General features: G+C 38.5%; 1 long non-coding RNA gene across 1 annotated transcript; it reads right to left on the bottom strand.

Annotated features, from left to right (window-relative positions):
* Positions 1 to 49,517: 49,517 nt before the first annotated feature.
* LOC105881258 (uncharacterized) lies at positions 49,518 to 70,778 on the bottom strand. The gene is made up of 4 exons (XR_001158617.2): positions 68,768 to 70,778; positions 53,500 to 53,726; positions 50,442 to 50,531; positions 49,518 to 49,882 (listed from the first exon to the last, which is right to left on the bottom strand). It is a non-coding gene; the product is annotated as an uncharacterized LOC105881258 (long non-coding RNA).
* Between the last annotated feature and the right edge of the window lie 1,311 nt (positions 70,779 to 72,089).

Raw genomic sequence — 72,089 nt, 5'->3', positions numbered from 1 at the left:
ATCTAGCCTGCTCCTTGAATATAGTAAGGGTTAGGATTTCTTTAGGTTTGAAAATGTAGTCTGGTAATTTCCTATGGGAGTCAAAACATCTCAGTTACTGCTATTTACTAGCTATATGCCCATGGGCATGTTCTTAACTTCTTTATTACTCAGGTTCCTACACTATATAATAAAGATAATAAGTATGAGTTTATATCTATTCCAAAGGAAATGTCCATATTGCATTATGCAATGTGTGAAAGCACTTAGCACACTGCACTCCATGAATGTTAACCATAAGCACTCCATGAATGTTAACTATTTTTATTGTCATTATGATTGAGCTCCTTGAATTGTCTTGAGTGTCTAATCATGATTTGAGACTTGACCTCAGGGTCTATATCTTCTAGATAAAAACATATACACTCCGAATATATATAGATAAAAAAATAATAAAAAAATAAAAACATATACACTCCACTCAGTTAACCAGGGAATCATCCCACAGACGCTGCTCTTACTGTTCCTACATTTTTAGGAAATGGGGCGGGGGGAGGAAGAGACTATTTTCTGTGGCAGGTAATACTCTTGCTTAAAAAGAAAAAGAATTGTTAATGGGCATTTATTGAAACCTTAAAATCTGTACCCCCATAATATGCCAAAATAAAAAAAAAATTAAAAACATTTGTTCTTCAAAGGATACCTTCTAGACAATGCAAACATAACTCAAAGAACTTGAGAAAATATTTGCACATTAAAAGTCTGAAAAGAAATTTAAATTCTAAACTCTGGCACCTCAATAGTAAATATGTAAATAAAGCAATTAAAAATAAAAAATAAAAAAAAATAAAAAGAATTGTTGAGGTGAGACAAGTCCAATGTTATCTGTAAACTGACTAAACTGACCCAGTTTAGTAGATTGACAACAAAGGCGATTGACCTGAGGCTTAAACAAAATTTAAGAACTACCTGTGGCTTTACATTTCCAGCCCCATCCCTGCTACCTCAGTAACTCAGAAAGGCTTGTCCCAAAGCTGCCGCCAATCTCGGAGAATTTGGAAAATAGCTGTTACTGACATGTGCATCCTCCACTCTCCACCTTCTAGCACATGTATCTGATGTTGCCCATGCACCTATCGCTTTGTTCCTACCAGTCCTACCACTTTGCATTTTGCCTGTGACCTTCATGCACTGAACAGCTGAGCTAAGGCTGGATTTGGTATTCTTGTGACTTGCAGACTTCAGGTTAGTGGATCCAAACTCCCCACACAGCGAAGATAGGGATCCTTACAGACTCTGAAGGTTTTAGAGCAGCCAGGAGGAGTCTGCGAGCTGTGGTATATACTCTACCTCTCCTCACTTTCCCTCTTAGTGGATCCAAAGTCACAGAAACCAAAGCAAGAATAATTCTCCCTGTTCAATACTGATCACCACCTTTATTAGAGCCCATAAAGAATATACCTGCCAACTGTCAGAGTCAGAAATTATTTAGTGAAATTTTAGTATCCCAAATCAAACGCTATTCACTCATTCTCTTTCAAAACTTACATTTTGCCATCATCAAAAATAAAAAAGCTTACTTTCATAAACTCCTGTGTATTATTCATAAAGATATCCCCCAAAAGATGATTTTATTACCTTGGAAAATCCACATAATAAGACCTTCTCTCAATTAAGTCTGTCCTTTTTTCCTTCCTTCCTTTCATCACTTCCTTCTTTCCTTCTTTCTTTCCTCTAGGTTTAACCTAAAACTTTTTTGCTGTTATTTCAGCCCATAGGATTAACTCATGCTAAGAGTTTTGTGACATCTTTGCCCAATCTATGTACATCAGTCCCACAACTTGATGCTCACTATTCTCTATTTTAATTGTTCACTAGTGACTGCTTTTACAGGCACCCTGGGTATGTTCCACCCTAAACAACATAAAGCCTAGTGAGGATGTCTTCTTAAGTTGGAAGACGATTCACAACTTATCAGATGGCTCACCATCAAAATTGTTGTTACTTTGTGCCTCATTACAAATGAGATAAAATGTATCTTGTTGAACATCTATTGAACAGTAATAATTATATCTGTTTGAAAATATCTCAACTAGGGATTGACAAAAAAAGATATTTAACAGTGGAACCATACTCTACAGCTATAATAATTATACACTAAGTCCTGGGGTATGGACACTCTTGAAGCTCTGACTCCCAGGGGGTTGGGGGGAAGGGAGGGAAAGGCAACACACATAACCTAAACATTTGTACCCCTATAATATGCTGAAATAAACATAAAATAAAATAAATCTATCCTAGCCCTGTCTTATTTCATTATTTGGCAGTATATACATAAGAGTTATAATTTTCATGATTTTCCAAAATCTATCAATGATAAGAAAATTATCAGACTATTCCTACATTTTCAATTATAGTTCTTTTCCTAATGGCTTGCATTCTCACTGGGCTCCTTAGCTCACCAAAACTTTTTTCTCGTCATAGCCAAATACCCAACTATGCTTGAAGTATTCTTATACTTTAAATCCTAGTGCTAATTGTTAATATCCATTTTTCATTATCCTTTTAATATAACAGGTCTTATTAAGGGCTGAAGAATCAGTTAAATTTTAAAAATTTGAATTATGAGTGATCAGGACAGCTGAGACCCTATAAGCCATTTTTGTATGTATTTGAAAAGGAACTATTCCTCTGAGTGGACTCTAACAATTTTTTTTCTAATAATTATAGGTGGCTCCTACTGAGTGTTTATCAAGTGCCAGACACTGTTCTAAGTACTTAACATACATACCATATTTAAACCTTACAAAAGTCCAGTAAGTATTACCATTAGCACCATTTTGCAGATGAAGAGACTGAAATCCAATGATGTTCTCATCGTAGGAAGTCTAATAGCAGACCTGAGGCTCTTATTCTCACTATAGTATATGATCTCCTATGAATGTGCTAAATAATTAAGATATCATCTGTTTATCTGTCATATTTGTTATAGTAAACGTATTTCCTGACTGTTTTACACTTTGCATTCTTCTGTTTTTATGTGCAGAACATTAATATTCTTATATTCAATTGTTTTTCTTTTTGTAATTACTTCTACCATTTCTATGCATATAAAGGTGTCTCTGCTCCAGAAATTTGAGAAATTTTTAAATATGTTTCCTTTCCATGTGTATGCATATGTATATGATGTATGAATATATGTGCGAATATATGTATGACTTTGTACATGTGTATATATACACATAAACATATCCATGTATACATACTCTTTAACTCACACAGACATTATCTTGGTATATAATATGAGGCATTTGAGGCTGCTTTTCCAACTCTGAAACTGTTGCTGGGCTGATAATTTCTCTGCCAATATCTAGATGAGATACTGAGCTGCCAGGCTTTAAATCTTTAACTTACCTTTGCTTCAAGTGATATGATTAAGTCAAGATTACTTAACCCAAGCCCCAATGAGTCATTCCTAAGCCTTGAATCATTCTGATGGACCTGCCAAAGCTTCTGCTGAATTACTGCCTTGGAGAATTCTTTGCATGACTGGTTGAACGTTGGATGTCTGCAAGCCTATGACTTACAGCCCTTTATCACCTAGGCACATGTCTGACCTAATAGGCACACCCATTATTTCCACAGAGAAGAAATATCCTTGGTATTAAATTGGTAGGTCACAATTAGTTCTAAAGTTTAGGTCAGTAGAGCAGTGCATATAGTATGCTACCATTTTTATGGGAGAAAATATACATCTTCCATATGTATTAATAGAAGAAAGGACATAGATTAAGAAACAGATATATAGATGTGCTATAGATATAGACATGTGAGCAGGTGATGAGTGACTGAGACTTTTCACTACATATCCTTTTATAACTTTTGAATTTTATTTCATGTGCCTGTATTACCTATTCACAAATAATTTTTATATTAAAAATAAGGAAAATTAAATTTAAGAATTTCAGTGGTGCTATGGTATGATTTTCTAATCACTTTATACAGGACTGATCACATAAGAGGCTATTAATTCCAGGGAAGTTGGGTAACATTCTGTACTATGCAAAACTGAAATTTTTTGTGATATGCAGTTCGTTTCCAGTTTGCTCTCATAGGAATCCAGTACTTGCATAGCTGCAGGGAACTACAATTCCCAGGTTTCTTTGACCTCTGATTTCCAGTTTGGTGCTGCCAATGGAAGTCACAGGCACTGGAATGAGGGGCAGAAGGAAGAAAGAAGCCAGGGTATTTTTTCTGTCTGTGTGCCCTGTGGTAATTCCAGCACCAGTAGCATCCTCTCTGTGGTCTCCGCTCCACTGGGAAGTCCGCTATGTTTCTAGTCCCACTGGACAGCCCTGATGTCTGAGGTCTGATTTTGCCACCTTCTCCTATTGTCCTTCCAGTCTTAAAATGGGAGCAGCTTCCTATTGTGGCTAATCTCTGGAATTCTCTCTGCATTCCACGTTTGGCTTCTCTGCCCTTCCATTTCATTGGTAACCGATTCTCTATACGAAATGTCCTCTGTCAGGAAAACCTGGAATGGCTTCTGTTTTTCTGGCCAGAGAGCCTGACTAACACATCACGTTTTCTGTTTCTTGCTTTAAACCACCCTTGTCCATGAACAAGAAAGACACCTCAGAACTCTCCTATAATGTATGATCTTAGATTCAGATTTGTATGGTCTTAGATTCAGATTGCAGGACTCTTAACACACTAGCATTCGGTTAGTTTCTTGAACTCCTACCCTATATTTCATAACCACTATTCTTTATCCTTGCCTCATGTTGTAGATGGCTTTTATAAGAACACCATTTCTAGATACATGCTTAGGCATAATAGCCTTTGCATTCTGTTCAGAACCAGAACACACAGATCACTAACTATGGGAATCCCTCTAATCAAACCCCTCAGGAAGCCACCTGGGGCCATGAAAGGGACCCACAGCTGAGCTATTGGAGAAGGCTCACATTCTGAGTCTCTCCCTGACAGAGGTTTGGGGGAAAATGACTATGTAGTGCTCCAGTACAGGTTCTCCAGTTCTCAACTGGCTTTGTTTCAAGCTATGCTGGTGTAAGAAGTCAAAATTCCATTTCACTTTTTCCTCAAGAAAGACAATTATTCTCAACCAAGCCAATGGCCTTTATTTAAAGGTCGTGGGCCATTCTCTTGTCACCACAGGGTGCTCACTAAAGTTTATCCTAAGCCTAACCACTGCAGGTTCATGTGGGTTCACCAACACATTGTTCTAATTCATCTGAAATGATTAGGTTTTCTCAATTCATAGGTATCCAAATCACGCTCTGGTCTGGTTTATCATTCTTCCTAATTACAGGCTGTGTCTCACTCGTGGCTTCTGACTTATGTATGGCTCTTACGTCACTGCTCTTCTGCCCTTCTTACCAACCTGCACCTGTGGCTTCTTTCCTCCATCTGCTGCAGGTGAGAAGGCACCTCCCTTCTTCCCTCACAATCCCATTTCCTAATGCTGACATGGTCTTCCTACCCGGTATTCGCAGCAATATGGAGCTAACTGTGCCCCATCCCACTTCAGCTGTAGAATGTCCCCATCCCCTTTTGTCCTTTGGGCCAGTCCCACTCATCCTTTCACTGACCCTATTAATGTCCCATATATGGATCCATTCTGCCACCCCAACGGCTGTGTCCCTATAACATCATGCCCTTAACCCCAACTCTTAAAGGTCAGGGTGACACCACCCCTGGCACAGGAACAAACAACCTTACCTATTAAATGTCCCATCCCCCTATGTTGATTATGTCAGGGTCCTAGTATCCACCTCTTAGTTCTTTAACTGCTTCCCACTGATCCTCACTTCCTCTGACACGTCTCTCATTCGTCAGTTTTTACCCCTGGCCTGAACTGGCCATAGCTGTAGAGGCAGATTTACTGGGACACTAATGAAGCTTAAACTTCAGGGGTCCTAGCTTGTACAGGTCCTGTCCAAGGTCCCACATCTGATTTTATATTCATAACTGTGAATTCTCCTTCTTAAAGAGGGCCTCCTCACAAGTCACTAATCTTCAGGCTACCATAATATGTGGACCTTCCCCTGCTTCGGTGATAATTCCCTTGATTATCCTGGAATTAGGCAAATGTTCCCACTCCTATTTCCATACCACTTCTAGGAAAAATGTGCTCCTGAAGGGAAGGTGAAATTGAACTTCAAATGCCCTCAACCTTAAAAACACTGGTTAGACCTAGCAGTTAGTTTTAATTATAAGACCGGTGCTTTGTTTTAGCAACTTTATAGGTTAAATAGATTTCTGCTGATTGGCTTTGGAAACTAACCATTGAACAAGTGACTTGTAAACAAACTTCTGGAATGTAAGCCATTTCTAAATTGTAGGCTTCAGGGACTTAACATTAATAAAACCTCATAAACTGCAACATATACCCACTATTTATACCCTGTGTGGAAACCTATGTACAAATACTAACATTTTTGTCACATGAAAAAAATTATCCATTAAATTCATCAAGAAATGTAGTGATGTCCAACTAGTCATGATTTATAATTACAGTAACCAGCAATCTAGATATTATGAGGCAGTTCAGTTTTAAATATTCTGCTCTATGATCACCATGTGTTACTCTTTCTCTTGTTCATTGCCATATACTCAGAAACAAATAGAGTACCTGGCATACAGTAGGCACTCAAGCAATGCATGTGAAATGACTGATTATATAAGACTGTTTAGCAAACTGTGTGCTCTGCTTTTGGTTTTAAAACTATGGTCATATGGTCAATGCTATATTTATAATGGACACAAGCAATTTAACTCTTATGATTTTTAATCACTTTTAATCACTTTTATGATTTTTAAGTATACATTGGCAATTATGTCAATTTGTATAATTTTCCAACTCTCTTTGCAAAATAAAATGGCTGGGATTTCAATAAAAGATTATATACATATCATATATACATATATATGTAAATGACTTTATCCTCATTGAAAAAATTCTTTACCAAACAATTATACAACTTCTTCCAACATATTGCATATTTATTTTCTTATGCATGCAGAAGAATGCTTTTATATTAACTTTGGCATGTAAATAATTTTATTTTTAAATAATCAGAATAGTTACAGCATTCTAACCTTCCACATAGTTCTGCCAAATGTTACAAACATTACACACACTCCAATTTTCAGTCTAAGAATTTATTAACTTTTAGTGAGACTATGGTTTTCCTCCACGAAGTAGATTAACAAGGTGAGTTTGATAAAGAAACATTATCATGTAAATTATTTTAATCTTTCCAAAAATCCAAAAGAATTAATTATAATAAAGTGATAACCATGAAAGTCTTTGACATCTGAGTTCCTTGACCACATCAGCATTGCAAACTGGTTGTAGATTCTCCACTGCTCTTCTTGCTGCCTTCTGTCCCCTCACCACCTCAGGAGAAATTAATAGTCAACTAACTATTGGTGTTTGAGGAACAGAACACTTCTGGGGAAAAAAAGAATAAGAAGATTTTTAAAATTTAGGTTGAACATGAATTAATTCTTGATTCTAGGAAAATTTATAGCACTGGCAGTAGTTTGGGGATTCATTTCTCCATCAGAGCACCGGTCATTAGCACAAAGACATGTTCTCATGATAACATTTGTCCTTTTTTCTCCACTTCACTTCCCACCTGCCCAAGAATACTCCAGAAGAAATACTTTCTCCTGTCCTCTTTTTTTCATCACAAGCATATTTCATCCTAGGCTATACAAGAGCACATCATAAAATCTCTAGGTTCTGAATTGCAGAGTATGCACATGTCCATTTCCTTCTCCGACTTATAAGAAAATCCCTTCTGCCTTTACTCCTCATCCTTGACCAACAAACAGGAGATGCAGCCAACTCCCTTCTCCACAGAGCATGACTCACACTTTTCACGGCTGGGGATTTACCAGAAACAGACACAGAGTGTGATGGATATTACAGATTATCGTTTTTATAAGTACATTAGTGGTCTCCACGAAATCCAGGAAAGTTGCTGAAAGTCTGGGGAAGTTTTCAGAATACCTGAAAGCCAAATTCCACTTAGTAGTTTTTTAAAGAAGAAAATTCCAGGCATTTCAAGGAAGCAGATCATTCAGATAACTGGTGCTCCTTTTGCAGACCAGCTTTTATCCTCCCCACCACTCCTTCTAAACTTCATCAGAGGGGTCATAAGAATGCTGTTCAAAATGGTGGCTTTTCAGAAAATACCAGGTTCTTCCACTTCAAAGAACAACCAACAGGCCGGGCGGGCGTGGTGGCTCACGCCTGTAATCCTAGCACTCTGGGAGGCCGAGGTGGGCGGATTGCTCAAGATCAGGAGTTCGAAACCAGCCTGAGCGAGACCCCGTCTCTACTAAAAATAGAAAGAAATTAATTGACCGACTAAAAATATATAGAGAAAACATTAGCCGGGCACGGTGGTGCATGCCTGTAGTCCTAGCTACTCGGGAGGCTGAGGCAGGAGGATTGTTTGAGCCCAGGCTGACGCCATGGCATTCTCTCTAGCCTGGGCAACAAAGTGAGACTCTGTCTCAAAACAAACAAACAAACAACAGAGTCAGGAGTTATTGCTTCGTCCTGGAGAGTTCCTCTCCACTAGAAATCTAAAGTGGTGTTCCTACTTTTCCCATCTCACCTACTCTTCAACTGGAGGAGGAGGATTTTTTTCCTTTCTACTTCCCTGAACTAACCTAAGAAGATTTCTTGTAAACAACACTTCAGGCAAGATTTCAGTATATCTCAGATCTAGTATCTTGTTTTATAGTTGTGGGGGAGAAAAAGTGGGAATTGTAGGAGAAGGCAGAGGTGAATTTAGTGCTTTAAAAACCCAGAGCATACAGACTGAAATAATTCATTTCCTCTCCCTCCCTGGGGCATGGGGCAGCCTCTTCATGACCTTGGTGTCTAGGTACAAGAAGAGGAGGAAGCAGTTCCTTCTAGTTCATGGAGATGGTCATGGAAACTCTTTGCTCATTTACTTTCAGCAATCTGGGGTCTTTAATTAGCAGTCTGAGCTCACAGAAAAGAACTTAGCAAGTGGCTGGGAGCCAGAGCTTTAAAGGCTAAATCCTTTTCTGCCTAAGGCTTGCTAGGGCACTTGATGAATTCTTGACTTTGTTCATAAACCTTGTTTCCAGCAAAGTTAAATGGAGCAGCTTAACACTATTGAATATTTGACTATATTAACCACCTTGCCTTTTAGAACAATTTTCCACTTACAGCTGGAGCTTCCATCCTTCAGATCTTGGAGAGATAACAAAAATCTCTGTCATGCAAGGTGGGAAACCAGAAACAAATTGTCAGCAGCCTCAGAGCACCTCTTCCCAATTCTTCTTAGTCCCTCTCTAAATAACAGCACAAGCTTTGTCTGTTCTCAGAGGCCATTCTGGGATAGGGTAGGGACCTTCCCTCTGCCCTCCCCCAAAAGCTGCATGATCTATATGCTTTTCCTATAGAAGGAGCCACTCAGCTTGCTCTTAAGAAAAGGTGGGAGTACTCAACATCATCATCCATCAGGGAAATGCACATCAAAACCACAGTGAGGTACCACTTCACACCTACTAGGGTGGCTATAATAAAAAGACAGTAACAAGTGTTGGTGAGGGATGTGGAGAAATTGGAACTCTCCTACATAGCGGTGGAAATGTAAAATGCAATCACTGTGGAAAACATTCTGGCAGTTCCTCAAAAGGTTAAACATAGTTACTATATAACCCAGCAGTTCTGGTTCTAGGTATATACCCAAGAGGAATGAAAACATGTCCACACAAAAACTTGTGCACAAAAATTCATAGCAGTGTTATTCATAATAACTAAAAGATGGAAAGAGCCCAACTGTTTGTCAACTGACAAATTGATAAATAAAATGTGATATATCCATACAAGGAGAAATTATTTGACCATAAAATAATGAAGTACTGACACATGCTACAACATAGATAAGTCTTGAAAACATGCTGATACATGCTGAGTGAAAGAAGCCAGTCACAAAAGACCACATATTATATGATTCCATTCATATGAAATGTCCAGAATAGACAAATCTATAGAGACATAAAATGGATTAATGATTGCCACAGGCTGAGGTTGGGATAATGGGGAATGACTGCTAACAGGTACAGGTTTTCTTTTTGGAGCAATGAAATTGTTCTGGAACTAGGTCATGGTGATAGTTGCACAACACCATGAGTATACTAAAAACCATGAAACTGTACAATTCAGTGGGTGAATTTGATTGTACATAATTGATATCTCAATAAAACTATTACAGAAGAAATAAAGAACAAATGAACAAAAGAATGGAAGGAAGGGAGGATGGAAGAAAGAGAAAGAAAGGAAAGAAGAGAGGGAGGAAAGGGAGGGAGAAAGAAGGACAATGAAAGAGTAGAAAGCAGACTAGTTTGGCTAAACACTGAACTAGGTAGTCTTGCCCCCTCAATGTCTCTTTCCCCAAGAAATCTCTCCCAGGAGTTATGGGGAGGAATGGTGCTCTTCCTTTAGCCAAATTTGCCCCCAGGGACCAAAGCCTTTACAGCCAGTCAAGACCTCCAACCTGCTTGTAATTCATGAGGCCGACCTCACCCACATCTGCTTGGGACATCCTCCTGCCCCACCACAGCTGCTCAGCCACGCTGCCGAAAAAGACATCCTTCAGAACCCTCTATTGCCCTAAAAACAGACGGGGGTGGGGGGGGCACTGACAGGGTCCTGTCAGAGTCTTCTGATCACCTCCAGGCCATCAGAGCTCACCACTCCTGTACAATTGAGAAGAGTCTGGTCTCTTGCCCAGGCAGGTAACCAGAGCTGTGTTCAAACTCTTCCAGCTAGCTGTCTCTGTCTTGGGCAGAGCAGAAGAGGGAACTGGCCCCCAGGCTTACGTGTCCTTTACTGACCTGACCTGTGTTTGGCTTTCCCATCATGCCTCCCTATTGGTGTTTTTGCTGTACTCAATATGGGGACACAGCCCCTTCCTTCTGTGAGTGTGCTGGGAGAGGCTAGCTTAGCAACACACACCCAACATCTGTTCTCTCCTACTCACCCCGAGTGTGTGATGGGTGGCTACTGCTTAAACTTTGGAAGAATTGCTTCTATGAGCCAGGTGCTTAATTTTAATATATATAACTCCACTTAATCTTCACAACAGCCCTGTAAAGAAGGCATTATTATCCCTGTCTTTCAAGATGAGGAAACAGATTCAAAGAGGGTAAGCAACTTAATCAAAGTCACATGGATTTGGAGCCAGGATTCAAACACAGAACTGTCAAAGTTCCACTGTCTCAAAAAATAATGTGGTCCCTTCATTGAGCATCTGTGGTATGTCAGGCAGTGTTCTAGATACATTAGCATTATTATTTCCTTGATTCTCACAGCAATTCCATGAGATAAGTGTTAGCATTCCACGTAACGGATGGGAAAACTAGGGCTCAGAATGATTAAAGATGGATATGCTAATTACTCTTATTTCATTGTTACACATTGCATACATATATTGAAATATCACTCTATGTCCCCAAAATATGTACCATTTTATGTGTTCTTGGGAAAATTGATTGTACACAAAATTTTTTAAATAAATAAATAGATCTTTTGAGATAGTATGTATTTATCACTCACAGAATGCCTGGGATTTGGGGAAGATGTTTGTATTTCCTGATAAATGTGAAAGATATAAATGGTCCATCTTTCCCCTTCCTCATTTCTTGAACATGGATGTGATGGCTGAAGCTTGAACAACTGCATTGGAATCATGAGAGGAGAGCTAAAAGAAAGTTCACTGAAATATTTTCCCAAACATCAACCTACCTTCAGATGTCTCATTATATTAAAAAACTGAACTCCTATTTGTTTAATCCACTGTAAGTAGGTTTTCTGTTACATGTAGCCAAACACATTCCTAACACATATAGGAAAGTATTATTACCACCTGCTTACAAATGAAGAAACTGGGGTACAGAGAGATAAATATTTTTCTGAAGCCACACAAATAGTAAGTGGCTAGGGCTTACTGATAGTTTTTCCCCCATTCTTGTTTAGTAAATGAATTTCCCAAGTTATAGCTCAGTACATGGCTGACAGCAAAAGGTCACATTTTTCAGACCTCCTTGGAGTTTTGTGGGACATATGACTATATTTTGGTTAATGGAATGTAAGTAGCAGGAAGGGTTGTGATTAACTTCCAGGTCATGCCCTCTATTTCCTCTTTCCTTCTTCCTACTGGTGGTGATGGTGAGCCATCTTCAATCACATGGACCAGAACAACACTTCAGGGGACGTTAGACCAACAGGAGAGAAGGTGCTTGGGTGTCTGAATGACCTTATGGATTACAGAAGCCCTACATTCTAGGATCACTATCAACTTGGACTTTTAAGTGAGGGAGAAATAAACTTTTATCTAATTTAAGCCACTGTGTTTTGGTTTCTCTTAAAGTATCATTATCATAAATAATACTGTGTACAATCAATTTTCAAACAGGTCTACCTAACTCCAAATTTGAATAATTTCCACTACAACTCTCAATACCTAAATTGGGGATTGCAAACTCAAATGCCTGCAGAAGCTACGTGGATAAATTAGTGAAGAAGTCTGGGTGGAAACCATGGTGAACTGGAGAACACATATGTGATTGCTATGTGCTTACCAAACTGTATTTCCTCTTCTTTCTGCTAGACTATATTTTCCAGCTTTCCTTATAATTAGTTAGCACCATGTGCCTGAGTTCTGGCCAGTAGAATGTATGTAGTAGGAGTGAATGAGACATCCAGGCCTGACCCATGAAAAATTTCCCATCCAATTATTCACTCTTTCTTTTCCCCCAACTGAAGTTGGAGAAGACACCCAGGGAGATCTTGAGAGCCAGGCAATGAACACAGCAAAGCCACAGAACAGGTCTAGGTTCCTGGGTCATCACCTGGAGAAGAACTGGCTAAATTACATTGACATGTGGATTTTGACAGGAGTAAGAAACAAAGTTTGCCCGGATTGATTTATTATGTGCTTGGGTCTATTGTTACAACAGCATAGCCCCTGTAGAAATCCCAACCAAGTATTGCCAAATCTTTTGATTTTTTTTTTTTAAGAGAAGAAAGGCAGAAATTCTGAATATTATGAGAAAGCTGCTGATTCAGTGTTAGCCAATACTGTGAAGGTCAAACAAAACATGACTGTGATCCAGACCTACCCCGATGACTACAAGTTACCACCTCTGCTTCAATACAACCCTGATCTTGAGACTAATTAGCCTCCCTTACTGGTTCCAGTTTCAACCGGTACAGATTCAACTGCCCCTGAGAATCCAATTAAGGTTCCCAAGACTTTCTCCCATTAGGTCATTCAGGCTTATTAAACTTTAAGCCAATGGCCTTTGGTATAACTGTGTAAAACAGAAAATAGCAAGTATCTACAGCTCTTCTCTCATTTGATAGAAGTAGTCTTACCAAGCACTTGCCTGGAGCTCTGGTGTTCCTTTTTGATTCATATAGTCTTCAAATTAGAGCTGCTACACATCCAACTACATTCACCAAAATTGAAAGTATTTCCAAATCTGTCTCTATTTAGCCACCTATCAAATTTTTTCCACTTAGCAAGGCCCAACTTAAAGTTTATCTCTTATATGGGATCTTTTCCATAGGGCTGTAAGCCTCTTCCCAAGCCAAAGTGATTCATCTGTCCTCTATGCACCCAATGGGACTCTGTCAACCTAATGAAGTAGCGTGTTGTCCTTCTAAGGTGGGGATGCTCGAACAGAGACCCGAACATTTTTATCTTCATACTATGAGTTCCTGGTATCATAGAATCAGTTCCTTCATAGTATCACTTATTGGCTCATAATAAGTGCTCAATACTAGAAATCAATATATGCATTAGGTGTTTTGTTGTTGTTGTGTTATTTTATTGTTGTGTTGTTTTGTTTCGTTTCGTGTGTACCTTACTCAATGGTTCATCATAATAGTGCCCTGCAGTGGGTTGAAAGAGCCTGGCAGAAAAAGCTGGAACCAAGGGCATTGTCCGTAATAATTGAATTCAGAGGGGTCAACTATCTTAGTCATTTAGGAGAGCAGACTCTGGAGAGACTGTGTGGGTTCTTATCCCATTTACTAGCCATGAAAGTTTGGGCAAGTTACTTGACTTCTCTGCTCTCCGTTTCTTCAATTGTTAAATGTGAGCAATAATAATACTACTATTATATTAGTTTGCAAGAGCGACTGTAACAAAGTACCACAAACTCAGTTACTTAACAGAATTGTTAACTCACAGTTCTGGAGGCTAGAAATCTGAATCAAGGTGTAGGCAAGTTTGATTCCTTCTGGGGGCTGTGAGGCAAGAATTTGTTCTATGCCTACCTCCTTGGCTTATAGAGATGGCTTCTTCTTCCTGTGTCTCTTCACATCATCTTTCCTCCATATATTTCTCTTCCTATGTCCAAATTTTCTCTTTTTATAAGGACATCAGGCATATTGGATTAGAATCTACCCTAATTACCTCATTTAACTTGAATACTTCTGTAAAGGCTCTATCTCCAAAGAAGGTCATATCTGAGGTGTTGAGGGGTTAGCATTCCACCGTATTTTCTTTTGGAGGACACAATTCAACACATAACAACCATATTACCTGATCCAGTTGCTGTGAGGATTAAATGAGTTAATACATGTAAAGCATTTAAAACAGTGCCTAGCACACTGCAAGCACTCAAAAACATTAGGTACTATCATTATGCGTCTAAGAATCTTGTTATACTAAAATGTTAAGATATCACTCTTAAAAAAAAAATCAGCAAAAAGTATGCTGTTTGGGTGCATTTGTTGTTTGAGGAGAATGGTTGGAGAGAGTAGAAGGTTTGTAATCCTTGCTCCCAGAATATAGCAAAATAAAAGAAGTGGAAGTTCCTGACACCAAGGATACAAAAAAGGTATAACAAGAAATAGCAAATATCACACTCATCATAAGCTTGAAAATGACTCTATTTGAGGGGTATGTCATATTGAGAGGCACATCACAGTTAGCATTTGTCCTTTGATTTACTATTAGGTATTGTTAATTTTTAGTAATAATCATTAAATCAATTGTACAAGAAAAGATTGTAGTTTGAATTTTGCAGTTCTGAAATTTGACCTCTCTTAAAATTAAAGGCTGGTTTCAAAGTCTTCTAGATGCTCTAGACTTAGAATTTTCAAATAAGTCCCTGAGCAGTTGGTCATGGTGTGACTCAAACAGGTTAAGATACAGCTCAACAAGCCACTCAAGGCACATGATTTACAAACCTAGCATTTCCCAATAATGCTGATGGACACAAGTTCCTGAACTGTAGGGATCTCCACAAAAAGAGAGGACTATAATGGACAACATTTATCTTTCTTTTAACAAAGGCAGAATACAAAAGCCAGTTTTGTATTCCAATGTTTTGCTCTCATTCTCTTAAGAGTGCATCAACATTTTACTTTTAGTCCATCTCCCAGATCATTCATGGATGCAATTCTGTGGTGATGTGGTTTATACATTCCTTTCGATCCTGACAGTATTTTAAATTCTGGCCTCTGAGTAAAAATTTCAGTATAGGCCCCACTGCCTTCACTGATTTTACAAATGAATAGATCTTCAGTTAGGAGAAGCCAGCCTTCTCTCAAAAGCCCTCTTCAAAACAGAGGCTGCTTGGGTGGTGTGGGTGATCTGAATGTTGCCTGTTTAAATGGTAGTCAGTGATGCACACACCATCCAGCCACATGTGCAACTTGCTTCTGAGTTATTATGCCAGGGCAGAAAGCCTAGCTCATGGGTATGCACCACAGTAATACCAAAAGCTCAGATGTCCAGTTTCAATTATATTTCCATCTGCAAATCCAGACTGTTTCCAAAGCCATGCTTCCATCATGCCCTTTGAAGGCCTTCCATCTGCCCTTTGAGAAGGGCAGAAGAGTATACCTGAGGCCTCTTCTCTCTACTCCCACCTCCTTCCCTATATCATCCCAACCAACATTCCCACCGATTCCCCTCCCCCTCTCTTCCCTATCATATATTTGGTCCTCTCCATGGCAGGATTTTAGTCTTTTCATCTTAGATATAGTCATCAGCTCTGGAGTTAAAATTTATATTTTACTTTATTTTACTTTATTTGTGTTTTTGCTACTTTCAATATAGAACGTAAAAATTCAGAAGAAAATTTTATATATACCCTTTTAAAATAAATTCTTTTCTTATTACATAAGTAATCGTGTTCATTGTAGAAAATTTAGAAAAAAAATTTTTTTCCAGAAAGGAAAAATACTCTATATTCTGAAAGCCAGCAATTAACATGGTAATATTTTGGTGCACAGTTTGTTAATTGGCATATATTTTTAAGACTCTGAACAACCATGCAGTCAGACCACCCAGCTAGTTTATCTAGAGAAAAGTAGATGTTGAGAGGGCCAACTATCTTTCTCCCATCCCACTGCATCCACATTCCAGGACCACTCTCAGAAAGCATCAGTTTCCAAATACTTGCAAGAGTTTCTGTCCTAGCTGGTAAGTATCCTCATTTGGCTCTAGCCACACATTATACTAATATTGGTCCCTTGGCCTCAGATCATCAACAGACATGTAGAATTTAAATACACAATAAAAAAGAAAAACCTCCCAAATTTTGGAAAGGAAACAGAAATTCAGACATCCAGATAAAAGATGGTCATCCAACACCAGGAAGATTCATATAGCAAATAGGACATTTCCAAAACATAGTAATCAACCTGGCCAAAGTCAAAATAAAGAAGAAAATTCTACAAGCAGCAAGACAAAAGCAACAAATGACCTACAAAGGAAAACCCATCAGGCTAACTACACTCTTCTCAGTGGAGACCTTACAAGCCAGAAGGGACTGGGGCCTCTTCAGTTTTCTTAAACAGAACAACTGCCAGCCTAGAATTTTGTATCCTGCAAAACTAAGTTTCATAATGGGTAGAGAAATAAAGACTTTTCCAGACAAACCAAATTTTGGAAAGGAGAAAAACAACTTTCACTAGAGCTAATTCAATACAGCAACTGGTCTAGTTCAGTAAGGAAGTACATATGCTGAACATGTGAGCTCTGTATTTTGAAACTAAGCTTACACTGAAGAAAGTTGTACCCTACCAAGAGGAAAAATAATGTCTCTTAGTAGATTTTTTAAATGCCAGCACTTGAGCAATGTGTGTTTATGGACATGTCCACACTGTCTATGCAAGATACACACAAACTTGCACATTTGAAGAATGTGCAGTAGAAAACAATATTTTAGCTATTAGCATCCTCAGAGTGAGTTAAAAAATATTAAAGTTATAATTCAAGAACTAGATGCTGTAAAAAAAGAAATGACCCAAAGTAAAAAAGAGCTCTTATAAATTAAAAAATATGGTAGCTTAAGCAAAATTTCACTAAACAAATTAAAAGATAGTATCAAGGAAATCTCCAAGAAAGTAGAAAATACAGAGAGATTGAAAATGTGAAAGAAAGACTAAATTATAATGTATAAATCCAGGAGGTTGATGTCCAATAAATATTATAGAAGCTCCAGAGAGAACAAAGTGAGAGGAGAATAAAAACAAAGAAATAATAATAAAAAAAATTTATCCAGAGCTAAAAAATGAGTTTCTAGACTAAAGAAAGAAAGAAGGAAAAATACTATAATGCTAGACACAATAAATGAAAAATAACCCATGTCCAGTCACAGAATGGTGAAATTTCAGAATATCAAAGATTTTTTTAAAATCCAAAAAATGTTTAAAGGAATAAAACAAACTGTCTTTTAAAAAAAAAAATGAGATTGGCATCAAACTTCTCTTCCTTCAGCAATACTGGATGCTATAAGACAACAGAACATTGTCTTCAAACTTCTAAGGGAAAATAATTTTTTACCTCAAAAAAGCTTTATTTATTTTTATTTTAATATGACTCAAACACATTTCATAATCACATCTATTGTTTTATTCATTTTTGGGGTTTTATTTTTAAATTTTTTCTTGAGGTAAAATATACATATATAATTTATTATCCTTACCATTTTTAAGTATACAGATTAGTGGTAATAAATACATTTATATATTAATATTTTTTTCCTTTCCTATCCCCTTCCTGGCCTTGGGTAACACCAATCTAGTCTGTATTTTCATGAGATCCACTTTTTTGGTAGCTCCCACAGATGAGTGAGAACATAACATATTTATCTTTCTGTGCTTGGCTTATTTCATTTAACATTATAGCCTCTAGTTCCATCCATGTTGCTACAAATACCAGGATTTAATTCCTTTTATGGCCATATAATAGTCCATTGTGTGTATACCATATTTTCTTTATCCATTCATCTGTTGATGGGCACTTAGGTTGATTCCATATTTTGGCTATTGGAAGAGTGCTACAAGAAATATGGTAGTGCAGATATGTCTTCAATATGTTGATTTCCTTTCTTTTGGATGTATACCCAGTAGTGGAATTACGAGGTCATATGGAAGTTCTAAGTTTAGTTTTTTGAGGAACCTCCATACTGTTCTCCATAGTGGCTGTACTAATTTACATTCCCACCAACAGTGTATGAAGGATCCTTTTTCTCCACCAGCAGCTGTTACTGCCTGTCATTTTGTTACATTTTAACTAAGGTAAGATGATATCACATTTGTAGTTTTTTTTTTTTTTTTTTTTTTTTTAGTAGAGACGGGGTCTCGCTCTTGCTCAGGCTGGTTTTGAACTCCTGACCTTGAGCAATCCGCCCGCCTCAGCCTCCCAAGAGCTAGGATTACAGGCGTGAGCCACAGCGCCCGGCCTACATTGTAGTTTTGATTTCCATTTTTCTGATAGTGATGCTGAGCATTTTTTTCATCTACCAGTTGTCCATTTGTATGCTTTCTTTTGAGAAATGTCTGTTCAGATTTTTTGCCCATTTTTAATTGAATTATTTATTTTTTTGCTACTGAGTTGCTTGAGTTCCTTATATATTCTGGTTATTAATCCCTTGTCAAATGGATAGTTTGCAAATATTTTCTCAATTTTGTGAGCTGTCTATGCACTTTGTTGATTGTTTCCCTTGCTGAGCAGAAGATTTTTAGCTTAACGCAATCCCAATTGTCTATTTTCAGTTTGGTTGCCTGCGCTTTTGAGGTCTTACACATGAAATCTCTTAGATGTCCAGGTCATCCAGCTAAAAAAAGGAAAGAAAAAAAAAAAAAAAAAAGAAAGAAAGAAATCTTTGCCCAGACCAATATCCTGAAGCACTTCCTCAGTGTTTTTTTGTTTGTTTGTTTTTGGGGTTTTTTTTAGCAGTTTCATAGTTTCAGGTCTCAGATTCAAGTCATTAATCCATTTTGATTTGGTTTTTAATATATGGTAAAAGATAGGAGTCTAGTTTCACTCTTCTGCACATAGTTATCCAGTTTTCCTAGCACCATTTATTGAAAAGACAGTCTGTTCCCCATTGTGAGTTCTTGGCACCGTTGTCAAAGATGAGTTGGTTGGAAATGTGTGGATTTATATCTGGGTTCTCTGTTCTGTTCCACTGTTTCATGGGTCAGTTTGGAGATGTTGGGATAAGGACTTTAAAAGGCAGGTGTCTGGCATACAGGTCATAAAGTGGGGGATGGGCAGACAAGGAGGCACTGAGAAGAGTTGGTGGAAGGATGACTGGAGGCTAATCTCCAACTATGGATAATCTTAAATCTTTCCCATTTATTTTGCTATACCAATTTATAGAGATGTTGGTTTTGTTGCTCCAGGCCCGGTTCTGAGCAATTCTGTCTACACTGTCATGCGCACACTCACACAAGCATACATGCAAATGAGACATGTACACACACATCCTTACACTCCCCCCCAACCCCATCTTTGATGGCAAAGCAGAAAGAAGATAAGAGAGAAAAGAGACTGATGGAGACAGTGTCTAGGGCAGAGAGAGAGAGGGGAAAAAAGCCATCATATAGGGAGAACAAGGGAGGGGTTTCTCTCTTGGAGGGGAGAAGTCACAGGCAGACCCAAGGTATCACAGACAATTAACCCAGAAAATGGCTTCTACTTCACATGGGGGCTGGCTGTGCATCTATCTCTTATATATCTAATGGCCATTTGGAGACAAGCACCCAAGTGGCACATCTGTGGGAAGGCCTGGGTATCTCACCAAGCTGAGTTTCATATATTTTGCAGGATCTAAGTCTATTTTACAGGAGAAAAGCCCCTAAAGTCAAGTAAATTCAAGGAAATACTAGATTCAAAAAGAAAAAGAAAAAAGGTAGGTTTCCGGGAAGAGAATTTATATGAGCAGAAAGAATTCACAGATTTGATACTATCTTTAAGAAGTTGAAATATCAAGTTGTAAAAAACCCACAGCAATGCAAGAGATGGGGACAAAGAGGAGCAAACAATTAGAAATTCCAAGAAAAACACAAAGCTATGTGGAATAAAGATAAGTTATCATAGTATCTTATGTGGCTGAGCAGTGAACAATCTTTACATAGTCATAATGTTGTAAACACTGTTGATCAATTTTCAACTTAGAATCAACCCACAGGCCAGGCAAAAGGAAGACTTAGGTCTAGCTGCAGAACAAGTTTCATGTCTTTTTTTCTATGACTTTTTTTTTTTTACAACATAAGTTAAAATTAAGCATTTAGGCCAGGCGTGGTGGCTCACGCCTGTAGTCCTAGCTCTCTGGGAGGCCGAGGCGGGTGGATTGCTCGAGGTCAGGAGTTTGAAACCAGCCTGAGCAAGAGCGAGACCCCGCCTCTACTATAAATAGAAAGAAATTAATTGGCCAACTAATATATATAGAAAAAATGAGCCGGGCATGGTGGCACATGCCTGTAGTCCCAGCTACTCAGTCATTGGCTGGGAGCAGCCCAGAGGACGGTGGCTCAGCATGAATGCTGCATTGGACCCAAAGATGTGGCAGTTTGAGTTGTCATTCTGCTACGCACCCTACAGCAGGTTCTCATCAAGGGAAATATGAAGAGTGCATCTCCATGGCTGCCAGCAGGTGTTGATTTGATTCAAAATTTCAAAAAGTTTTTAAAAGAAGAATAAATTCCTTAGATCAATGGGTGAAATGAATAAAAGTTCAGAAAGTAGCAGTCTTTTGTAGAGTTAAACGCCCACCTGGTTGGTAACATGTATTTTGCATTCTTATTTTTGTTCAAAGGTGTCAAGTTGAGTAGGTGAAATTTTTTTGATTCTTTCTTAAGTGAGTGGTCTCAGTGGGCAACTGAAGAGGCAGCCATTTTTTGCAAAAAGTATCCACAGTGCCAATGAGCGGGGTTCTGTGAGCACAAGAAGAGTGCCTCTTGGGAACCTATGGATTCTGATGACACAACTCTGGGAATTATATAAAACTATTTAGAACACATTGAAATTTAGTTAGAAATCCTCTCATTCCATACCTCTTAAGGCTCTGAAATTCCCACTGACTTAACAAATAAGACTATCAAATAGTAAATACATTTTGTTTGCAGTACAAAGCAATTTGAAAAAGCTGCTTAAACTTGTTTTACCCCCAATTCAGAGGCCATGAAGTATATCTAGGCTTTTATATCCTGAAACTTACACAATTTGTCAAACTCTGTTAAGAAGAAGAATATAAAATTATGAAAATAAGATGCCTTTGTATCACCACTTAACCCTACCCTGCATAAAGGAAAGTATATGCGTGTTGGTGGGGCGGGCAGAGTGGAAAGAAGTGGCAGTCTTCACCATTGTAATTAGTCTCTTTTGCAAATTTTGTAAAAATGTATGACCATGTAAACACGTTGTAATGCACCTCCCAGGACTTTGGAATGGGCCCTGATGCTTACACTTTGTCAGTGTTGCAGCCCATTTGAAGAGGAACACAGTATAAGGGACTGTCAATTCCCATAAGAAATTTGTACATAAATATGGATATAAATCTATATAAATTTGGATATAAATATGAGCTATTGAGGGGCAGGGAGTAGCCCTTCATATGCATGTCCATACTTAAAATAAAGAGAATGAGCACAGAGGGTGATTGCTAGTTGATATAATTTACTTTACATGTGTCTGGCACCCCCAGGCACTGGTCACTCCCAGCCAGGGCCCAGCTCCAACCCCACAGCACTCTCACAAGCCCTCTGCACAGTCAGAACACAGTTGCGTCTGATTTCCCTGAGAACCTGTCTGAGCAAGGAGCTGAATGACAAGGATGATCAGGGCACATTATTGGGCTTTGTTATTAAAGAAGATGGATTTGGCTTGGTGAAAACATGGTATATAGTATATGATCACAACTGCTTTTTAAACACCCTGAAAGAAAAACATAGGGTTAACAAATGTTATCAAATAGTTTGTCTTTGGGTGTTAGAACTATGGGTAATTTTTTGGAACTTTCCCCTCACATTTTCTTTAGTAAGTATGTATTGTCTTTAAAATGGTAAATGAATTTCAAAAAATGCTAGGAAAAAATGCATTAACTTTGTATATATGCATATACATGGGCACAGTATTAATTGATGCATGCAATGTGCAGATTTAAATCTAGAGAGATTTAAAACTTCCCACAATTCCTGATAAAAATATTTCACATGCAGGTATTACCAGTCTGATAAGAGAAGCAGAGAATCAATTAATCTCACTTTTGAAAGGGTCTTTGTATTAGTTATCTATTGCTGCATCACAAATTACTACAAACCTTAGCAGCTTAACACAATAAATATTTATTTCACATAGTTTCTGGGGGTTAAGAATCTGGGCGTAACTTAGCTGAGTGTTTCAGACTCAGGGTCTCTCAAGAGGTTACAGTCAAGCTGTCAGCAGGTACTGCAGTCATTTGATGGTTTATCCAGGGCTACAGGGTCTACTTCCATGCTGGCCATTCAAATGGCTGTTGGCAGAAGTCCTCAATGCCTTGGCACATGGGCCTTTGCACAGGGCTGCCTGAATGTCTTCACAACACTGCAGCTGACTTCCCCTAGATGGAATGGAGTGTGTGTGTGTGTGTGTGTGTGTGTGTGTGTGTGACAGAGAGAGAGAGAGAAGCTCCAATGTCTTTTATGCCTAGGAAAAGACACACTATCATGTCTGCCATATTTTTCTGTCACACAGACCAGTCCTGATACCATGTGGGAGGGGAGTAGGCAGGGCATAAATATCCAGAGGGCAGGGATCATTCGGGGGCCCCTAAAAATTGTGATGTCCATTTCCCATGGGATCCTTGAGAAACTAAAATTTTTCTGTAAAGCAAGAAATATTCAGATTGTTAGTCAAAGTAGTTTAAGCCTATCAAGGAAATAGTTATGTGAATCCTGTTTTATATTCTGACTGATCAGAAATGGCTCTTAAGAAAACTTAATGTATCACTGGTTATGAGTGTCATGTGACTTTTAAAAATGTTAATTGGTATTCACTTCTTGGAAAGTTACAGAATTTTATCCCCCTCCTTTCAGAGAGGATTGGGTAGGCAAAACAGAGATTTTTTTTTTTTTTTTTTTTAATCATCAAACCTTTATACTTTGGTTGTATGGCTGCCAGTTGATGTTTTTATAGGCAAAAACAAGTAAACAAACAAAAATCCTTTAGTGATTGTTTTCAGACAAGCTAGATGTCAAATTGATTAAAAATAATCCATCTGTCCCAACAAGTCAAATATCTTTCTAATACCAACCATGGATTCTAAATATGGAAAAGGAGGCTCATGAAATCAATATAGAAGCCATATTGTTAAAAGAAAAAACAATCAGAATGGAAGGTCTGTCCAATCTGGTATATTCTTTTCCAACAAAAGAATTTATTTAGGTGTAAAAGCCTCCCAAATAGCATCTTTTATGTGTTTATATTTAATGAATTGCCCTTATTAAAAACAGTAAAATGATGTGAAATGGGCAATGTCTTGAAATTAGAGACATAAGATTATAGAAATATGGGACAATGCATCACTTCCTCAGGGCTAATAAGAATAGGAATATGAAGTTGGTCAGTGTTTGAAATCACCTCCAGACTCTTTAAGAGTAGAAATTCTCCTGTAATAATCTTTGAATCCCAAATGCCCAGTAGAGTACCAGGCACAAAAGGTCATGAAGTATTTGCTGAATTAATGAGGAGAGGAAAAGCAATAAATGTTTTGGAGAAATGATACCACTACAAAGCCAGTTCTCACCCTAATTCCCATTCCTTCCTTCACCCCCTGTGTTCCCAACATCCCCTGACTTCAAAGAGAGTCCCCAAGAAGAGAGTTGGCCTTGGCATCGGTAAATCATCTGATTCCCTAATAGCTCACTTCTTGTCATCCCACCAAGTTCGATTAATTTTCTCTTCTGACTGATATTTTAAATTCTGCTCCATAATACTAAAGGAAAATTAATCTGCCCAATTTCTTGTTTGGGGCATCTATTTCAATACCATCCCATACATTTCTCTGTATTTACTTCTGCCCAGTGTAAAAAACATGGATTCTGCAAACAAATGGATTCTGTCTCTTCCTTTTTGTCCAGCTGGAAAGCTACTTACTAGTTCTTTATCTTTTTAGTAACAGATCCCCCAGGAATCTGCACTCTTGCTGTTAAACTTCCCAGCAAGTTCAAAGGGGCTCTCATCTCCCCGAGATCTGCCAGTTAACTTACTACTGCTACATGGCATTGCCTTTGATAATTTAGCCCCTCCCAGAGGCAGATTTTTCTCCATCTCAGGATAAAATAAGGTTTTTATCAAGCTGTCAAAGCCCTGGACTTTGGCACTGTTTCCAAAGGGTGTTAAAACATTCCCAAAGGATGAACCCTCTTGAACTAAGGAATCACTGAGGGGAAAGGAATGCAAGCAGGTCTGACAGGATCTGCAGCTTTTCCCTGATTTATTGCACCTTGCTTTGTAGGGACTAAATGCATATTCTGGAGAGTTTAGTAAAGATGAGACACTCTCTGTGGATCCAGGATTGCACCATATGCTATTGGGTCATACTTATCAAAACTCAGGTGTGCTCATCATTGAATTAATAACCTCATTATTCATTTGGTTTCAAAATGTTTATCCCAGCACGTACTGTACTGCTCCAATATTTTTTTCTTTTAGAGCTGAGATTTTATCTGATATAATTACTGTTTCTGATAAGCTATTCTGAGTTTAAAACACATACTTTTTTTAAAAGTCAGAGGTCTGCATCTCCAAGTACAGGGCAGTCCAGGATAAATCAGACCCACTAAAGATTATGAGGACTATGGTTGGTCTTTCTGTTTTTGTTGTTGTTAGAAAAGTAATTTTCCCAAATAACAGACAGAATGAAAACAAAAGAAAGAAAAACATAACAAATAATTCTAGTTGTGTGGGTTTGGTGTATTTCTTTTTTAAAAAAAGACTAAAGCAAAATGTTGAAATATTTTTCCACTTTACATGCTATCACAAGCATTTTGTCACCATTTTGCTACAGAGTATGCTTCATCACTAGGACTTTTAGAGGTAAGTGTTAACAGGGACACATTTTAGCGAACAAAATTAAGCTTGAAATTTGAAGGAAAAAAAGAAAGAAATCCAGGTCATCATACTTTTTCATTAAATTATTTTTCATCATCAAAATTATTTTTCATGTGTATATAGAGGATTGCTCTTCCAAGAAATACTTTATAATACATTGTATGCATTTGAGGAGAAATCCTGAACTTGTTTTAAAGTTTAGTCAACCAGGTATCAGTGCCACTTTTGCATCTTTTTTTTCTTAAATATGAAAGAATCTAGTCACATTTAGGAACGTGAGCCTCCAGAATTCTGAGTTGTATAAGTAACCAGTTAGTTTAAATGTGTTTGCCAAGGTATAAAAATGTTTTGTCTGTCCCAGTACAGGGTGATGAGAGCTTAAGAGAATCAAATGAGTGACACAGTGCAGATAGCCCCTCACCAAATCCTCCCATCCCCTCAAAATTCAAATCCAGCATCCTACTTACTCAGCTTTAAAATTTAATAAAAAAAATAGGCAATGGGTTGGAAAATTTGGGAAACTGAACAAAGATGAAAGGGGCAGTATTGTACATTTGTGTATTTTTTTACATGTGATATCCTCCCATATTAGAAAGAAAAAGAAAATGTGCAAGAGTATGAAGGACAGTGTTTTTAATAAAACCTTGGCAGCTTTTCTGTAAGAATCAATGCAAGTAATTTTATCTCTTTGGGGGTCATTTTCAAAGCAAGGGGAAGAAACAAATTGACAGGATCTCATAAGTACTTGGAAAATGTACTCTTTTTTTGTACTTTATTTAACTCAGGGAAAAAACTGGGTGAAAAGGCGAGATTTCACTCAGATGTAGTTCTGCTTCATATTACTTTTAAGAAGGAAGGAAGAAGGAAAGGAAGGAAGGAAGGAAGGAAGAACAAAAACCCTTTCAAACCCTATACCCTGTATCACAGCATTTTACCGTTAACTTTTAAAAGGGTAGTAACATATTTCAGTATTTTTTCAACTGAAATTTGATTAACTGTACAAATTTGGGTTACGGGTTTCTTTAGTGTGGTAAGAGATTTATATTTTTATTTTTCTGACATGATATGAAAACTTAAGTCAGCATAGAGCTCCTGCTGTCAAGCTGAGCTGCCATTTGAGCTCCTAAGGAAGGAAATCCTTGGGAACTATTGTATTCTATAGTCCTGCCCTCAGCAATTCAGCTGTGCTTCATTCCAAGATGCATTTTTGCCCCGTGTGTCATAATAACAGCAAACTTTCTTGCCCCTTAGAGGGGCACATTTGGAAGATCAAGAGGAGAATGTACTTGGGCCACATTCTCTCCTAGGACGGCTGCAAGGCGAGCTGCCATAGAAACCGAAACAGGGCACATCTAACCGGTTCTGGGTTTTCTCCTGAAGGCAGGATGTAGACCAGGCTTTCTGCAAGGGTCACTGAAGTTTGCAAAACTTTTTCTGCCCCTGGCTGATTGAGCGAGCCAGAGCCAGCTCATAGCTTAGATTGGAAATCATGTGAAACTTATTTATGCCATTTTATATTTTCTCTCTTTAACTCCCTATCAGGCATTTAAGCAGAGGTTGCATCCGAGTCTGGAGTTGGTTTACAAGAATAGTGGAAGTAAAACTCAATATGGGGTGAGAATCCAGGTGAACCGAAGTAAACATGAACTTTTTGTGAACCAAATCACCGCTGTATGCCCCTCTTCAAAGCCTAAGGCTCCTGAGAAGCTCCCGTAAATCCGAGCTGCTTTGAAAGGATTTGCTCCAAGCCTTCCACCAGTAGCTTGCATCCACATGCATCAGATTCAGCTGTCTCTTAAATCTGCAGTGTTATCTGCCTCACTGTGCACAAACCACTGTCCCAAACTGTATTCAATCCAGATGGGAAGTTTTGCCACTTCCCAGCTTCCCTTCCACTGTAAGTATGGATATTTTGAAACTAGGCAACTAGGAGACCAATGCCCCTGCTAAATGGGAAGTATGTATTAATACTATTTAGGGAAAGCTTTTTAGTGGTCTCCTAGAAAATAAAGAAATTACACCCCTCTTGCACCCTGAAAGCCCGAGATTTTCTTCTCCCTGGAATGTACACCAGATCGCATTCACAAGAGAGCGCACTGTGGACGTGCCCAGCAGCACACACAATTCTTGGTGAACCAGCTTGATCTCCACACCTTTCTCTCTCATTCAAAATGCAAGTGAGGGTGATTATCACAGGTATAAGTTTTAACCTATTTTTTAAAATAATTTACAAATGTTGGCACTTCACTATTAGTAACAACAATTTTCTTGTGACACTTGACCAGACACATTGATATTTCAACCCTGATCCACTCAGACAACCACCACTCCTATAAGTACCTCCATCAAAGCACTTGTCAATGGTATAGTAGAAATCAGTATAAGTGTCTATTTCCCCCTCAGGGGCAGAGCCCACTTCTTGGTCATCACTTTATATAAACCAGTGCCCAGACTATTGCAGGGATGTGATAACAGGTATGAAAACCAGAGGAAAGGTACATTTATGCCTAGAATATTTCTAGAAGGATCCCCAAGAAACTGCTAACAGTGATTGTCCCTAAGCAGAGAAACTGGGGGACAAGGTAAGAAACTTGCTCTTCACTATCTATTATTTTTTTACTAATTGAACTTTTTACCCAGTATTTTGTATTTAAGAGATTAGATTAGAATATTTATTGAATTAATAAACAAATGAATGAACAAGCTCCATCCGGGAATACAGAGTTGACACCCGAATATTTTTAGCTGTACCAACTTGACAGCTGTGCCCTTTCCCACCCTAGATTTCAAATACTTCTAGTGACTCAGGTTAACTTGTGTGCCAGGTTAAGAGAATGCTGACACTCTGACTGACTCAGTGTGTCCAGACATTCTCCGCCAAGGAGGAGACAAGGAACTGTCACAAAGGCTAGACCTTATTGGTCCAATTTTGATTTGTTCATCAGAAATGGAAATGCTCACTCTTTTTTTTTCAATATTAGATACTGCTGTGTCTTGTCTGCCTGCCAAGAACAGCCATGGTTACTTTTTTAAGATAAATTTCTACCTATGCCCATAATCCCAGCACTTTGGGAGGCTGAGGCAGGAGGATCACTTGAGGCCAGGAGTTTGAGACAAGCCTGGGCAACATAGTGAGACTCCATCTCTACAAAAATGAAAAAATTAGCACAGTGTGGTGGTGTGCACCTGTAGTCCCAGCTACTTGGGAGGCTGAGGTGGGAGGATTGCTCGAGCCCAGGAGTTTGAGGCTGGAGTGAGCTATCATGACACCACTGTATTCTAGCCTGGTCGACAAAGTAAGACTTCATTTCAAAAAAAAAAAAAAAAGTAAAGCTCTAGCCAATATCAAGGGAAATGGTAATTCTTTAGAAAAAGAAATCCAGGGCCGGGCGCTGTGGCTCACGCCTGTAATCCTAGCTCTTGGGAGGCCGAGGCGGGCGGATTGCTCAAGGTCAGGAGTTCAAAACCAGCCTGAGCAAGAGCGAGACCCCGTCTCTACTATAAATAGAAAGAAATTAATTGGCCAACTGATATATATATAAAAAAAAAAAATTAGCCGGGCATGGTGGTGCATGCCTGTAGTCCCAGCTACCCGGGAGGCTGAGGCAGAAGGATCACTCGAGCCCAGGAGTTTGAGGTTGCTGTGAGCTAAGCTGACGCCACGGCACTCACTCTAGCCTAGGCAAGAAAGCGAGACTCTGTCTCAAAAAAAAAAAAAAAAAAAAAAAAAAAAAAAAAAAAGAAAAAGAAATCCACTTATTTCATGCCCCCAGGTTTGTATCTCTTTCAGCCCCAGAGAGATGGTTTAATACAATGAACCTAGAAGCACTTTCTAACTACCCTGAGCCTCAGAATCCTCAGTTGTACATAAACTAGGGACAATGGTACTTATATGACAAGGCTCCCATTAGGTTTAAATTAGCTAATGTATTTTAAAATCTCTGGAACATAGTGCTCAAAAAGTAGTAGCTATTATTTTTATCATAGAATAGTCCTGCAGCACCTTTCACCCTTTAAATTGGCTGAGAAGCAGCACCAATCTTTCTTTTAAAACAAGCTCTGAGGCTGAGTGCATGCCTGTTATCCTAGCACTTTGGGAGGCTGAGGTGGAAGGACTGCTTGAGGTCAACAGTTTGAGACCAGCCTGAGTTACTTTATTTGTCTACAGTGTAAAGATTACCAATAAATTTGCTACTTCCAGTATTCACCATGTCGTCTATCTGCTTGTCATAATCCTCAATCACACTTTTGCTAGCATCACTTTTTATCCAACCAGCTCAAGATCATGTAATTTGATGGCTGCCCCAGCGCTGCTTGGGAATTTGTTAGCTCTATCATTTGAAGGAGGTGCTAGGAAGACATCAGCACTACAATCAGACTTTGTAGCAATCTGCTGTGGCAAAAGAATTTTTAATGAGGTGAGGGTTTGGGGATTTTTTTGTTTTGTGTTGTGTTTTAAGTTGGAGACTGAGGGGGCAGGAGACCAGACTTTTTGGAACCACAATCCCCAAATTCCTGAATGTGTGGCAAGTTTGCCAAGAGATATAAGCAGCCTTCTAGCTCATCTGGCTGCTGCTATTGCCCAGGCCATCTGATGACTTGCTGGGCCGCTAGGGGCCCCGCCTTTCCCAGCATGGAAGTGTGTGACTCTCCCCACACTCCCTGCCCCGACAATGGCAAGAATCAGAAACAAGGGCTGGGAGTGTTAGCGGGCCCTGCATGAGTGGCAGCTTAGAGGGCTCGCATTGTGCTTGGTGCACCAAGAGCAGATTGTTATTCCGCGGGCATGAATTAGAGCCTGGGCAGAAGGCGCCACGCTCTTGCCCCAGCAGTGTCTTGCTGCTGCCAGAGAGGAGAGGGAGCTATGGCTGTACAGAATTGCAGTGGGCCATGTTCCAAGAATTGTCCCTAGAGGGCCCATCAGAAGGGGAAAACATTTGCTTTCTGAATTTATAACACCTCAAATTCCACTAGTCTATTATTTCCCCCTACCTTCCCCACCTCCCCTGCTGTGAAATGGCATCACTTCATTAATTCCGCTCAAGTATGATTATAGTCTCACTACTTCGATTTATCATCACTTAAAAATTTATACTTTGCATAAGGCTTTATTAAATAAAGATCTAAGTTGAAAATGATTATCCCCACTGTCTGTTCAATTGTCATTCAGACAATACTCCCCAGCAGGTTAGCTGCGATAGATTTAACTCAGTTGCTGAAAGAATAAAGATTGTCTGTTTTAATAGACCTTTTTCTAGACGAGAGAGTTCTGAGGCATCAATCCATGAAATGACTGCCTTTTTCCTTCAGGTATTGAAAACCCACCCTTCTATGCTTTCTCATTGGCATGAATTCATAACAACTACATTTAATTGTATAAAAGATCTCAATTTCAGATCCATAAAACCGCCGAGTATACTGCAAAATTAAATGATCTTTGTTTTTCAAAGTCTTCCTGATTTCTCTGCCGACAGAGATGTGCTAGAATCAGTGTCACACTGTTCTGGTGGTGGGGCACTAAGTGGCTTTGCAACAGTCAGAAAATAAATATATCTGGGCAAATTGAATATCAGGAAATGGCAACCAATGAGATTTGCAGAGACCATTTTGGGGAAAGTTTTTAAAGGCCTCAGCATGCACATATCATCTCCCCTACCCCTCCCTTCCTTCCTCTCCCCACCCTCACTCCCCCAAAGTGGAATTCACCAGCTTTGAAGAAGTAAGAAACATCAAGTACGGAAGATTTTCTAGGATAGCGTCTGCAGCATTTTTCTTACAAGGTCACTTACTCATTCCTGCTTCTCCCACTCACCGGCTTTCCATCCTGAGTCTGCAGTATCAAAGACACTGAAGGTACTGAAACTCTCCTCACATTGACTTATATGGCATGCTTCGGCCATTGCTGGGTGGGGATGGTAGGGAATTACGCATGAATTTCTCTAAGCCATTTTTCTGGTTCAAGCAAAAGGCAAAGGAAATGAAAGAATCTGTCTGATGCACCAGGCACAGACTATGATTCTCCTCTAAGACATGTGCCCACAAGTAGGCTATCATTATTTGAGGCAGCCATGAGTATAATTAAAAACCTTTTGGCACTCCAGTCATATTTCCTGTCACAAGGACAAGATGACACATTGAGATCTGACCAGGTTTAACTGTGCTGGCAATGAACGCAGAGAGGGCATTGTATGAACATATACCCTGTACATATAAGCGTCTATTGGCAAAAACAAACATTCTACAATTATTCTTTGGAAAATATATTTGATTCAAATGATTTTTAGAAGAAGCAGAATTAAAATGTAAAAACCTTTCACTCATGCATTCACACTAAATATTTTTTGAATACATAATACATTGTCAAATAAATGAATGAATGGTTTCCATAACTCTCTAATTCTACTCCTAAACTCACACTTTAGTGACCAAGTGTTTTAGAGTAATATTGACAGTCTCTATCAAAGGGAATATAATCACAGACTGTGCTATACTTCAGTCTCTCCCTCTTTTTTTTCTTATTCAGTGCAAGAAAAATTAGTATGAAAACTGGGGGAGGGAGGGGACCTGTTTCATGTAGCTTTTGCCCAGGAAGCCTGATCTTTGTTTCTGATAGCCTTCCCTTCTCTATGTAAGTTGTACAGAGATGGACTCTTCTGAGAAAACTCACTCACTGAAGCTCTAATGCCTGAGCTTATAAAAGGAGATCTATGTCACAGGTGGAAAATGACAGAAGAATGCTGGTTAGAAGCACCAGTCATTCCTCTGCCAGTCTGGAATCTAAACCTAGACCAACATGCTTTTGCCTGCAGTGTCTTCTATTCAAAGTAGGAAATCTAATTTTAAAAGCAAGTGAACTAATCAAAGGTGGGGTTTGTTTATCTCCTTCCAAACTAAGAGATAATAATAATTCCTTCCCCAGAGGGCATTTGAAAAAATGCACACAATCAAGAAGGTCATTTATTTACCACTCTTGTACTTTACCTAATAGTTAATGGCAAAGGTAATAGATCTGATAGCCATGACTATTATTGTACTGTTTTGTAATATTCTCTGCACATTGAGTATTTCACTAGTTGGAAATAGCATTTTAAGAGCTTGGTCCCTACCTTGAAGGAGTCTACCTGATTGGAAAAAAAAAATGTTGTTTGCTGGCTAGTTGTATGATTAATTACAATGACTCAGTTTCTGTTCTGAGCTCTGCCACCCTAGGCTATATTCTTAGGTAAATAGTTTAAATCTCTCTATAGCTCAGTTTTCTCATCTGTAAAATAGAACTAAGAATGCCAGTCTTCCTTAGCTATTCAGTGAGAAGCAATTAATGTTTGAGATCTTCAGATGAAAGACTCTCTGGACATGCAGAGAGCTATTACACAAACAATAAAACTGCATTTATACACAGCTGGGCATGATTCACATTTGAAGACACAAATTTCTGTAAGCTCTGCATCCTGTCAAGACCAGGATGTATATATGCCCCTTGATGGTATTAAGCCTTAAACTCTGTCCAATAAAATATCATGTCTCTCACATATGTAATTCTAAATTTTCAAGTTGCCAATTTAAAAAGGAATAAATTTAATTTTAATAATTTTTTTAGCTTAATGCATACAAAATATTATTTCAACATGTAATTAACAAGCAAGTGTTAATGAGGTATTTTACATTATTTTCTTAACTATCTTTGAATGCTCGTGTATAATTTACACACAGCACATCTCAATTTGGACTAGTCAAGTTTGTAGGGCTCATTAGCCTCTTGTGGCTAGTGGCTCCCCTTGGCCAGCAAATGTTTTAGAGCTTGCTCTAGGCTGTGCCATTCATTGATCCACGCACCTCTGGTGTCTGGATAGATAAGCGGTAGAGTCAAATTGACTTCACTTTCATCCTCTGTGCTGTTGGGATTCACAGATGATGACAATAGGAAGTCCCTGCTTCCAGTAACACTCAGGAGATTAGCAAGATGGCAAGGGAAGATTCTCCGGGGCAAAAAAATAAAATAAATCTTCCCTACTTCTCCCATCTTCATAGAGGGAAATCTTGAGACATTCATGGCAAAGTCCCTCTCTGTTCCCTACCGTGACCCCCAGAACACACTTGGCATCCCACAGAAAACACACAGAATTATAGCATCACTCCTGAGCCTCCATTTTGTGGTTAATTGGTTGTTTTGTTTTGTTTTTTACTAAAATTACATTCAAGTATTAAGGATGTTGTCATTTTTAACCTTTAAGCCCATTTGTTTTGGACAAATCTTAACTAAAAAACAAGGTTTTTTCAAAGTCAATTTGAAATAGCCAAGCCACAACATAATCTTACCTAATGGCCTGTGTAGTACAAAATGCTCAAGAAAGAATACACCTTACATCAATAGTCTCCAACCTTTTTGGCAGTAGGGACTGGTTTCATGGAAAACAATTTTTCCCTGTTTTCCATGGACTGGGCGTGGGGGTGGGGAGGTGGAGCTCAGGCAGTGATGCCAGTGATGGGGCCAGCTGTAAATACAGATGAAGTTTTGCTCACTCACCCACTGCTCATCTCCTGCTTTGTGCACTCCCCTCAGTTTGCTAAGGTTCGTGGAAGACAATTTTTCCACGGCAGATTGGGGCCAGGGGAACAGGGGGGTGGCTTGGCAGAGCTCTGGTCCCTAACAGGTAGTGATTGAACCAGTACCAGTCCACGGGGTGGGGGGTGGGGACCACAGCCTTACATGGAGACATGCTGGCCATTTCACTCTTCCCACTGATCCTGTCCTTGCTAATCTCCAAATTTCATATTGAAATTTTGTCTGTTTCTACCTGAACTCCAGTTTCAAAGGTTGCCCAGTCTTCTGTAGTAAGCTCATTTTCTGTGACCTTCTTCACACAAATTGCTGCATCATCTTGTAATCTTTCCAAGCTGACCTCAGGTCATCAGATGTTTATTGATCACCTGCTACGGGCAAAACCTCGTGCAGGGCACCACAGGGAATGCTAACGTAAGTATGAGGAAAGATCTGCCCTCAAGCTGCCTATATCTGGAAGGAGTGGTAAGAAACACACACTAATAAAAAGAGTGAAGAAAGGAGCAACCCATAGTTGAAATACAAAGAATCTTTTATACAAAGGTATATTAGTCAGCTCAGGCTGCCACAATAAAATATCATAGACCAGGTGGCTTAAAACAACAGAAATTTATTTTCTCACAGTTCTGAGGCTAGAAATCCCAGAGCAAGATCCTGCAGGGTCATTTCTGGTGAGATCTCTCTTCCTGGCTTATAGACAGCCACTTTCTCACCGTGTGCTCATATGGCCTTTTCTTAGAGACCCCCACTCTCTCTACTTGCTCATACAAAACTAAGAGCACTAATCCTATTGGACCAAGCCCCACCCTCAAGAACTCATCTAACCCTAGGCACCTCCCAAAGGCAACTTTCTAAATACCGTCAGGGGGTGGGGGGTGTCTCAGAGTGAAAAGATTCTACTCAGTTGGGTTGATCAGCAAAGCTTTTATGGGGGAGATTGCAAGATTGTGCTTGAGATAATCATGCCCTGCCTTCTTGGTACTAGCAGAAGTCATGCATCAAGGGTCAAATAGATGAATAAAATTTGTACATCAGGGCAGCTATTTCTCATCAGTCTCTTACCCTGGCATTTGGCTCATGTGGCCTTCACCTCTCTTTACTAAGCTCCAGGCTTATATATCAATATGTTCATTGGACATCTCCACTTGAAGATCCACTGTATCTAAAATGTATCATGTCTGAAACAAAATCCACTGTCTTCTACCACCCAACCTGTTCTTGCTCCTGTCTTCCCAAACTCCTCCCTCCTCACTCCTGAGTCTAGTCACCTAAAAGGACTGTCAAATCCACGCCGTAGCTTTCTCATCCCCATGCCCTCCTCACAATTTCTACTGCCTGTACTTATTTCAGACCGTCATTATTTTTCTTTTGAACTTCTGAAATATAATAATTATCATATTCTAATTATAATAGCTAACATGTATTGAGATATTTCTATATGGCAGACTCTGTCCTGAGCACTTTATATGTATTGTTTCTATTAATTATCACAGCTATTATTATTTGCATTTTACAGGTGAGGAAACCAGGTCAACAGAGAGGCTAAGGAACTTGCCTGAGTGCACAGTTGCTAAGTGATGGAGGCAGTTTTGAAGCCCAGCAGTCTGAATCCAGAGCGTGCCCTCATCATGACCCCAGTGCATGCTGTCTTCTCAATAGCAGACTCCCTCTTTCCAGATTGCACCCCTTCAGTTCACTCTCTATACCATTGCCAGAATGATCTGTCTAAAATGTAAATCTGATGTTCCCACTTCCTGGCTTCAAATCCTTCCGTAGCTTCCATTTCTTATAGGACAAAACTCCTTGGGACCCAGGACCACAATGCCCTCAGGTTGTGGCCCTGCCTTTCTCTCCAGCTTTCTCTCTATTTTCCTCCTCTCCTCTGTCTCTTTACTCCAGCACTTTTAACTACGTGCTGCGCTCAGAATATGCCACTCCACTCCATGCCTCCAAGGTGCCACACATGTTCCCTCTTCACAAAATATCTTTCTTCATCAATTCACCACGATCCTTCCCATTCAAACTCCTATGCATATTTTACACCCCACCTTGGATGGAGTTTCTATGAATGTTCCTTGAGACTAGTCCCCCCACAAAGAAATAGGCCAGTTGGGCAAAAATTATTTACTGAACATGAATTCCTGAATGATCAATTTGTGAAGTTACCAACTTACCAAATTTATCAAAAACTTTAAAATGTTCAACGACTTGGAACGTTTACAACAATTCATCTTGGGGAGGATGATTTGTACAGCTTTTTGAAGATTTCAAATTGTCGTTGACCAGGTAAATTAATTGATCCCAGGATCCTGACCCACAGACTGTTCAATCCTTTCTGTCTGTGGCTTCTGTACCCTGCTTATACTGGTCTGATGCATTTACACTCTCAGGGATAATTATTTCACATGTGTGAGGTCCCCAGAAAATTGTGAATTCTGTAAGGGTCTGGCCTATTTTTCTCTCTCATCTGGTACCCAGTGGAATGTGATATATGGTAAAGTTTCAATAAATATTATATTAAACTGAATCTTAAGCAGTCAATAAATGAACACTCATGTATTACTCCCTTTCATACATTCAGAAAGGGAACTTATTATACAAAAAATATATACATTCTAGAAACTTAGAAGGTATATAATATGTACATTCAGGCCTGCTTCTGACATTTTGGGAGCCTGCCTCGAGTACAAATGGAGGGCCATGCACCTGCCATATGCTAAAATACTTTAAAGTTATGAAAGCAAACAAACTATTAAATAAAATATATTCTGTCTTTTCCCCCTGAAAAATATAGCTTCAAGATTATATGGAAAGTGAGACTGAATTTAGAATTCTCAATGGCACTGTGGAAATATGCAACCCCAGACCTTGGCCCTTGGTTCCTGGCAGGGGCCTGTAGTCCACACCTCTTCCTAACCCCAGCTCAGTTCTACACTGTGAAGTATCATACACACACACATACATGCACACACATGTAAGGGCACACTCACATGGACACCTAGCCACCCTTAACAGCTGCCCCTTGGCTCCCTCTCGATGTCACAGTGGTGCAGCGCACTCTCAGGAGGCTAGGCCCTAGTCTGGTTAATTTTCAATTTAATATGAAGTCTTTGGGACAAAGAATTCCTGATCCCAAGTATCTAAAATTTTCTTGGCTGGAAGCCATTAAATATTATGCTGGAAATGGAAAGGTATTTATGATATATTAAATTTTGAAAGCAGGATTTGAAGGTTTTAAGACATCTGTATGATTTATTTTTGTGAAAAACTATATGCATGTACATATGTGCATAGGAAAAAGTCTAAAGTGGTATACATCAAATTTATTATGGTTGCTATTATCTCCACATGGTGGGATCGGGTATGATCTTTTTCTTTTTACTTACCTGTATTTTATGTGTTTCCATTATGAATATATTTTAATATACTATGTATGTTATTTTAAAAATAATAAAAGTTAAAACCCAAACATAAAAATAGCCATATACTTACACTGGGATAATTTCTACACTGTTTAAGTGAAACATGGTATTTGTTAAAACCTCAGAAATTTAGTACTTCCTATCCAGGAAGAGCAGAGGATTGATTAAATATGCCAAAGAACTCACTGGCTAGTGAGGAAAATCCATGGAGCAATTGAGCCCCTATATTTATAGACATGCGCTCATGAGGCTATGAATGTATACATTTATACTGAGTCATATTAAAATACTCAAAATCTACAGTGCATATGTGTTCATCCTGGTGCCCAGAATTCTGTGGACAGAGAAGTGCTCTGTTCTCCACAGAGCCTGTCACTGACTCACTGTCTGAGTGAGGGCAAGCTGCGGTGGCCTCAAACAGCAGTGTCAGGGGATAAAACCAGTTGTCAGCACAATGCTCGGGGGGTCTCACGGAAAGGCCATCTAACTGTCTAATATTACTGCACTACCATGGAATGTGCAGAGTATTATTTATTAATATTCCAGGTAATTCCAAGGATTGTTTTTGTGTGCATTCAGGCACACACACCATACCCACATACATATGCAAGTTGAAAGCTGAGCCCAGATCTTAGATGCATGGCATTTCCATAACCTTCCATGTAGTTGAGTTTTTATCCACTGAGCATAACTGTGTGTTTAGAAATGGAATCAGAATAACCATCATATGAATTTCCAACAATCTCAATGAATAATAAATTGACCCAAATATTACTTCAAAATGTTCAAGCTCTAAATTAGTTCTAAACTAAACTTCCCTGAACTCATTTTTACAGTTGGCTTTAAATTAGCATTTCCTGCCATTTATAATAAATAAGTGTTACATATAAACAAGAATGTGACATTCCTATTTTTAAGAAACTCTATCTAGCCCATATTCACTCCAGGATAAACATCTGAGAAAATATATAGTTCAGTCCAGATTGAACTGTTTATTTCCTCCATATCCTGAAAATTTGATCTGTTGAGAAACAAGAAAGTATTCTGCATTCAGAAGGTTTAAGCATTCTGTTATCAATTTTGTTTCTCACAATACTAAAATAGATATATAATTGCCTTCATGAGTTACACAAATAGCAAGTGAGAAATCAAAGAAATATTCCATGGTGAAAGAAAATTAAAAACACAGAACACATTGCCATAACACGCCACATTCACACTCTAACTCCTGTATTTATTCATTATATTTACTTGTCTAAGCAGTTCCCTACTGATTGTAATGATGCATTCCAAAAGTTGGACATTTGGATATTAGAACACATACACTATATCCTTGGGATTAAAAATAAATGTGGTAGTTTGGTTAACATGGTAGTCCTTACTTAGTAGCCTATACCTAACCTATAAAAGAACTGGGCTAGCCTTTGAACCTCAGCACTATTAATAACATTGTTAATAAGGGGAAATACATTTCAAAACATATTAATAGTTCAGGAAGCTATTTAACACCCTCTCTCCACACTTTCTTTCCATTTTGGACACAAGAGGAAGGGATCACAGTAGCTGGGGGATACTCTGGCACTCCAGAGTTCTGGGGCAGCCTGCGTCTGTCTTGTCGCTTTGTTAAAAAAAATTATTAACTGTGCTTTGTTTTTCTAATTATAAAGAAAATACTCGCCTGGTGTTATAAAAATTAGCCTTCCCTTGTCTTCTTTTTCAAGATTTTCCTGCCCCCCCCCCTTTTTGTTTTGTTTTTCTCTTTCAGATGACCTTTTTATTTACCTTTTTAAGTTTCTAAAAATATCTTGCTGGGATTGTAATTGAGATTGCACTTGATTTATAAAATAATTCAGGGAGAAGTGACAATTATATAATGTTGAGTCTTCCTGTAAAATTTCCACATATATCTTGCCATTTTTTCTCAAGGTTTTTTTTTATGCCCCTCAGAATAATTTCAGAATTTCATTTTTATAGAAACTGTACATTCCTTATTAAATTGATTTCCAGGGTTGGGTTTTTATAGTTTTGTCACTGCTGTTGTTTAGTTGCGACTGTGACTGAGAAATATTCACCATCACATTTTTTAAAATTAGTTTTTATTTTTGTGAGGAAGGTCAATTTTGTATAATTATTTTATCTAGACACATTGCTGAAATTGCTTATTGTTTATAATCGTTTTACGTTAATTCTCTTAGATTTTTCTACATATGTATTAATAATTATATCTTTTGTAACTAATGATCATTTTGTCTTCTTTTAGGTGCAAAGACATTTGTAATTCAAAGAATGCCTTAATGAATTTGTTGAATTGATGTGTGGCGCTGGCTCTGGCTCATACTGCTCACTAGAGCTGATTGTTACATTTTCAGGGTTTTTTGCAAGCTGCCTGACAGACATCAAGTCCGTAGCTTGAAATTGTTGATGGGTGGAAGTATTCACACCATGGTAATAAGCAGAGTCTACAAATCAGAGATCCTACTGCTACCTCCACCCTTCTCCAGCACTCCCAGCTGGCTGTTAACCATTTACCAGCACCTCACTGGATTTATTCCATAATTATTACAACCTAGATTAAAAAACAAACAAAAACCTTGTTTTTAAAAGTTTCCAGAGGTGAATACACAGATAACAATTAAAATTCAATTCCATGAGTAACAATCTTATTAAAAAATCCTTCCTTACTTTTAAGAGCATGAAAGAGATATTATTGCACAGTGGTTTAAAATTCTGGCTTTGGGCCTGAATTTGAATCTAAATTAAATAAATCTTAGCTGCGTGGAAATGCAAATCAAAACCACAATGAGATACCATGCCACATTCACTAGGATGGCTAAAATGTTGATGAGAAATGTGCCGAAGTAGGAACCCTCATACATTACTGATTGATAGGTTGTAAAATGATGCAGTCACTTTGGAAAACAGTTTGACAGTTCCTCAAAATGTTAAGCATAGAGTTAGCATATGATCTAGCATTTCTTCTCCTAGAAATATACCCAAGAGAATTGAAAACATATGTCTACACAAAAACTTGTGCATAAATGTTCATAACCACATTATTTATAAGAGCCAAAAAGTGGAGATAACCCAAATGTCCATCCATTGATGAATGAATGAACAAAATGTGGTATATCCATACAATGAATTATTTGGCCATAAAAAGGAAGGACATTGAAAAGACAACAAAGAATGGTAGAGATGTTTTGCAAATCATTTAGCTGATAAAGAACATGTATCTAGAATATGTAGAAAAAACTCTTCCAAGTCAATAATAAAAAAAAAAAAAACAATTTTAAAATGGACAAAAGACATGAAGACACAGTTCTCCAAAGAAGATATACAAATAGCTAATAAGCATGTGAAAAGATTTTCAACATCATTAGCCATTAGGGAAATGCAAATCAAAACCACAATGAGACACCACTCTATGCTTCCTCGGATGGCTATCATCAAAATGACAGATAATAACAAGTATTAGAAAGGACGTGAAGAAGTAGGAACCCTCATACCCTGCTCATAGCAATGTAAGGTAGTGTAGCCACTGTGGGAAAAAGTCTGGCAGTTCCTTAAAAGGTCGAAACTGAGTTACTGTATGACCCAGCAATTTCATTCCTAAGTATATACCCAAGAGAAGTGAAAACATATTTCCACAAAAACTTGTATACAAATGTTCATAAGAGCATCATTCATAATAGCCAGAAGATGGAAACAACCTAAATGTCTATCAACTAACTAATAAGTGGATAAACAAAATGTGGTATATCCATACAATAAAATATTACTTGGCAATAAAAAGAAATAAAGTACTGATATATGCTACTACTTCAACGAGTGTTTAAAACATTATCGATATGTCCAGAATAGGTAAATAAATACAGAAAGAAGGTAGATTTGTGATTAGCGTAGGTTGGCAGGTGGGAGGAAGAATGAGGGCTGAAAGTTAATATGTACAGGGTTTCTTTTGGGAATGATGAAAATGTTCTAAAATTAGATAGTGGTAATTCACAGCAATGTGAATATACTAAAGCCTGCAGAATGTTATACATTAGAAGAGTGATTTTAAAGTCTATGAATTACATATCAATAAAGCTATTATATGTATGTAAGCTGTGTGACCTTGGACAGGTTATTTAATTGCTCTTTGTATCAATTTCTTATCTCTATAGGGTTCTGTGAGGCTTTATCAATACATATGTTTAATAAATATTGATATATAATCACTATTTTAAGTGATATTTATATCATCTAACATCATGCCTGGCACAAAGCAGGCCCTCTGACTATGACAGCTATTACCTTAAATTATTTATGCTATAGCAAACCTCCTTTTTATGCCTTTTTTTCAGTGTAAATTGTTCCCCTTATACTTGAAAATCATAGTTATTAAGCTACCCCTCACTTCACTGCTCTTTATGATGAATAAATCCAGATTTACAGTACTTACCTGACTAGTAATTTTACATTTATCTGCTTGACTTGATTAATGGGTGTCCCATAGTAAACCATTCCATGAAGGCAAGGTCTGTGCCTGTTTTTGTTCAACCTAGAATCACCTGTGGTAGCTCATGGGCAGACACACAGAGCTCAAGAAATAGTTGTTTCACATATGGATAAATAAATGACTAGATATTCATATCTGCTCAGTGAGTGGCCTTCCTGTAAAAGGTGGTTCTCACTGAAGGATGGGTGTGGAGAGAAGGCAGGTTGTCATACAGGATACAGGTTGTCATATGTGAATCACCTGGGATGATTTTTCACACCTCCTCCCCAGGGCACACCATATCAGAGCTTAGAAGGTGCTACTTCAGGGACAGGAAGGCTCACTTCACCCACAATACACCTCATATAACCAGTGACTGGTGACAGAAATTTCTTTAACAGCACGTAAAACCTTTCATTCATAATCAGAGATCAAGGTTAAGGTACAAATACCTTCAGCCAATGTGATATGATAGAAACACCACTGACCCGACCAGGAGTCAACAAAGCTGAACTTTAGACTTGCCTTGACTTTGGATATGCGTATATGACAGAAAGGGAAGAGGGATAAGCACACAGGCTGCTGAGTATCCAAAGGTATGCAGAAGCAAAGCACACACACAGGACAAGCACAAATGTAATAAGGTGCTTAAGGGTTCATCTTCATAATTTTGATAGCATCAATCCTACCCTCTCATGCGCCATCTGCTTTGTGCTGTCAAGGACTGCCCAGGACTAGGAACTGCCTTGGCATTCAGGGTTTGACCACTGACCCCTTCCACTGATGTTTCCACATATAAGTGAGGATAGTTTATAGTCTACTGCGTGCTACCCGCATTCTTATTTCCCAACATGTGTTAGTTGTATTTTAACAGAGCCCTAATTGCTAGCTCATGTTCACCTTTTGATCTGTTCTACTCCCAAGATCCTATGCTGTACTCACACTCTATTTTTAACCTTTTAAACTATAAAATATAACACACATAGTGCAGAAAATACAAATATGCAATTAAATGAACGATTATAAAGTCAACATCTGTCTGTAACTAATAGATTACATTATATTTTATATGCATATATATGTTATATTAATTTTATTATATGTAAGTTAAACCTCAATAGAAATGATTTTTAAAGGAAAAAAATGAAATTATATATTGTAAACACCTCTGAGGGCTCCCACCCATAGCTCTTTTACAATCACGACCTATATGTTCCTACCTAAAGAAACCATTATTCTGACTTTTATGGTATTCATTCTTCTTGCTTTTCTTTATGGATTTACCATCTAAGTAATCAACCCTAAAAAAAAGTTTAACTTGGTCTTCTTTTGAACTTTACATAAATAGAAACATAAATAGAAACAAACATACAATATATATCTCTTTCTGCTGGACCTCTTCCACTCAATATTGTTCTTAAGCTTCATCCACAGCATTGCCTATAGCTGTAATCTGTTGATTTTAATTTATGTATAGTATTCTAGTGAACGAATGTTCCACAATTTGTTTATACATTATACTGCTGATGGATACTTGGATTGTGTCTGGTTTCAGGCTATCATGAGTAATATTGCTATGAACATTCATGTGCATGTCTTGTGATGTATGTGTAAATCTATTTCTGTGGCGTGTATGTCTAAGGGTAGGAATTCTGATAACCTATCTGGCAGTCTGTGTATCTTCACCTTTACTAGCTAATGTCAAACTACTTTCTGAAATGATTGTACCAATTTGTGTTCTGACAGCAGTATATGAGATGACCTGATACCATGTCATGAAAAACAAAGAAAGGTTGAGAAAATGTCCCAGATTAAAGGAAACTAAGGAGACATGACAACATGTTATCCTAGACCAGAAAAAGTACACTAATTGAACAACTGGTAAAATTTGAATATGGTCAGTAGATTAGTTAAAAGTGTTGTATCCCTGCATTTCAAGAGTTAGGATTAACAAAAAAATAAAAAATAAAAAAAATAAGGCCGGGTGCGGTGGCTCACGCCTGTAATCCTAGCTCTCTGGGACGCTGAGGTGGGCAGATTGCTCCAGGTCAGGAGTTCAAAACCAGCCTGAGCAAGAGCAAGACCCCATCTCTACTATAAATAGAAAGAAATTAATTGGCCAACTAATATATATAGAAAAAATTAGCCGGGCATGGTGGCACATGCCTGTAGTCCCAGCTATTCGGGAGGCTGAAGCAGTAGGATCGCTTGAGCCCAGGAGTTTGAGGTTGCTGTGAGCTAGGCTGACGCCATGGCACTCACTCTAGTCTGGGCAACAAAGCGAGACTCTGTCTCAAAAAATAAATAATAAATAAAATAAAAGTGTTATATCAATGCAAATATCTGTATTTTAAAAATTGTACTGTGGTTGTATAAAATGTTATCATTTGAGGAAGCTGGGTAAAGAGTGTATAGGAATTCCTTGTACTATTTTTGCAAAATTTTTTTTTTTTTTGAGACAGAATCTTGCTGTCACCCAGGCTAGAGTGCACTGGCATCATCATAGCTCACTGCAAACTCAAACTCCTGTGCTCAAGCGATCCTCCTACCTCAGCCTCTTGAGTACCTGAGCCTACAGGTATGCACCACCATACCCAGCTAATTTTTCTATTTTTTATAGAGACAGGGTCTTGCTCTTGCTCAGGCTGGTATTTTTGCAACTTTTTGATAAATCTAACATTATTTCAAAATGAAAAATTAATAATAAAACTATTATAAAAAATATATATATCTTGACCAGTCATGGTGGTTCAGGCCTGTAATCCCAGAACTTTGGGAGGTAGAGGAGGGAGGATCACTTGAAGCCAGGATTTGAGGTTGCAGTGAGCTATGATTGTGCCACAGCATTCCAGCCTGTGTGGCAGAGAGAGACCCTCTCTAAAAAAAGTAACAAATTAGAAAAAAGCATACATACATACACAACTCTCTCTTAATTAAAAGATCAATAAAGATTGGGTGATATGATCATATCAGAAGCTCACAGTCTCTAACATGAATAGCTACTGGGAAGAGCTACAGTCCTTTTCTATACGGCCTCCATCTGTTACTGCCTCTAATCCTACCTGGCCCTTCTAGTGAAGCCACACCATGTGTGTGTCTAAAACATAAATCAGATTCAGTCAACCCCCTGCTTAAAACCTGTCAGTGGCTTCTCATATCTTAGAATAAATCCAAATCCTAGCAGAGAATCCTCACATGAGTCCTTAGCCATAGCTATATGGGATTGAACACATTCTTAAGACATCACATGGATCTCCTACTTTTGGGTCTTTGCATATTTTATTTTCTCTCCTTTGCGTGGAAAAAAATCCTGATTTTTCTTGAAGACTAATCTACAAATGTCTATCTGTACGGATATTTTGGACTCCTTTTCTTTCCAAATAGAGTTCATTGTTATATCTCCTGCTTCCCATAGCACTTGGTAGGGATTTCCCTTGCAGTATCTGTTGTGCTCTGGGGTAAGTGCTTATATCTTTGAGTCTTATCTTTGGTTTGGTTTGATCATTTTTTTCCTGAGTACTGTTAGCTTCTAGAGGGCAAAGTTTAAGGTATCTTCAGCACCTGGCATATGAAAAGACAAATGGTGGCTATATTGTTTATTTATTGCTATGTAATACCAAATATTAGCAGCTTAAAGAAGCCAACATTTATTATATCATACAGTTTCTGAGAGTCAGCAATCTTGGAGCAGCTTAGGTGAGTAGGTTCTCAGAGTCTCTCATAAGTTTTAATTCAAGGTGGTAGCCAGGGCTGCAGTCACCCAAAGACCTGACTGAGGCTGTTGAATCTGCTTTTGAGATGGTTTACTCACATAACTGTTGACAAAAAGCCTCCGTTTCTCTTTGGCTGTTGTCAGAGAGCCTCAGTTCCTCACGACGTGGGCCTCTCTGTAGGTCACTGAGTGTAATCACACATGACAGCTGGCTTCCTCCAGAGTAAGTGACCCAAGAGAAAGCAAGGCAGAAGCTACAATTTCTCTTAATCTATCTCAGCAGTGACATACCTCCACATTTGTCATATTCTATTGGTCCCATGGAACAGCACAGACAAATGTGGAAGGGCACTACACAGAGCACGCACACCAGGAAGCAGGGATTACTGGGGGCCATCTTGGAGGCCGGCTACCACAAGAGGCACTCGTTCAGTGTCTGCATGAATGAATGAAGTGAGCTCCTCGGGACCACATCCCAAAGTACTCGTCACAGAAGAACTAGAATGAATTTATTTATCTGAAGGCAGTCTTGGCTATAAAGAAGTCATCCCTAGACACTGATTAGAACCACAAACAGCACTTAAGAGAAGTTCCCACACATTATTCACCCACTCTCTGAATAAAAAGACCTTGTCGTTTTTGTGACTATAAACTCAGAGCAGAGAAGAGGGGTAGATTGACCTGAGGCCACAGAGAAGATCAGATGACCCCGGAACAGACTTCCTGTCCGTGGAGAATGAGTTTTAGATAAGCACACCTGGGTACTGCTGAGTTGTTTATAATGCTAAGTCTACTTCTGTCTGCACCAAAGGGAAATTTATGGGCCCAGAAGAACGGCCAGCTCACAGCATAACAATGTGTTAAAATTTTCCCTTTTCTAATTTTGGGATGAGACACACTTTCCCACTACATCCTATTCTCTGATGTAAGAGCAGAACAAATAACTGAACATCCCTCCAGATTTTTATAGAAGACTCTAATATTACTTAATAAGTGTGTACCTTAGAGGAAGATTCATGGCCTCATCCCTTTGTCTTGTCCTTTTGTCTCATACAAGTTCCCTGAATGGGCTATCCTTTCCTTAATTTCTTCTTTCTTTTATTTTTTTTGAGACAGAGTGTTACTCTGTTGCCCAGGCTAGAGTGCTGTGGCGTCAGCCTATCTCACAGCAACCTCAAACTCCTGGGCTCAAGCGATCCTTCTGCCTCAGCCTTCCTAGTAGCTAGGACTACTGGCATGCGCCACCATGCCCAGCTAATTTTTTCTATATATTTTTAGTTGGCCAATTAATTTCTTTCTATTTTTAGTAGAGGCAGGGTCTCGCTCTTGCTCAGGCTGGTCTCGAACTCCTGAGCTCAAACGATCCACCCGCCTTGGCCTCCCAGAGTGCTAGGATTACAGGTGTGAGCCACGGTGTCTGTCCTGCTTCTAATGTCAACTTACTGTAACTCTACAAGTTCTTCTAGTTCCAGCCAAGTCTCTTCTTTAAGATTTCCTGATTATTTCTTTCAGAGTGTTCACTTCCTCACTGGAACAACCTTGTCTCACAATTCGGTTCACTCTTAGGATATTTGACTTTGTTTTTCAAGTGTTTAGGTAATAAATATGTCATATATATTTTTATTTTCTACCTCCCCAAAATAGATATTCTATAAATGAATATATTTTATTTTCTTTAATATAATAAGAGTTTAATTTTACCACAAGGGCTCCTTATTCCTGAAAGAATAAGGTAAATACTTGGGTAAATACTTTTGTTATATTCAAACTGCTTTTCAGTCTTTGCTTTTTAGTTTATGTTTGCTTTTTATTGAGATTTCAGACTTTTAAAATTATTACACTTTTGTAGGCAAGACACCCATACTGTAAAATTAACAGATTACATATGTGCAGTGTTGATACACTTCCCCTTTAACAAAATTAAATTCACTAATCACAGGCATTTCTAAAGCCCTTTGAAAATGTGTTGCATGCTTATGGGTGGCCTCATTCCAGAGAACTGAATATGTGCTAGAAAAGGAGAGGAGGCTTAGGGGTGGGGAGGAAACCCTTACAAGGCAAGAGAACGGAATATGCGCAAAGCTCTGTACTAAACGAAGGAGGACAGAGGAATGCAGTTTTGGAAATATTGAGGGGCATAAAAAGAGAAAAGGAATGAAAGGGAGAATAGGGAGTCTGACCACACTCAGGAGATCACCCAGAATTCACAGATCAACACTAAAGGAAGGGTGCCCCTCAACCCCTCAATCAACGCACCCCCCCTAGGTGACTGCTGACTTCTGAGACATCTTGGGGATGCCCAGACCAAGACACCACTCTCCACACTCAGTGCCTCCTGAGACATCAGCCCTTTACCTAACTTATGTTCTGCCATCCTGCATCAGAACTGGAGCTTTGGATTCTTAGTGGAAGTATAGTGTGGTGGAGTCCAATGGACTCGGAAGAATGCTGGTTCTGCCACTTAAAAGCTAGCAAGTTACCTGATATCTTGGAACCTCCATTTTCTCATCTATAAATTGGGGCTAATAATAACTACGAGGCAGGATTTTTGTGAGGATTGCACATTAGTTGGTACTCAATGAACAGCAACTATTGAAAAGCAGGGTAGTGTGATGGTTGAAAGACTGGAGTCTGGATCTAGATGGGGGCTGAATCCTTGCTTCATTACCTATTTTCTGTGTGACTGATTTTCTCTGTGCCTCATTTTCCTAATCCATCAAATGGGGATAATAATAGCACAGTTTCTATGTCAGAGTTGATGAAGGGATATGGTGGTTATAAGTCAGAGCCTGTCACATAAAAAGCATTCAGTAAATGGAAGTACAGTAGTAACAGCAGCAGCAGTAGTAATAGCAATTGTTGTTGTTGTTATTATTACAAAAATGTAGTGGAGGCAACAATTAAGATTCCATGCTCTGGGCCAGGCACAGTGGCTCACACCTATAATCCTAGCATTCTGGGAGGCCGAGGTGGGTGGATCGGTTGAGTTCAGAAGTTCGAGACCAGCCTGAGCAGGAGCGAGACCCCGTCACTACTAAAAATAGAAAGAAATTACATGGACAACTAAAATATATATATATAAAATTAGCTAGGCATGGTGGCACATGCCTGTAGTCCCAGCTACTCAGGAGGCTGAGGCAGAGGAATTGCTTGAGCCCAGGAGTTTAAGGTTGCTGTGAGCTAGGCTGATGCCACAGCACTCTAGCCTGGGCAACAGAGTGAGACTCTGTCTCAAAAAAAAAAAAAAAAAATATATATATATATATATATATATATATATATTTTTTTTTTTTTGCCATGCTCTGGTGCTGCACTACTTGGGTTCAGTTCCTGGTTTTATTCTTTCCCAGCTGTGTGATCCCTGAGTCGCCATTTCCTCATCTGTAATTTGGGGATAATAATCATACCTACTTAGTAGGATTAAATGAATTAATATATGTAAATTGCTTAGAACAGTGCTGGTGCATAGTAAACAATAAATTTTAGCCATTAAATTCCAATCAGCCATAGCTCCAATTTTTAGGCATTTCTAAGGGTAATTTGAAAGCTCAATATTTTTTACAATTAAATAAACCTCAAGTTTATATATTGTGCAGTAATTAACCTGTACTACCAGTTGCCTTGGAAATAAGCCAGGCTTTTAGCCATAAAAGGTTTTCAACTGGGTCCCAAATGACTATCTCTTCAGTGTTGATGTATATAGCAGATGGTGAACTGCATTTTTTAAACCACTCCTTCCAAAGAGTCGACTGTAAAGTTCTCAGAAAAATCCAATGCCCTCATTACGAGAGAGTACCATTGTCTCAGCTCTCTTACCCCACACCTTAATGAGTGGCACTGTGGAATCCCACACAAAGGGAAGAGACCGCATAATTAGGCACATTGAAGACTTTCCCTGCGTGCTACAGACAGCAGTTTTCAATGACACACTGAAAGCCAGCCACTTCAAATCACTTTACTTTGCTCTCTGGCTGTACCGCAGTAACAGCACAAGTTGTTCGTTCAGATACCGGAAAGGCTTACAGTCCAGGAAACTTTTTTTTTTTCTTGTCTACAGCCAATAATCTTGTAGCATGGTGATATCACTCCACAGTTATGCAATATGACTTAACTGTTGGATAGGTGACAGGAATTCCACTGACACCAAGATCACAATGAAACTGCTTAACTGCTAAATTAGTCATATTGTACATTACAGATAAGTCACTTTTAAGCTGTGATTAACTGCCAGTTCAAACAGTACTATTGTCTGGGTAGGGAAATCAGGCCCCCATCACTCATAGTTTAAATGATCACATCCAGTTATTCCAGCATCTGAATAATGCAAACAAGGTGGTTATTGAACTTTACAATATCACGGGCTCTTGAAAAGAGACACAGTATGAAAAGGAAACACTTTCTATTCTCTATTTTTAGGGGGAAACTTGTACAAAATTTCCTTGACTATCTTCTGAAATCAGTCATTTTATTCTCTTGATGATTTTTCCATATAAATAGGATGAGAATAGGATCCTGTACCTTAATGATGAGAGGGATTGTTCAGTGTTGTTCTCTTTTTCTCACCCAAACTAGCCTCTGTCCTACAATTCATCTACACTGTGAAAGGGGACTTTTTACTGCCCACAAGCCATGATGAGATAGATATCATTTATTCTGTAATATCAGTTGTTCAAATTTTCTCATTTTTAAATTGCTTAAATTTTCCCATTTTTAACATGTGTTAGAAAAATTTAGGAAATACTGAAAAGCACAAAAAGAAAGAAATCCCTCACAATCCCACCCTCCCCAAAACAACCCTAATTAAAACTCTGTTGTAATTTCTTCTCCTCCCAAAAAAGACTGAATGAATACAATAGCCTAACAAACTTCTTACCTGGCGGCATGGTGGGTGCTGGGCATAGAAAGATAACGAAGATTCAATCCCTGCCATTCAAGAAGTATACAGCTTATTGTAATGGGGTATCTAAACACAAAAGAGGCATTTAGCAGAGGCTGCAGAGTGGAATGTGGGGTAGAGGAGATGGAAAGGGATTATCAGAGCAGATTAGAGAAATCCTAGAGCAGGGCTACTCAAAGTGTGGTCCACTGGGTGACATCAGATTGTACAAACTACCAATGGAAATCGAGAGTCAGCATTTAAAATTTTCAGAGCAATTTGACAGAGTAATTGTATTTCTGTTGAATCTAATAATTTTTAAATTGGGTTTATATTTTATGCCTTTTTATTTCATTTTGCTGTTATTTATTTTTATTGCATTTTCAAAAATATCAGTTCACAATGGATTAGGGATAAAAAAATTAAAAACTCCTCTGTCACTATGAATAGTTTGAAAACCACTGGCCTCAGAGACTCAACAGGTAAGCTAAGTGTAGGCTAACCAACTATTGTAGTTTGTGCTAAAACTGGGAAAGTTTCAAGCAAATCAGATGACTTGGCTACATCAGAAGTGTTTAATTCCAAGAAAAAGTTATCTTCATCAGATAATAGATTAGATGAAGGGAAAGCAAGCATCATCAAAGATATAATAGAAGAAAATTTCTCTGAGCTTAAGAGAGGTTTTAGTCTTTAGGTCAAGAAGGTTCATTAATAGCCAGGCAATATTATTAAATAGAGTGCCATAGCTAGCTATTATCTGATGCCCTTTCTAAATTCCAAGGATCAAGACAAAAATCTATAAGATCACCCACACACATGCAGAGCAAATTGAAGTGAACAGAATAAATTAATCAGGTAGTGAAACACAGTATTTTATACTGTTAATCCATTTCTTTAGCAAAAAAGATGTTTGCTTTTGCTTTCTAAGTTAAAAAAGAAAAGAAGTATGAAGACAAGACTTTGCTCTACGTATTTGTATGCTCCAAGCAGGCCCTGGGGTGGACCTGTAGGGTCTCCAGGCCTGGCATTGCCTGTTCTGTCACTATCAAAGAAAGCTCACAGCTGAAGCAGCTGATCCAGTTCATCGAAAGGCTCTTAGTCTAAACCTGTGGCCTCTGACACATTCTCCCTGCTGACTCCTTCCCCTGAGATTGTGTATCATATTGCCTGTGTTAGCATATAGTATTTTCAGCTGCTTTCTATTGTTATAAAATACTGTAGTACTACAAAGAAAAGATAAGAAATAAGGGAGAATTGTCTTTTATATACAAATATAACAATGAGGGTAGAATAAATGGAAATAGAAAACAATACCAGGAAAGATGAAAATGTGAATTTGCTAATGTGAAGAATGTAGGCCAAGTGAGGTGACTCACACCTGTAATCCTAGTACTTTGGGAAGTCAAGGCAGGAGGATTGCTTGAAGGCCAGTAGTTCAAGAATGAACATAATTTTTTTGATTTGGCATCAAATCTGCCTCTAAGCTTCCTTGTTGGGGATGAAGAAGTTAGGAATCACAATCATTAAAATCGTTGTTATTATGATGAAGGAAGAAGCATATAAATTTCCAGCAAGACATTTTTTTTCTGGTATCAAAATCTAAAACAAATCCTCAAGGGGGTGGGGCATCATGTGGTGTGGTAGACACTACCCTCACTATAATTTCCATAGTAAATGCAGGAGTGAATTTCACATACCTGCTTTGTTTTTCTTTTCTTTTTTGTTTTTTGGTGGGTTTTTTTGAGACAAAGTCTCACTGTGTTGCCCAGGCTAGGGTGCAGTTGTGTCACCATAGCTCACTGCAACCTCAAACTCTTGAGGCTCCAGCGATCCTCCTGCCTCAGCCTCCCAAGCAGCTGGGACTTAGGCCCAGCTAATTTTTCTCTTCTCTTCTCTTCTCTTCTCTTCTCTTCTCTTCTCTTCTCTTCTCTTCTCTTCTCTTCTCTTCTCTTCTCTTCTCTTCTCTTCTTTCTTTCTTTCTTTCTTTCTTTTTTTTGTAGAGACAGGGATCTCACTCTTGCTTGGGGTGATCTAGAACTCCTGGCCTCAAACAATGCTGAACCTCCCAACTCAGACTCCCAAAGTGCTAGGATTACAGTGCAAGCCACCATATCTGGCCCACTCCTGCTTCTTAAAGGGATCCTCAAGTCCATGAAGGGTTTCAAGATGTATAAATACATTATAACCTGAAGACCTTATTTGATTCAAGGATAGAACTTAGAATACCCTAGGAGAGTAGATGAATGGCATATCACTTAGTGTTCTCTGAACATTATTTCTCTCAGCCAGGCTCGTATAGGAACAGGTAATTTGAGGTCTCATGATGTCTGAAAAGAAGTTACTCTGGTGCTCTCTATTGCTGATTGAGGGAATATAAAAATTCTAGTTTCAAAGGAAATACAGCTGGACTTTGTTTACCCAGCGCTTTCCAGCACTGATATATTAGCACTGGACATCAAATTTATGTGAGATTCAGCTATTATGCTCACATAATGAATATTATGTTAGAAGGTATGAAGCATTTAACATTCTTAATAGTTTTTCTTCTCCTCTGGCACTCTGAATAGATTTAATAAATGCTGTAATACTTTCATTAATGTGAATGGAATTTTTAATCAAAATATTGTTATAATACCCAGTCTTCATAAATTTAAGTTAGAAAAACTTCTTTTATCTGTAATTTGTTTGAATGAGTAAGAATCAGTTTGCACATCACGTGTGTACCTTATGATCATGTTTTGTAAAATAGATATTAATATTTGTATAACTATAATATCCATAAATATGTAAGCATAGAAAAAGCATTGTAGAGATACTGTATAATAAAAATATTAACCTGGTTATCTCTGGGTGGCTGGATTCGGATGACTTTTATTTTTTTCTTTGTACTTGTTCATATGTTTGAGTGTTCTGGAATTAAACTACTATTATCTTTGCAAGAAGAGGAATAACAGTATTATTGTTTTACTTTAAGGCATGTAGGGGTGAGAGCAATTAATGTCTACATCATCCTTAAGGCAAATCAGTCAGATGATCATCTTGCACCACCACATACCTCTTATATCACAGTTTCTCTTTATCAACTTATATGATGATTTTCAAGTGTTGGAAAGTTTAGGAAAGAGCACAATTCAGGCTGGAAACAAATAGCACTTTTGCCAATTTAGCAGCTACGTGACTTTGGGTAAATTTTTAGGCTTTGGATTCTCGATTCTTCATCTTCAAAATGGAGACTGGATTGTTGGAAGCATAAAGTGAAATCGCTGATACAAAGTAAAGTGCCTGGAATAAAATAGGTGCTCAGTAAACATTATATGCTTATTTGCTTGCTCTATTCCTAAAAGGGTTTGTCCTGATTCTATAAACATTAGCTCCCTTCCCTATCGTAGCTTTACATAAACCTGGTTTCAATCCAATAAAAGTATTTGGGAAAAATGAGGCCCATAATCTCTCTTTTCCCATGTTCACTACTTAGAAGAAGAGAAAGAGAGAGGAAGAGAGCAAAAAAAAAGACTTACTGAGGATCTACTGAATATCAGGCATTATGTTATGTCTGTTACTTTGCTTAAGGAAGGTTCTACATTTTCCCAAATACTTAGACATCTGTGAAGCGTCTCATGTTTCTACCTTATTATTAATGCATTTACCTCTTGAGAACGATCTTACATTATATCACCATTCACCCAAAAACAGCTTCCCTGTTTCTGTTTTTATCTTCATAGACTCCTAGTTGTCACTGATTATGTCATCATCACAGTTAGGTCACATTTTTAGAACTTCATGTCATAGCATTTGGGACCTGAGCGATGTAAATTTTATTTTTCTATTTCTTCATCTGCATGTCAGTATGTCTCCAATCTTTATTTTTTTTTACATTAATTCATTGGTACTCTGTCTCTTTAATATATGTTAAGCATGCCTTACTTAAATGAACCTCATTCTATGTGGAAAAAATGAGGCAGAAAGCTAATGAAATGGATATCTCAAATTATCAGGGCCCAGTTTTGAAAATTTGACTAAATTAATCCCTCTAAAAGAAACTGAATCTCATCAAATTTACAACACGGGAAAGCATACCAGTATGAGAATGTTTCTGGGTCTGTGACGGTTCATTTTCTTTATAACGTGGCCTCAGTATTTTAGAGACAGTTAAGCAATTGTAGAGAGGCCTGCAGCATTTGGGAATGAGGCCTCCCTTCCTAATGATCTATTGCAGTTGTATTGCACATAGATTGCACAACAAAGGTTTCTATTTTCCTACTTTTTTTTTTCTTTATCATGTGCCAACTAAGCCTTTTTTTCTACACTCCCTTAAAACCTCACCCTTTCTCATCTTTCATGTTTCTGTCTTCCTGACATGAAAATCCTAAGAAGGTAAATTACTAATTGCATTCCTCAAAGCCCCAAATAAATATGATGTAATTAGGTACATAAACATGACCTGCATCTTTTCCCCCTGAAAGCTTTCCCAGCAATTTGTCCACTAAAGCTTGGGTTTTCTGCAAACACATTTCCCAGGAAGTGTCCCCAAATGGCATGTGATCTTTCCATTTTAGACGAGCTGCCTTGATCAGGTATCACCCAACTGACCTGCTTTTTTTTTCTGCCTTTATTCTGAACACAATGTTGTCTCTACAGACTATCCACTAAGTCCTGGTTTTTCTTCACTGAATTCCATTCTCTCAGCCCTATCCCTACACCACACTTGACACATGCACTGGTTGCTAACATACCTTTTTATTATTCCCTCTTGATTCTTATTGGGCCTCTGAGCAACCTAGAAATGCTGTGGTCATTTCCCCAGTGTTCCCTTCCAAGATTTTGGCCCTATGGAGCTTGGCTTCAGGTTTGCCATCACCTCATTTACTTTTTTAGTTTCCAATTGGCTGGGAGCCAGCCCTCTGCTCTCTGCCCCAGGCTTACCTTGTAAGCTACCTATCCAGGTCATGAGTTTTATTTATGTCTCTCACTATTTGAGGGAGTAAATCCAACCCAAAGTAGTGAAGATGAATGAAAGGGGAAGAAACTGATCAAGGCTCTAAGATGCTCTTAGACCATAGATCACAGAGCAGAAGGGGTCATAGAGGCCATCTAGTCCAAGTCTATCATTTTATAATGACAGAGTTGGGACCTCTGAGTCTAAAGTCATACACCATTCAAATGAATTAGTGCAAGAGCTTCCAGGAGGAGCATTTCCAAGTGGTTAAAATCTTTGACTTTGGAATCATATAGACCTGGGTTCAAATCCAAGCTGTGTGGCCTTGTATAATTAATGTCAACCCACTAATCCACAGGATCCTTACCTATCAAAATGGGGATGATAACGACTGTCCTACTCAGTTGTAGAGCTGGATATATGATTACTATTAATTATTAACTAGAATCCAGCTCTACTGACTTTTAGTCAAATGCTCTTTTTTTGTTTTTTGAGATAGAGTCTCACTTTGTTGCCAGGCTAGAGTGAGTGCTGTGGCATCAGCGTAGCTCACAGCAACCTCAAACTCCTGGGCTCAAGTGATCCTCCTGCCTCAGCCTCCCAAGTAGCTGGGACTACAGGCATGTGCCACCATGCCTGGCTAATTTTTTCTATGTATATTAGTTGGCCAATTAATTTCTTTTTTATTTATAGTAGAGACGAGGTCTTGCTCTTGCTCAGGCTGGTTTTGAACTCCTGACCTTGAGCAATCCGCCCACCTCGTCCTCCCAGAGTGCTAGGATTACAGGTGTGAGCCACCACGCCTGGCAAGTCAAATGCTCTTTACAAGATAATGCTGCTATTATGGTTCTAGTACTCATCTTCCAAGATTCCATTTTTAATTTTTACTGATGGTGGTTTGACTTTGAACAACTTATTTACAAAACTATGCTTCAGGTGATTAATCTATAATATAAAGCTAATAATAATATCTAGTATATTGGTAGTTGTAAGGACTAAATAGATAATTCTTATAAATATAGCATTTCACACAGTGTCTGGCATATAGAAAACAACAAAGCATTGAATAGTTTTATATAGTCTTAAATGCCCAGAACAAATGCATGAATGAGCAGGATATCCTCCTCCTATGTACTCTAAGAAACAGATCCAAGGTTATACATTTGGTTCTCTTTGTCCCACAGTGTTCATATTTATTCATTCAAGCTGGGCCTTAAGCAATAGGTGGCATTAGAACATGTAGAGATGGAAAAAGAGATGTTTTCCACCAAAGCAACAGCTATGAGCAAAGGACAGAAAGGCGAAGGTGCATGGTGGGTCTCTTAAACACTAAGTAATTAATTCTGTTTGGTTTCAAAGCCTTTGAATTAGCTTCCTCATCTGTACTTTCATCCCCTTCTTTCTGCTGTAAGAAATAAAATACTAATATGAACATGGTTACAATCTTTCCAATTACACTTCTGTTCATCAAATCCAGAATAAAGTCCTAATTCTTTTTTTTTTTTTTTTTTTTGAAACAGAGTCTCACTCTGTTGCCCTGGCTAGAGTGCCATGGCGTCAGCCTAGCTCACAGCAACCTCAAACTCATGGGCTCGAGCAATCCTTCTACCTCAGCCTCCCAAGTAGCTGGGACTCCAGGCATGCACCACCATGCCTGGTTAATTTTTTCTACATATTTTTAGATGGCCAATTAATTTCTTTCTATTTTTAGTAGAGACGAGGTCTCGCTCTTGCTCAGGCTAGTCTCGAACTCCTGACCTCGAGCCATCCTCCACCTTCACCTCTCAGAGTGCTAGGATTACAGGCGTGAGCCACCGCGCTCGGCCCCAAAGTCCCAATTCTTTAGCACATCTTTCAGGCTTGTCACCGTCTCTTCTTGATTTGCCAGCCTCAACTTCTCTTCTCAGCCCACTACCCTCCCTGAGCCACTTGGACTTGTCTAAATCTTCTGATTTACTTTCAGCCCTCTGCATGGGCTATTTCCTTGGCCAAAAACACTGTCCTACTTGTCCTTCAAAACTGGTTCAGATTTGTCTGCAGCAAGTCTTTGAACCTTTTGCCTACCCCCAACACTCCCCTCCGCACACAGGAGCAGAATTCCTCCTTGGAAGTCCAGTAGCATTCTGTGCTTACCTCAAGCACAACTGGTAAGGCACAGGTTTACATGTTTGCATCTCTCTCCCTCTAGAAGGCAAGTTCCCTGACCAAAGATGCTGGGTGTTTTAAAGAACCTACTATGGGCCAAGCACTGTTATAGGAACTAGAAAACAAAGGACAAGAGACACAAAGTCCCTGATGTCTTGTAGCTTACAGTCCAGTGCAATAAGACAAACAATTAACAAATAGGTAAATGAATAAATAAATACTCTCAGATAGTGACAACTGCTATGAAGATAAAAAAAAAATGGTGCAGTGTCTAAAGAGTAGTAAGTGCTGGGAGGCCAAGGTGGGAGGATCATGTGAAGTCAGGAGTTCAAGACCAGCCTGAGCAAGAGCAAGACCCTGTCTCTACTAAAAATAGAAAAAATCACCCAGACCTGGTGGTGCGCACCTGTAGTCCCAGCTACTCCAGAGGCTGAGGCAGGAGGATCGCTTGAGCCCATGAGTTTGAGGCTGCTGTCAGCTAGGCAGACACCATGGCACTCTAACCCAGGCAACAGAGCAAGACTCTGTCTCTAAATAAATAAATAAAGAGTAGGCAATGAGGGGAAGGAAAACATAGGGTAAAGTGGTCTGATCACAGCAGAGAACTGAGGAGGAACCAGCCAAGCCTGGGAATACCATGGGCAAGATTGTTTGATACTAATGGAAGAGTAAAAGCACATAAATATTTGTTGAAGGAAGGATCGGATTGGTTGGGATCTAGTTCAAGGATGTAAAGGGGACTCAACCTCCTTCCATATAGAAACCAGGAGTACAGAGTAACTTTTCAGGCCAGGAATATAAAGCAGAGAAAAGCACCAAAATTATCAGGTCTATTTCAGACTTGGAGCCTTGAGAGGGGTGGTCAGAACTGGTGATCTGAGGGCAAAACAGGTTTTCATAAGCCAACATTGCTTGAAGAACGTTCCAGAAACACTGGACTAGACCCTGAAGTTGCCATGAAGTCTCAGTTTGGGAAATACTGCTTTCCCAACCTCCATGCCACAATCACCTGGGCACTCACAATGCACATTAGCATATTAAAGGCTCCAAATATCTTGGCTTTAGGAAAACCTCATTAACTTTTATTTTCCAAATTAATTTGACCACTATATGCTTTTTGTTTTGTTTTGCTTTGTTTGAACACAACACTGTCTTAATCCTGTGAGCCAGTATTTGTAAAACACACTTTTGGAAGCTCCGGTCTAAATTACGCTCCACAATCCACAAGCCTCACTGTGGTAATTTCTACCTTCCAGTTCCATTCTGCTTAGTGGAAGCATTAAAATAATTAAAGTGATAAGATTTTTGAAAAGATGTAATAGTTTGGTTTGCACGTGTGAAAGTAAAAGGTGCAATCTCTTTTCACCACATTTATACACCTTAAAATAATTTTAATATAACTAAAAATAGTTAATACCTATAAAGATAAATATGTATAAATATATAATAATACTGGATCTGTGAAAAAATAAATTTAATTACTAAAGGTTAAAATCCAATTTGAATGCATTTTATGCACTGCAGATTAATCAGATTTTTAAAATTAAAATTAATAATTTCTGCTCAACCAAGTGCAAAACAAATTAAATTTATCCATCACAAACTCATCTTATTTTGATTACAACCATTTTAAATGGCAGAACTATTAGGCACTGTAAGATTAATTTTTAAAAATCAAATACATTAGACTTCATAATAATATAAATACTTAATAGAGAGAAAAAAATCCATGTCAAAGGCTAATTAATATCACTGACACTTTCCCAGTAGCTAAAAATAAGACTAATAGCGAGTTTCTCTAGTATCAGCCTGTATTATAATAAATTTAAAGTCCATTTGGGAAATTTATTTTACACTTCTTTTATTAGAATAAATCTAACCATACAAGATGGTCATTCTAACCGTTGAAAAATGTTAAACTTCAGTCATAAAATTTACATGTATGAATGATAATGTATATCATTAGAAGACACGGAACCCACTTCCCAGGTAAGTGTTGATTATAGCCATCCTTGTCACATAACTTTTCATAAGTTTTCATTTTTTTAATACTTTTAAAATTATGAGTCATCTCAAATAAAGTTACCTCAGAATAAGCCACTGAGAGAATGAATGCTAGTAGTGTAGTAGCAACAAATGTTAATAGTGTAATTTATTCTAAAGCCAAGTTTTCTCTGGTAAATATCAAATATTTGGCCTGGCATGCTTGTAATCCCAGCACTCTGGCAGGCCAAGGCTGGAGGATCACTTGAGATCAGGAGTTCCAGACCAGACTGGGCAACATATGGAGAGCCCGCCCTTCCCCATCAACCCCACCCCCCCAACTCTACCAAAAAAAATTTTAAATTAGTCAGGTATGATGGCTTGAGCCTGTAGTCCCAGCTATTTGGGAGGCTGAAGCAGAAGGGAGGATCACTTGAGCCCAGGAGTTGGAGGCTGCAGTGAGCTGTGATTGTGCCACTGCATCCCAGTCTGGGCCACAGAGTGAAATCCTGTCTCTAAAAAAGAAAAAAAATTCAAATAATTTGAAACACTCTCCAAACTGGTCTTCAAAATATAAAACAGTAGCTTAATTATTCAGCTGCTTAATATACATCTAATAAAATAAGATCAACATCATTATTAACTAGAATTAACCTAAGCCTCACCAAAAAAATACTGATTTATGCAAGCCTCCAGTCAAAATTCACTTTTATTTATTTATTTATTTTTTTTTTTGAGACAGAGTCTCACTTTGTTGCCCAGGCTAGAGTGAGTGCCGTGGCGTCAGCCTGGCTCACAGCAGCCTCCAACTCCTGGGCTTGAGTGATCCTTCTGCCTCAGCCTCCCGGGTAGCTGGGACTACAGGCATGCGCCACCATGCCCGGCTAATTTTTTATATATATATCAGTTGGCCAATTAATTTCTTTCTATTTATAGTAGAGACGGGGTCTCGCTCTTGCTCAGGCTGGTTTTGAACTCCTGACCTCGAGCAATCTGCCCGCCTCGGCCTCCCAAGAGCTAGGATTACAGGCGTGAGCCACAGCGCCCGGCCCAAAATTCACTTTTAAAGTCTACCTTATGTTTGGCTTATAACAGTCAATTCAGAATTATAACTAAGAATTTTATCATATTTTAATAAATACTTGGTTGTTTTCAGCATTTTGATACTTATTCTTTATAAAGTACTTTAGCACTCATTTCAGTAGTATCTCTTTTGTTTTTCTTCTTGTCACTCAAGCCAAATATCAAGGAAAAATAAATAAGAAAATGTTCAACTAAAAATCTCTCTTGACTGGTTAAATGTCACATCTATGTGATGGAATACCATGTTCCCATTAAAACTCACATTGTATGGGGAGAGAATGGTCTTTCCAATAAATGATAACGGATCAGTTAGACAAACACATTAAAAATGATTGTGATTTCTACCTCAAAATATACATAAAAATCAATTTTAGATGTATTGTAGATCTAAATGTGAAAGGTAAGATAATATGACTTTTAGAATAAAACATAAGAGAATATTTTCATGTCCTTAGAATAGTCAAAGATTTCTCAAACAGAACACAGGCAGCATTAATCACAAAAAAGAACATATTTATAAACAGGACTACATTAAAATTAAGAACCTCTATTGCATGAGAAGTCACTATTAAGAGTGAAAAGGCAAGCCATAGAGTAGGAAAAGATATTTCCACTGCACATCTGGCAAAGGACTCATCCAGAATATATAAAAAGCTCCTGTAAGTCAACATGAAAAACAGACAACTCCATAGAAATATTTTTTTTTATTTTTATTTTTTTTTTTATTTATTTATTTTTTTTTTATTTTTTTTTTTTTTTTGAGACAGAGTCTCACTTTGTTGCCCAGGCTAGAGTGAGTGCCGTGGCGTCAGCCTAGCTCACAGCAACCTCAAACTCCTGGGCTCGAGTGATCCTTCTGCCTCAGCCTCCCGGGTAGCTGGGACTACAGGCATGCGCCACCATGCCCGGCTAATTTTTTTATATATATATCAGTTGGCCAATTAATTTCTTTCTATTTATAGTAGAGACGGGGTCTCGCTCTTGCTCAGGCTGGTTTTGAACTCCTGACCTTGAGCAATCCGCCCGCCTCAGCCTCCCAAGAGCTAGGATTACAGGCGTGAGCCACAGCGCCCGGCCCCATAGAAATATTGACAAAAGACTTCAATAGGTGTTTCACAAAACAAGATATCCAAATGATTGACAAACACATGAAATGAAAATTACACCCACGATGGGAATAAGTACTTACCCACAAAAGTAACCAAAATTGTCCTAGATTTAAGTACATATATCACATTATAATTTTAAAAAATATTATCTATATGCTCCTACAGAGTTTATGGAAAAGAAACAAACATATGCACCTTGTCTGTCTAGGTGAAAAAATAATTTCAAGTAATTACCATCAATGGCCTGGCCTTTTTAGACTGAAAATACCAAGTGTTGGCAAGAATGTAAAACAAGTAGAACTCAACCATTACTAGCAAGAGCGTAAAATTGGTATAACTACTTTGGAAAATGTTTGCCATTATCTATTAAAACTAAATATATGTTTACCATATAACTCAGCACTCCCTGTCCTAGGAGAGAAAGGAGTGGGTATGTCCACTGGAAGATAATGTATAAAGATGTTCGTAGCAGCACCATTTAGGATAGCTCAGGATGGGCAAACAACACAAGTACTCATTAAAAATGGAATGGTTAAATAAATTGTGGTATATTCATACAATGGAATACTAAGGAACAATGAAAAGGAACATATACAAAAACTGAACGACTCTCACAATCATGAGAGAAGTTAGACCAAAAAATAAAAAAATAAAAAAAATAAACCCACACTGCATACTATATGATTCCATTTATACATAGTGTAAAACCAGAGGAGGAATATCTACACTTCACAAGTCAGAATAGCGTTAACACTTCTAGCATAGCACTTGGAAGGGGGCATGAGGGAGACTTTTGGGGTGCTGTTATATTCTACTTCTGGAGTGCTCCTCTATTCTGTTGGTTACATGGGTGTGCTCACTTTGTAGCAGTTTATGTTATACTACAATAAAATTTGTATTTTAAAAATCTTATTATACATATTCCTTTGTATAACATACTTTATTTTCTTTGTTGTACTTTTCTATATTTCCTTGATTTCCTTAATTGAACATATCACCATTGTATTTAAAAAGATAAATATCATCTATGTGCTCCTGATAGGCTTTATACAAAAAGAATACATTAACCAGATTTATCACCATATAGGTCTTGCCTGCCTAGGCAAAAGAAAAAGTTTTAAGTTATTTCCCTCGATAGCCTGGAAAATTGAGTCAAAACATCAAATTGATATGAAATATATCTCATATGAAATGTAATATTGAGGAGCTGTAAAGTAAACTTGGATAAATATGGCCAAAAAATAACTATCTCTTCTATATCAGGAACTTCTTGCTTTAGGAAGTATTTGAAAAACGACCTCATTTTGCCCATAAAATCTAACATGTCAATAGTTCACCTACAAATTGGACATTTTATTTATTTATTTATTTCAGACAGAGTCTCACTTTGTTGCCCAGGCTAGAGTGAATGCTGTGGCATCAGCCTAGCTCACAGCAACCTCAAACTCATGGGCTCAAACAATCCTGCTGCCTCAGCCTCCCGAGTAGCTAGGACTACAGGCATGTGCCACCATGCCCGGCTAATTTTTTCTATATATATTAGTTGGCCAATTAATCTCTTTCTATTTATAGTAGAGATGGGGTCTCGCTCTTGCTCAGGCTGGTTTCGAATTCCTGACCTCGAGCAATCTGCCCGGCTGGGCCTCCCAGAGTGCTAGGATTACAGGCGTGAGTCACCGCGCCCGGCTGCAATTGGACATTTTAAATACTTCACCAGAAGTCCAATGAAATGCATTTTAATGAAATAAATCACAGGATACCCCAGACTTTCTTCTAACATATGAAATAAATGAAAGAACAAATGTGTCCTCATTTTTTCCTTCTCTTCTCTCTCTTTGCTGGTCCCTTCTACCTCTCTCTCCTGTTCTTCCTCTTCCAAGGAATACCTTGCACTGCCTTGGTAGCTCCTTTTTTTCCTCCCTTACTCTATTTGATCTCAGTCTTGGGTGTGCCAGTAAGGCTGGAAGGTCTTAAGCTTAGTTCTCCTAGTGTTTGAAACACAAACTGAAGTGGAGGCCCCTGTTTATAGCTGGGAGATTTGCCTCTAGCCTCTCTAAAACTGGAAGTGCAAAGAGAGAAGGGAAAGTGAACAATTATCTGTTTCTTCTCCCCTCCCCAGCTCCAGCCCCTCCCCCTCAGCTCCCCAGCCCAGGCCTAACTATAGGTCAAAACGAATGCAGCTGCCAACACTGTGATGTGAGCTTGTCCACACTGACTGACACTTTTCTCTCGTTCACGTGGTAGGTCACAGAGCAGTAGGGGAAAGGGAAGTGGTGATGCAACATCTAATAGCCATGCTAGGGATGGGGGACCAGAAAGTTGTTAGGAAAAAACCTAAATTCGAACAGTGAAATGGAGCTTGTTTCGATCACAGTGAAAAAGAGTAGCCCTTCTCACCTATAGTCACAGAAAGAGCAAACCAGGTGCTACCCGTGTTACAGAAGAATAAAAAAATTGCACAAACAAGATAATGTATTTCCGAGTAATTTGAAAACCCTGAAATTCTCCAAATATCACAGATTAATTATAGCTATAATGCTAAATGCTTTAGGGACTTTCAGAGCAACTTGTATACTTAAAAGGGGGTAGAAAAACTCCAAAATTAATAGACATCCTAGAAAGTCCCCCCAACAGAAACTCTGAAACCTGCATCTAGACTTTCCATTTAACAGGACCAGGAAGGTAGGGGTAGGGGATGGGGGGGGGGGGTTTCCACTGGGCCAGGACAGAGGAGAGCAGAAAGGTCACCTCCTCCCAATCTGTAAATATCTGAAATCCCCTTAGGGAGGATTGTGATATGAGGTTGGAAGACCCAGAGCACCTAGGAGGAGACCTCAGGCCAGAGCCAGGAGGTCGCTGACAAATGACATGTGGAAGCTGCTTTTCTGGTGCTGCTGGCGAAGGGGGCCATCCTCCCCCCAACAGCCCTGCTGAGGCAGATGGGTGGTGGGGTGAGAAAATGTCCTGAGGGTGCTGACTAGATTTGACCATTTGATGTCTGAGGAGGATTTGGGGTGAGGCAGAGAACAAAATGACTTGGTAAGAAAACCATAAAGGCAAATGAAAGACACAAGCTAGGAGAAAGAATGCTAACTATAAGGAAAGCGATTGTAGGTAGGTTGAGAGATAGGCACAGGGACAAAAGAGAAAAGAAAAAAAAAAAGAAAAGGAAAGTGGTTAATGTTTGAGGGGTAGGAGGAAATCATTCTCAGAGTACCGGAACTCACTTCAATCTAAAGCTCATATCTGAAATAGATTCACACATTGTTCAGGCCCAATAGTTGTGGTTTAGGTGCCATTACTATATTGGGCTGGGAGGTTTGTTTTTTTAAAAAAAAAAAAATAAATTTATCACAAATGCTCTAAAAGATTCTTAAAAACTTTTTATTATGAAAAATCAAACATACAAAAAAGTAAGCAGAATATAACGACCTTCGTTTACCCAGTACTCTGATCTAAACATTGTCAAATCTTGGTCAATATGCCATTCAACCACATCTATTTTCTTCCTTCTCATATTAGGTTTTTGTGGAGTTTTTTTGGTTTTGTTTTTGTTTTGTTTTGAGACAGGGTCTCACTTTGTTCCCCAGGCTAGAGTGCCATGGTGTCCTAGCTCACAGCAACCTCAATCTCCTGGGCTCAAGCAATCCTACTGCCTCAGCCTCCTGAGTAGCTGGGCTTACAGGCATGTGCCACCATGCCCGGCTAATTTTTTGTATATGTATTTTAGTTGGTCAATTAATTTATTTCTATTTTTAGTAGAGATGGGGTCTCGCTCTTGCTCAGGCTGGTTTCGAACTCCTGCCCTTGAGCAATCCGCCCCTCTCGGCCTCCCAGAGTGCTAGGATTACAGGCGTGAGCCACTGTGCCCGGCCTCATATTAGGTTTTTTTTTAATTATTGGAATTAGATATATTCTCATGTTAGTCTAAAGCACATTCCAGATACTGTATCATTCCATCCATAAATATTACAGTATATATTATGCATCTCTCTGAGGATACAGGGATAAATAAACTCAGTTTCTCCTACTCTTCTCTCACAGCACATTTTTGACATCAGATGTGTGTCCTCCAATTCCAGTCAATTCTGACAGTATCTACCTGGAGATAGCATCAGATCCCACAGGCTGAGGGCTTGGTCCCCAAGACTTACCCCCTTTCCCAACTTCCGATACCAATTGCCAGCCGCAGGTCTTTCACCTGTGTTTCTGACTGACTGGCTATAAATCGAGGTCCCCATGACCCCATCCCTGGGCTTGATTAATTTGCTAGAGCGCCTCATAGAACTCAGGGAAAATAAGTAATAAATTACATTTACCAGTTGTAAATTGTAAAGGATGTTACAAAGGATACAGATGAAGAGATACATAGAGAAGGGCATGTGGGAAGGGGTGCAGGTCTCCACACCCTCTCTGGGCACACCACCCTCCAGGGACCTCTGTGTGTTCAGCTATCCAAAAGCTGTCCCAAACCCTTTCCTTCTGGGTTTTTATGAAGGCTTCATTACATAGGTGTGAATGATTAAATCTTTGGCCATTGGTGATCAATTTAACCTTCAGCCCCCCTCCCCTCCCCAGAGGTTGGGGGATGGGGCTGAAAAGTCCCAACCCTCTAATCATGCTTTGATTTTTCCCTTGACCAGTCCCCATCCTGAAGCTACCAAAGGCCTGCCAAGCCCTCTGTCAACTCATTAGCATAAAAAGACACATTACTTTGAAGATTCCAAACATTTTAGTTGTATACCAGGAAATGGGGACAAAGACTAGACATATATTTCACAACATCATAGTCTCTAAAAGATAATAATTCCTTTTATATTTTTACAAAATAACCATAATATCATTATACCTAAAAAGCGATGTCTTACTATCATCAAACGTCGGGGAATATTTTGAAGGCATTTCTACATTAAAGCCTCTCCTGTTACTGTATCCAAATTGCTTGTGCATTTTAGAAGACCTTAAATGGGTGAGAAGAAATTTTACCAAGAGAAGGGACCAGGAGATGAAGCTGTATCAGGAATCCTGGGTAGGGCAAAGACCCAGCAAGAGAGGCTGTATCCCATGATTAGTAGCCACAGAATAAGGCTGTGGAGTGGAGGACAAGCATCTTGTAGGACTCCATACTTGGCTCTAGAAAAGTCTGCAGCAATCAGTAGAAGTCAAAAAGCCAACCTTGGAGCTGCTGTCACTGAAAGCAGAGAATTAGGGGACCTATTTTACGGGGAAAAGGATGTTTTCTGTTCTGTCTACACTTTCTCCAAATCTGTTGTATTAATATGTGTACCATAAGATATTTTAAAACGGATATCATTTACAGATAAGATTAAAAATTAGAAATAAAGTTCTCGTATTTTTCCCACACCCTAATAGATCACTTTGGGCCCTTCACTTTGGAGACCACAGAGTTTGTTTGTTACAGTTTATCGCAAGAATAGTCTTTAAATGGGTGACAGGGAAGTCAGGTTTGGCAGGTTGACAAAGAGCCTGGGGAAACCTGTGCAAAGGAGAGTAGAGGTGAGTGGTCTCAGCCTGGGAAGGAGGTTTTAAGAAATGTGAACATTCAGGCCCCACCTTGTACCAATCAAATCAGTAATTCTGCGGTGAAGTCTGTGCATTGGCACTTTTTTAAAAGTTCCCCGGGTGATTCTAATGTGCAGGCAGAGTTGAAAAACCACTGGTATGGGTGTCTAAAAATAATCAGTTGCTTAACGTGAGAATATTAGTTCTGACTTAAAAGCATTTTATCCTACTACTTTCTCATCTAAAAGCGGAGAAAATGTTTTACTCTCTTATAAAGAAAGGGTGCAGGAAAGTGCGAGAGTAAAAAGGATGCAAAAACTTTAAAGTAAAAATCATACCTAACAAAAGAATAGTGAGGTTCTCTCAGAAAAGGATGGTTTTCATTTCCATATTCCAGGTTCTAACTTACTATATCTTACACTGATCCAAAATTTTGACAGACTTCATTTTCACTCAAGCAAAAGCACTTATCCTATTAGATTATTAAAATGATCTAATGACTATTTCATATTGCAATCATATGTTATTTCATATGTCAAAATAATTAATTCTGGCTACTTAAATGTTTTCTTTTTTATCATGTTTATCTCTCAATTGGGAAAAATAACAAATCTGATCTTTAAAAAATAGAAATACATTTTATGATATCTGAGGAACTGACTTCATCAAATTATCCTGGAGGGAAAAGCCAGTCCAAAAATGTAAACTGCAGGCAGCTGGAAAGCAAAATTCTACACAATGAATGACACACCAAATCCTGCAGGGAAATATGCACCACAATACATTGTTTCCTGTGGTTTCCTGCCTGAAGAACACTGAAGAACAGCAAAAGTTCTTCTAGAAATGATTTCCTCAGCTGTCTCATGGATGGATTTAGCATAGCTATTTGGTCAAAATGTTAAATCATTGTCAAATTCAAGCATGTATATTTATAAATGTTTACACATGTAATCATAAGCTCCTAAAAATGAAGGTTAAAAGAAACTTGAACTGGATTCCATTTTATCACAATCCTGGAATGCTGAAAATGCTGTGGCAAAGTCATCAATTCATTCATCTAAGTGAAAGCCTATAAAAACACAGGCATCTTTAGCCACATCCTTAAATTTCAACATTTTATCAATTCCCCAAAAGATATATTGACATTATCTTTCGTGCTAGAAGCAAAGTTAATTGTCTTCTGCAGGATACTTAAAATAAAATGCACAATCTAAGTTTATTTTATGATGTTTAAAAAGGCTAAAATGAGCTTGTTCCACAAATAGCCTTTGTAATAAATCCTGGGAAGTCACAAGAGGACTGAGTGATAGCAGCACATACCTACCATAGATGGCACTGTGCATTAGCTTGGCCACAGGGAAGTATTTATTAAACTGGGGTGGTTGTCACAACAGACTCTAAGGTAGGGCAGATAATTAACATCAATTATTAATATCTTTTTATGATTTTTACATAGTAGTTTACATTTTTAAGTGATTTATAATTATTTGTCATCCTTCCTTGGCATGTTTATTGCCATAATTCAGGACCTCCATGTCTCTTACCTGGACTACTCCTAACTAGTCTCTCATCTCACTCCAGCCCATCCTCACTGTCAACAGTGTTCCCTTGACAACACATCTTAGAGCCTGTGGCTCCTGCTACTATTCTATGGAATGCTTCACCCTTTGTTTCTTGTTTCTTTTCTCCTATTATCTCCCCACATTCACTCCTTACCCTAACTACCTGGAGCTTCCTGCTAGTCCCCAAACGCATTTGGTTCTAAACTCTGTTCCTTTGCTTTTCTTCGCAAAGATCTTCAAGGTCTCCTTTTCCTGACTGGTAAACTCTCACTCTTTGAGATTAAGCTAAAACTTCACCTCTTCTATGGAAGCCTTTTTGGAAAGCTCCTAGGTTGGCCATTCTAGCTTTTGTGTTATCTTAACCTTTGTACATACTTTTATTGTCATTTTTATCATCATTGTCTCCAAATCTGGTCCCCCTCTCTCCAGTATCTTCCCTAACTAAAAATGAGCTCCTCCAGGGCAGCCTCCCTGTCATAGTCATCTTGGCATCCCCAGAGTCCAGCAGGTACTCAATTCAAGGAACTAATGAGTTCTACTGATGAATTATTGAAAGAATTTTTGTTCATGTTTGAGGTAGAGAAAATGGATTGATACAAAGTAGACACTTAATGTTATTTCATCTAGATTAAGGCTGAGAAATCTATTTCACTATAAGCCAACTGTGGAAAATTAAAAATGTTCACTGGCTGCTTTTCTAAAAATGGATAAAATGAAAATGTTTTTATCAAATTAAAGAATTTCAGTGTGAAAATAGGCATTTCCTGTTATAGGCACTACACTGCTAATACCTGAGCGGATTTGAGAGGTAGTAACATAGTTTTCTGATCTTAGATCCTGAAATCCATTTTAGGAAGTATCATAAAGCCAAGAAGTGGCAGGTTGCTCTTCATCAACCAGGATCATTTATTCTTGACATCAAGCCTTGGCACTTGGATTATGGAGGAACGTAGGACCACATAGTCCTTGTTCCTTAGGGACTTTTCTTTGCCATCCTCTCTATACAAAGGGCCTCTTTAGCCTCTCTACCTAAATGGATTCTTCTCTCCCCCTTCTCTATTTCTGTGAGCCAGGTTAATACTTAGCAAAGCAAAAAAAGAAAGAAAAAGAAAAAAATTAAAGTTGTTCTTTAGCAGCCCCACACAAATAATACCCTAGGGGAATGCCTGTATCTATGAATAGTTGTTTATAAACTATGATTCACAGGGTCTCAAGGGGCTATGTAGCAATTTGGGAGACTGGTTGGATAGGGCATGTTTTGACTATTCCATCACCTATAGGCCTTGGGCATTTCTGAAGTCTTCTCACAGTATTAGGTCAACATAACAACAGTCAAGTTGTGTCTACAGGACATCAAAATAGCTATCTAATTTGATCGAGTCAATTATTTTTAAAGCATATCTATCTAGGATAGGAAAATTAGGTTATTTTGCATCCTGTAAAAGGTGAAACAAATAGATATTTAAATATATATTTTAATTATCTACCTCATTGTATTAGACTAATTCTCTATTCTACATGTATTTTTTAATTCTTTCTCTGATTGTATTAGACATCATCATAATATGATTCAAATGATTACTGCTCTGAAACTGTGAGATTACCACCTCAGAGAGGAAAAACCTGATATTATGAAGCATCTGCCAAGTACTTCATAAATAAAATTTCATTTACTCAGTACTGCTATGAAGTAGATATCACATAGCCCCATTTTACAGATGAGGAAATGAAGATTGATTAAGAAAAGTTAGGTAACTGTTCTGAGGTCACATAAATGCATTTGATTGAGCAGGCATCAGTGCCCTGTCCTTCACCGCACCTCTGCCAGAGGCCCACAGAGTTAAAAGGAATCCAGAAGATTAGCCAGGTAAAGGCTATGGCCTTACTCCATAACTGCACATAAACCAGGCCAGAATGCTGAATGTGGATTGCTGGTCCCACACAGTTCCAGGAAAGGAAATGCCTCAACTGCTTAGAAACTCCAGTACAACAATCCTTATCAGAACACAGCATCGAACTGAAATGGGTTTTTTTGTTGTTTGTTTGTGTTTTTTTTTTTTTTTTTTTTTTGAGACAGAGACTCCCTCTTGTTGCCCCGGCTAGAGTGCGGTGGCGTCAGCCTAGCTCACAGCAACCTCAAACTCCTGGGCTCAAGCAATCCTTCTGCCTCAGCCTCCCAAGTAGCTGGGACTCCAGGCATGCACCACCATGCCCGGCTAATTTTTTTCTACATATATTTAGTTGGCCAATTAATTTCTTTCTATTTATAGTAGAGACGGGGTCTTGCTCTTGCTCAGGCTGGTTTCAAACTCCTGACTTGAGCAATCCACCCGCCTCGGCCTCCCAGAGTGCTAGGATTACAGGCGTGAGCCACCGCGCCCGGGCCTGAACTGAAATCTTGACTTTACAAATACAAGTAGTTGTCATCACCCTGAGAAAAGACAAATTTCCTCACATTTGGAAATTATTAGGTCACCCCTTGACTATATTTTTGTATAGTTAAATAATTTGATTTCTTTTTGTTTGTCTTAATCAAAGTTAAACAGGCACATAAGGATTCAGTTACAAGGTTTGATGTGAAAAATCGTGATCCCTTGTGCTTCCTCCAGGTGCATTTCTCACCACTCCAAAGGCAACCACATTCAACATTTTTAGGGATATGGTTTCGCTTGATTGTTTGATTGGTCTTTTTGGTGTTTACTTCCACAACTTTTTATGATATATCTGCTTATGTTGCTAATTCGATTTTTAATGTAGGCATTTTCCATGACTTCTCACTGGGGAACATTAGAACATAGCTTTCTTTCACTATCCTTTCCCTCCCCATCTCACACATACACCCTTCCCATCTCTTTATCACCCCAAACTACCATAATTGTGATTAGATTAATGCTTAATATGTATATTATAAGTATACAAGTGTTATTTATAGCTAAGCTCTGTAGTATAGCTACTATAATTCTTCTTCTTTTTCTTTTGGCTCAAACTTTTGTTTCCCTAGAGTTGGTTTTTGTTTGCTTTGCCAAATACTCTGTGTGCAATCACTAATTTAATCCCAAACTCTTCATAAACTGTTTAATCTTTTTCTTTCTTTCTCTTTTTTTTGGAGACAGGGTCACACTATATTGGCCAGGTTGGAGGGCAGTGGCTATTCAGCTATTCACAGGTGCAGCCATAGCACACTGTGGCCTTGAACTCTAGGACCGAAGTGATCCTCCTATCTCAGCCTCCCAAGTAGCTAGGATTACAAGTGTATGCCACCATACTCTTCTTCTTAAAATATGAAAACACATCAAGAATTCTT

This window comes from Microcebus murinus, chromosome 1 (genome assembly GCF_040939455.1).
Source record: "Microcebus murinus isolate Inina chromosome 1, M.murinus_Inina_mat1.0, whole genome shotgun sequence".
NCBI classification, from domain to species: domain Eukaryota; kingdom Metazoa; phylum Chordata; class Mammalia; order Primates; family Cheirogaleidae; genus Microcebus; species Microcebus murinus.
This window is presented reverse-complemented; position numbering and strand designations above follow the sequence as displayed.